Below are 71,016 nucleotides of genomic sequence, written 5' to 3' on the forward strand. Positions count from 1 at the left end.
CTTTGTATATAATTATAATCTCGGTAATATAAGCAGATGGACAGTGCTTAGCTTCTCTATATGTTTTCCACAGCTCAGAAATATCTGTTCTCTGCCTGCAGAAACTCCGCCCCCAGCTGGTATGAGTCACTATAGGCTCGTCGAGCTGGCCCTGAAGCTCGCATACGCAGCTCAACCTCTGTGCAGGCCCCCTTGCTCTTATGACATCACTGACGATCACTAATGATGTCACAAGTTCACATCACTGATGACATCACTGATGATGTCACAATGCCACGGTGGGGCCTCTGTGCGGGTTCACTTTCTCTTATGACATCACTGATGATGTCACAACTTCGCATCTTATACATCAGATCGGCAATATGTAATTTTGTAGGCGGCACATGTTCCCGCCCCCTTTTACGGGGAAAACACAAGCCTTTCACCGTTGACTTCAATGTGAAATAGCACTACCCAAAAAAATTATAGAAAAATAACAAAATCAATTTAGTTTATTATTGACCCCAAAACACCATGACATGAGAATATTTTATAACTCGTCTTGCCATAGAATGGAAAGATACACCGGAAATATTACTTTGACCTAAAATCATGTGACTTATGTCACATGTGACGTTCTCTTTTTTACAGCCCCGTGACTCAGTCAGTCAGTCTAGTATAGCTGCCAAGTAGCCGGGTACAACGACGCTGTGAGTGTGGGGTTAAATGTGGAGAGGAAGACATTAGCATTCTTCTTTATGCCGATGACATTATTATGATGACAGAAACACAAGTTGATTTACAAAAGATGTTGACATGTGCAGATAATTTGTGTAGGAAATGATGCATGTTAAAAACCCAAACAAGCATACAAGTGTTTTTCCATTTCAATTTGGGGATAAGAAGCTGAACTATACAAAGAATTATAAATATCTTGGACTTGTCCAAGACATACGACTCTGCTGTCTCAAACAAAAACTCTTTAGGGCAGGGGTCAAACTTATTTTAGGCCATGTACCCAATTTGGTCTCAAGCCAGACAAAGAAAATCAATGCATAAAAACCTATAAATAACAACACCTCCACATTTTTCTGAGACTTTTAGTGTACAGATTAGGCCTACGGGTACATTTTAACTCATTGAGTGCCAGCCACTTTTGGAGAACGGACGCTCCCAGTGCCAGAGTTTCAGAGCTTTTTTCAGTGATTTCTCGAGGCCCACAGAATATTGTGTGATATTACTATGTAAACAATGAACACGCAAAAAGAACGATGAGACTCTTTTCTATCATCAGCAAAAACAGGTTTATTGATATCATTTTCCGTTCTTTAGTTATCAGCCGGAGAAGATAGCTTGATTTAACAAAAAAGAGCCTTTTTTTTCTAGAAGCTGAGATAATGGCCCTTTTGTGAAATTAAACATTTCAAACACATCACTGACTCTGAAGCGTTTGCCAACCCTGTCCTGCTGCCTGGGTCTGTCTGGGTGTTGTGTGTGTGCTGCTGTGTGCTGCTCTGCGCCCCCCCCTCCTCCCCCCCCCCCCTCCTCCCATGCTTGAATTGACGACAGCTGTCGTCAATGGCACTCAATGAGTTAATAACATGTTTTCACATAGCAAAATGTAATATACTACATACTAGTTACTTTCATTTGATTAGAGTAACTCATTACTTATTACACTACATTTGCATTACTTTCACCAAAATAACAGCAGTAGCAGAATGACATCGTCACCACTGAATATCCCCAAAAATAATGTCAACCTTCTTGAAGTCATTGTAAACCATCCAAAATTCTAAATGTTATCCTTTTCCTTTGTTATTGTCATCTATAGTGGTTATTTGCATAAACAAAACACAATTTGATTAGGAAATGATTGTATCTTTATTAAAATATATCCTTTGAAAAAGTAACTAAATGTGTAACTTGACAAAGTAACTGGTATAATATTACTGAACTCCTATAAGTAATACGTTTGAATAGTGAGTTACTGGTAAAAGTGATATATTAATAAAGAAAAAACATCGCATGGATGCATAACTGGGACGTATCCTCAGTGATGTACCCTGGGGTCATAGGATGTTTCGGGTCTCGCAACATCATACACCCTCGCCCAGGTGACCCAGCCGGGGCTGGCCAAGCCCCAACTTACGTCCCAGTAGCTACCCACGGTCAGCCCTATAGGGAGGGTCGAAGGTGGTCACGCGGTCAGGGCCACTCAATCCGCTGCTCCGGAACTACTCTGCCGGGACCGGGGGAGGGGGAGGGCTCTGGTACGTAGAGGGACCGGGCTCTGTGGGTTGCCACCCGGCCGGGTTCCTCCCTCGTCTCACCAGGTCTACGACCTGTGCGCTGCACCACACTCCCCCGCTCCAAACATCTCATTCCGAGGTGATGGTATCTTGGTGGATACCATGCAGTACCAGTACTTGGTGGCACTGCAGTCTCCACTTGCGGCTTGAATGGCCCTCCTAAAAGGCCTCTCGAGGGTTGTTGGGCTTCTTCCTCAAGGGAAGACGCAGGCTGGGGAGCTAACCCATACTGCTACCCGGGTGCCGTCCCTGTTCTGGCTGTCAACTGACTCTCCAGTAGTCACTAGTCTTTCCTGGTTGTCACGTAGTCTATTCCTATGAGTCACTGGCTAAGCCAGGCTAACTAATAAAGAAAAAACATTGCATGGATGCATAACTGGGACGTATCCTCAGTGATGTACATGTGATTTACATGATTACATGTAATGCAGTATGTTACTTTTGTAAGGCGTTACCCCCAACAACACTGCGAGCAGGCGGCGATATTTGACAATTCAGCTGGAGCTCAGTCAAACTTGATTTAATGTTAGTTTTCATTGTGAATTAGAAAATGTTTGGGGGGCCACTTGGCAGGCCGCATCTGGCCCCACTGCAAGAGAGTGGCAAAGTGGAACGTCACTTCCTGCTTCAGCACTGTACCAGATAAGAAAAACATCGAAAAAATATGTTCTTTAAACCCGCATTTTTTTTACGTTTTGCTCCCAGTGAAATGTTATGCGATCTCTCCTGTTTCTAAATATATCTGTAGCGTTTGGTTTGAACCAGTAAAACAATTTTTATACACATTTTATGAAATGTGTATGGGAAAATAAATGGCGGATGAAAATCTCAGTGCTGAAGCAGGAAGTAGGCGGTCACTTTGTCTCTCTAGTTGAATATCACTGGTGTCCTATAGGAGGAATCAGCGTGACATCACAACAACAACAAAAACACTTCTGGGTGCCACTGCGGTATGAAATAAAGCTGAAAAGCTTGTGCCAAACAAACGTTAATATCTCAAAAACTATGCATCACATTGCTTATATTTTGACATTCTGAGTGAGAGCAGAAGTAGCTATAGGGTTCTATGTATGTATAGTGTTAAAGTTGTGTGAACTGTCGCAGTGTTGAAATGTGTGAATTTAGTAAAAAGTCCAGCCTGCTAGAGTGAGACACACTCAAGGGTGGCTCCATATGGGTCCCATTAAAGGCTGTGTAACAGCAAATTTAACCTTTCTCTGCTGTCTTGGATTTTTATTCAGTTTGTGGAGTTTTTATTTTTCCGTGAAATCTCAAACAGTGCAAAAGATCAATTAAAGCTGAATGAATATTATAGAGTCCTTAAAGTGGTGACTCATGAATGGAGTGTCTCTAGCTTAAAGTATGAACGAGTCATTACAGCTTAAAGAGGGCATGGTTTCACCTTGAACTGCTGTTTAAAAGAAACAGCAGTTCCACCCAGAAGTCTGTTGAAGCCGTTTGTTTACCAACATCCTGCTCCCTCGTATAGGACAGAGAGAAGCTTGTTCCTGCTGTGGACAGTGGAGGCGCTCTTCAGCAGGTTAGATGCAGCTGTGTTTCTTCACAGTATTTGAATGTCTGAACACTTTCTTACAGCGGTCACAGCTGTAGGGTTTAGCTCCAGTGTGGATGCGTTTATGTGTTGTTAGGTTACCTAACTCACTGAACCTGCTCCCACATTGGTCACAGCTGTAGGGTTTAACTCCAGTGTGGATGCGTTTATGTGTTGTTAGGCTACCTAACCGACTGAACCTGCTCCCACATTGGTCACAGCTGTAGGGTTTAACTCCAGTGTGGATGCGTTTATGTTTTGTTAGGTTACCTAACTCACTGAACCTGCTCCCACATTGGTCACAGCTGTAGGGTTTAGCTCCAGTGTGGATGCGTTTATGTGATGTTAGGCTACCTAACCGACTGAACCTGCTCCCACATTGGTCACAGCTGTAGGGTTTAACTCCAGTGTGGATGAGTTTATGTGATGTTAGGCTACCTAACTGACTGAACCTGCTCCCACATTGGTCACAGCTGTAGGGTTTAACTCCAGTGTGGATGCGTTTATGTGATGTTAGGTCACCTAACCGACTGAAGCTGCTCCCACATTGGTCACAGCTGTAGGGTTTAACTCCAGTGTGGATGCGTTTATGTGATGTTAGGTCACCTAACCGACTGAAGCTGCTCCCACATTGGTCACAGCTGTAGGGTTTAACTCCAGTGTGGATGCGTTTATGTGTTGTTAGGCTACTTAACACACTGAACCTGCTCCCACATTGGTCACAGCTGTAGGGTTTAACTCCAGTGTGGATGCGTTTATGTGTTGTTAGGTGATCTAACCGACTGAACCTGCTCCCACATTGGTCACAGCTGTAGGGTTTAACTCCAGTGTGGATGCGTTTATGTGATGTTAGGTTACCTAACTGACTGAACCTGCTCCCACATTGGTCACAACTGTAGGGTTTCACTCCAGTGTGGATGCGTGTATGTCTTGTTAGGTGACCTAACCGACTGAAACAGTTCCCACAGTCCTGACAGGAGTAAGGCTTCTCTCCTGAGTGAACTCTCTGATGTCGCTTTAACAGCTGAAGTCTTGTGAATGTTTTGTCACACTGATCACAGCGGTGACGTCTGGGTCCACTGGTGTCTTTCTGTTTCCATAAAAAGATATAAAGAAAGAATCAGGACAGAGAGGCTGTGTGTGTGTGTGTGTGTGTGTGTGTGTGTGTGTGTGTGTGTGTGTGTGTGTGTGTGTGTGTGTGTGTGTGTGTGTGTGTGTGTTGCAACATCACTGATACAACAGTGATATTTTTGTCTCACCTCTTCTGAAGAATTCATCTTGACAGCGTTCCTCTCCTCCTCTGTCTCTTCTTCTCTGCCAATCAGCTCTGACATCATCAAACAGAGACAGAAGGTAAGACGGGGAACACCCACAAAAACAATACTACTAATAAGAAGAATGTAGCTGAAGCAGTGATTGTAGGATCCAAGCAGTTCTCTGAAGACTAAAACCTACTGAAGAAATATTATTCATTTCATTCATGTGATTTGAACAGACATCTCATATAATTCACTTTCTTAAAATCAGCAAACTGGTGCGCTGCGAACACTCAGTTTCTAGGGTGGAGACTCTGGAGACGATGCGCCATGGGCGCAGCATGTTATGGCATTTATGAATTTATTTATTTATTTGTGACAGATGTTAAAAATACACAATGAATAGATCAAACTAGGGCTGTCAAAGTTAACGCGATAATAACGCGTTAACGCAAATTCCATTTAACGCCACTATTTCTTTAAACGCGCGATTAGCGCATGCACTTTCCGTGATGTTTGAGCCTTGGTCCGACCCGTAGTTTGGGAAATCAGGAAGCAGTAATGTTGATAGCAAGCAGAAAGAAATCTCCGTGAGCAGAAAAGGAGGAAGAAAATGGGTATAATGGCAAGTTCAGCTTAAAATTTAGAAAGTGTCCCGCATTTTGTCACCAGCTCAGGGGGGGGGGGGGAGGGAGACTAGAGAGAGAGAGGCAGAGAAAGCGAGCCAGACAGACAGTGAGAAAGACGGGAGGGCGATCAGACCAGAGTCAGAGAGAGACCAACGGAGAGCGGGAGAGAGAGACCGAGAGAGAAAGCGAGAGGGGGAGAGAGAGCTGGCACACAGCTGCTCCTGGATAGCACGGTTAATCGCGATTAAATATTTTAATCGATTGACAGCCCTAGATAAAACCCATACACCAGTATTAAAATAGCAGAGGAATTAATACACAATAAACCAGTAATGTGGACCAGTGATTCAATTGATTGGATTTATATAGCGCAGGGGTTCCCAAACTTTTTTGGCTCGTGACCCTATTTTGACATCGCAAAAATCTAGGGACCCACGACATTCAAATTCATCAAAATAAAAATAATGTTGTCACAATGTTGATTGAGGCTATGGTACATTGATTCAAGCCTTTGCAGTATATAGTGACATTATGTAACGGACGTTCTGTCTGCCTATATAAAGTTTATGCCTGCCTAACATATACAGAGCATCCCTGGCTGCATCTGAACTGTTCAGTATGACAGACAAAGACACACAGACAGGACTAATGCTGCATTCCAGACAACTCGGACGCTGGGATTTTCTGTTCTCCTACTAGAGAAAGTACACTGGAACACCACTCAAAGTCGTCCCGACGTGTAAATTCGGGGGAAGAAATCTACCCTGACTTCACGGAGAATCAGTTGTCTGTAGGGCTGTCCCAGCGAGTCGACGTAATCGATGACGTCGACTACGTAATTACGTCGACGCACGCTACGTGCGTCGACACGCGTCCCAATCGTCACAAAAGAAAAAAGATGGCTGGAGAAAGTAGTGGTCGCGTGGCTGTCTTGGCTGATCTTCCAGAAACTAGGGCAACAACTATTGGCGATGCAGCTAAAACTCATCCTACTGCTACTCCACGAGCACGATCGTCTAAAGTGTGGGAATACTTCTCGCAGAAACCAAACAATGTGGTGCTCTGTCGGCTGTGCAAAATGGAGATGGCTTATCACAGCAGTACTTCTGCAATGAACGAACACTTGAAGAGAAGACACGCGGGAGCGCTTTTTCAAGACGACAGGAACGAAACACAAGCAGCAGCAGCACCGTAAGTCATGTTTAATGTTTGTCTAAGCATGATATATTAGCGTTAACATGGAACGTGTTTCTGATAGTGGTAGTCACTTACCATTGTAGTTTCTAAACCATGACCGTCATGTTGAAAGTAATTTCTGCACCGCAGCGAACACACCATTTAACGGTGTTATTCTGCCGTTTAACGTTAACGTACATATTTCCGTTTGCTTTCACGGCTAACATGTAGAAAATTGATTAAACTAACGTTACAGACCATTGTTAGTCTGTTGCTGCTCACGTTAATTTACTGTGTGCGTGCATCATTTAACAGTGCTATTCGACTGTTTACATTCTTCTGTTTGCGTTCACGGCCATGTAAGATGAGGTCAAAAACTAACGTTACAGACCATTGTTACAGTCTGTGACTGTTAGTCTGTAAATCGTTTTGTATTATTTATTTATTTCCTTACCCCACACTGATGAAAACATTAAATACATTTGGCGGAGTTAGCTGCACAATGAATGCACATTACTCCAGTGATTAAATAAATCCATGTCCTGTAAAAATACTGATCCTCCTCAGTTTAGGGAAAGGGTTCATACATACAGTGATGAATCATGATGATGATCAATTTAATCTATGTGTCAGGTGGTCCAGTATTTTCGTGATGAGAGCAGGCAACTGACAAATAGGCAGGCACTATCTATTATAATAATAAGATTAATATTAATAATAATAATAATTCATGTGATCATATCATAATAACAGACATGTAAATTAGACTTAGACTAATTTTAAATATGTCCCTACAGTATTATATTATTATTTCTCTCTCTTTTCAGCAAGCAACCCAGTGTGGAACAGTTTTTCCCCAAACGAAACTGCACACCCAAGATGTCAGCAGAGCTGAGTGACAGCATCTTAAAGATGATAATAAAGGACATGAGACCCATTGCAATCGTGGAGGGTCAAGGCTTCCGTGAGATGATCAACACATTTCACCCAGGGTATACACTGCCCTCCAGGCACTACATCACAAATTTGATGGAGAAAAAATATGAGGCTACTCTTGAGAAGGTGAAAGCTGAACTGAAAAAGGTTAAATCAAAAATCACACTCAGCACAGATGCTTGGACAAGCATCGCCACCGAGGCATACTTAGGAGTCACGTGCCACTTTATCAATCAAGATTGGAAGCTGACTTCATACAGCCTGACCATGATGCCGCTTGAGGAGCGCCACACAGCGGAAAACATTGCTGCCTGGGTGGAACAGGCAGCAGAGAAGTTTGGTTTTTCTCTCAGTGATGTGCTGGCTGTTGTGCATGATAATGCTGCCAATGTTGTGGCAGCTCTCAGGGTCTTGCAAGAGAGGCATGGAGTTGCTTCACACCGATGTGCTGGCCATACACTGCAGTTAGTGGTCAACCACGCCCTGAAGAAGGATCCCCAGATAAACAAGGCACTTGGGGCTGCAAGGTCCCTGGTAGAACATTTCAGGAGGAGTGAGCTGGCCAGCAGCAAGCTCAAAGTCAAGCAGAAGCAGATGGGCACAGATAAGGGGGGCTAGGGGGGATGAGAAGCCACATAAATTGATCCAGGATGTAGCCGTAAGATGGAACAGTTCTTACTACATGGTGCAGCGCCTCGTAGAGCAGCGGTGGCCGGTGACCGCAGCCATTTCAGACCCAGAGATCACGCCACGAGGAAAGCACTACCTGGATCTGAAAAGTGACCAGTGGGCCCTACTGGAGGACCTGGAGCAAGTTCTCAAGCCCTTTGAGAAAGCCACTGTCTTCCTGAGTGGACAGTCATATGTTACCATCTCTGCTCTACCTCCAGTGATAATAAAGGGCCTCCAGAGGTCCACACAGAAAACAACATATGAGTCTGCTCCTGTCAACGCTTTCCAAAGAGCTGCAGCACAGGAGATAGCTTCAAGGTGGGAGGGCCAGACCACATTCGTAGAAGGTGGTCGAAATGTGTGTCTCATCGCTGCAGTCCTTGACCCCAGGTTCCGCAAGCTCAAGTTCCTGTCATCAGCTGATACCCTAAAAGTGCAAGTCAAACTTCAGAGTCTTGCAGTTCAAGCCAAAAGAAATGAGATGGAACAGCTTCAACAGGAAAGTGTGGAGCTGCTGGAGCAGGATGACTCAGACAGTGAACAGCCACAAGTTCCAAAGAGGAGGAGGGAAATGTCTGTGCTGGACGCTTTGCTGGGCTCCTCCTCCGACTCAGAGGGGCAGAGCAATGAGGAAGACAATGACCCGGAAGATGACAGTGAAATGGTGAAGAATGAGGTGCTCATGTATTGTGCTGAACAATGCATTGCAAGGGACAAGAGCCCCCTCCAATGGTGGAAGGACAATGCAAGAAGGTTCCCCACCCTGGCTATTCTGGCCAGGTCATACCTGGCAGTCTCTGCAACATCGACGCCATCTGAACGCCTCTTCTCTGCTGCTGGGAACATCGTGTCAAAGAAAAGAGCCAGCCTGACTGCAGAGCATGTAGACATGCTCACATTCCTCCACTACAACGCCTAAATAACTGTTCTCCAACTCAGGACACATGAAGAGACCACAGCCTAAGAGCAAGAGAGAAGGGGAGGAAGGGGAAGGGAGGAGATGTTGTGGAGGAGGGAGGGAGGGAGGGGGTGGGTGGAGGGAGAGGGTGGGTGGGTGGAGGGAGAGGGTGGGTGGGTGGGAGGGAGGGAGAGGGTGGGTGGGTGGGAGGGAGGGAGAGGGTGGGTGGGTGGGAGGGAGGGAGGGAGGGGAGGACAGAGACGAGTTGTTGTGTTGGGTATGTGCTGTGTGTTAATACTAAGTGAGTGACATGACAAGTCTTAAAAGTACAAAGCCCTTTTCCCACATGCGTACCGGAAAATTACCTGTAAGTCAATATCGGACATTTCCCTTCACACTTCGGCTCGCGCATGTGGGAATCTATCAGCGAATTTTCCTGTATGTTGGGGGGGGCGGGGGGAGGGGGGAGCTTATTTGGGGGGTCGGCAAAACTCGAAATAAGTTTGCTTGTCAGTTGTCACACAATAAATCACACTCGTTTGACTTAAGAGCAGCGTCAAGCCGCCAGCGTAATCAACACAGCCGATTTCCCCCTCCCCTCTCTGCTCGAGAGCAGCAGCCACGGACAGACACAGCGAATGACACAGCAAATGCACAAGCGAAATCCGTGGAAGTAGTTTGCTTTGATGTGCGCGAATGATTAGTTGATGCACTTTGAAGAAGTTGGGATCCGTGTCTGAGAGAAATAGTTGCTGGTTCGATGTTTATCCGTTCACCTGCGTTGCGTTGAAGCACTTTTTACAGACTGGATCGTTTGATGTGTCCGGGGTTGCCTTCGGAAATCAGCAAGCTGACATACTGCTCTTATTAGGCTATCACAAGATCATTTCGCCAGTTTGCTTTAATGTGCGCGAATGATTAGATTATGCCCGCTGGAACATTAAGCAACGTGTGTAGGCTACTCCTCGCCCATGATTGAAGGACCGCTGTCGCGGAAAATGACTGGAACCGTTTCCACTTGCGTCTCCTTAAGAGCATACCGGTCTTCTGACTGGGTCGAAACTGGTGAAATGTCAGGGACGACGGGGTCGCGCTTATACCGGCACGGCGCCTTTCTCACATGCAGGCATTAGACCACGTACCGGTCATTTTGCGGTACAAAGCGCATGTGGGAAAAGGGCTCAAGTCAAACTTCAGTCTTGCAGTTCAAGCCAAAATAAATAAAAATGCAAGAGCAAGAGAGAAGGGGAGGAAGGGGAAGGGAGATGTTGTGGAGGGGGGAGGAGAGAGAGAGAAGGGAGGGAGAGGGTGGGTGGGTGGGAGGGTGGGGAGGACAGAGGAGTTGTTGGGTTGGGTATGTGCTGTGACAGTGTGTTAGTGAGTGACACATGACAAGTCACACAAGTGTTGCTGAGATTTGATTCAGAATCAGCTTGCCTTAGTTTTATTCCTGTTAGAAACAGTTAATTGTTCAAAATTGCACTAATATGTTTCTGTAACTATTAGGGATGGGCGCAAATACTCGGGTACTCGAGCACTCGTTCATAACGTCAGTAGTCGAGTAACGTTTCTGCTGTTCGGGTACTCGCCCCACTCCCCACCCCTTTAAAAATGGTCTAGAAGATCTACGCACGCATCGTCATGTGGAGCTGGCAGCAACCAGCAGCAACTGCACGGCCGGGCGTCAAGTCAGCCAGAATGTACAAGTACGTCATCCACTTTGTTGCTTTCAAACTAAAATGCTTATTGTAACGTAACCTTATTTATTTTGAGTAATGCGTTACAGCCTCAGTTTCACACCATATAACATCACAACGAGTATTTTGATACAAGGTTTGCTGCTTCATTCGTTGAAATACCTTTTCTCCTCCAACGTGCATCAATAAGCTATTTACTTTTGTTTAAGTAACATTATTTTGAAACTTTTAACCGGAAGTTTTCCAGCTCATCCCGAAAATGGTGGCTAGAGATACTCCCGCATGAGACGCATGCTTCTTCATAGTGCACGCCCGATAAAACTCATTCACAACTTTGCACTAGTTTACTGACTACACTGTCGTTTCCCATAACGTTAGTCACAAGAAATGTGGAGAAAGAATCACTTTTTGGGAGACAATCGCTTCATGGTGATCACTATTCAGCTGCAGCTGTAACGTTAATCACACTGGTCAGTTTTCACTTTTTGGCAGAACACCGGACCTTGTAATCCGTGGATTTACGTTAGTGTAACAGTGATCATAAAGTAAAATGGATGATACTGGACAATGGACATGTATTGGAATTGAGCCTTCGCTTGGGTTGTTTCACAACATTGTCCGCTCCGAAGCGCAAATGCCATCCATCCAACCATCGGAGATGCTGTCTGAGGTAGGCTTTACGTTAGCTTAGCGTCGCCTCACCTAATATCAGTAAGTCAGTCAGTCAGTCAGTCCCTCTCCTCACATGCTCCAGGTAACGCTTTCTCCATGCAAAAATGCAAACGTTATGTGTGAACAGCCCCACACACAGATCACCCCTGCTCCGTCATTACCATAGTAATCACACAGACCCCCCCCCCCCCCCCGCGCGCGCGCGAGTACTCGAGCACTCGTTCATAATAGAAGGAGAGTACTCGACTATTTAAATTGCTTAAAATGCCCATCCCTAGTAACTATGAGGGGGCGAGGGAGAGAGAAGGCAAACAGATGTGGAGGGAGGGGAGAGAAAGGATGAGAGGGGGAGAGAGAGGATGAGAGGGGGAGAGAGAAGTGCCTGGCTGGTTGTGTTACAGAAATTGTGTAGACATCTCTTATTCATGTTTTTGAATGTATACCACGTCCACATTAATCATCATGTTTTTTTATGGGTCCATGAGAATAATATACCGGTACCGGTTATTAAAAAAAACTATTCAGTGTTGCACTGTTACTGAAAATTGCACACCATTGTACTGTACCGTAAGATGATTTTATGTTGGACTGCTGCTAAACTCAATTGCACAAGGTTTTTGGTATTCCTCCTGTCCTGAAAGTGACTTGCATTTTATTTATTCTACCATTTTATTTTGAATTGCACTTTTTTTATTTGAGGACAAGCTCTTGCTTTAATTTTATTTGAGAGATTTTATGTTGGACTGTTGAGAATGAGATGGTTAAATAAACTACTGAAATTGAGAAGTTTTTGGTTATTTATTTGTTTTGGGTAAATTTATTGAAAATTTAAATAAAAAATAATCGTTAGATTAATCGACTAATCGAAAAAATAATCGTTAGTCGAATCGATAAGAAAATAATCGTTTGGGACAGCCCTAGTTGTCTGACGTCACCCAATAGCCTACATTACAGCGTTGTGCAGCTGGAACCATTACAGTCTGTTACAATAACATAATGGTCTCTGGTATACAGTCTGTTACCATAACATAATGGTTTCTGGTATACAGTCTGTTACAATAACATAATGGTCTCTGGTATACAGTCTGTTACAATAACATAATGGTTTCTGGTATACAGTCTGTTACAATAACATAATGGTCTCTGGTATACAGTCTGTTACAATAACATAATGGTTTCTGGTATACAGTCTGTTACAATAACATAATGGTCTCTGGTATACAGTCTGTTACAATAACATAATGGTCTCTGGTATACAGTCTGTTACAATAACATAATGGTTCTGGTATACAGTCTGTTACAATAACATAATGGTCTCTGGTATACAGTCTGTTACAATAACATAATTGTCTCTGGTATACAGTCTGTTACAATAACATAATGGTCTCTGGTATACAGTCTGTTACAATAACATAATGGTCTCTGGTATACAGTCTGTTACAATAACATAATGGTCTCTGGTATACAGTCTGTTACAATAACATAGCGTGGTTTAGATCACCTGGCACCTGCAGTTTGTCACGATGCTGTTGCTTCAGACTCAGTTCTGCATCCCGGTCAGTCTAGAATCAGTGTTGCCAGGAGGGAAATCTCAAATTGTCATACCAGAGTGCCACTGTGCCTCCTGTTCTGTAAAGAGATGCAGAAATGCCTTCACATCAATATCGCCTCCCTTTCAAGCTAACAAAGTATCAATATTTTCCCCAACGATTTATATTTTCATGTCGGCAAATGGTCAAAATAAAGGCAGAAATGCTTCCTGTGAGTATTTATTCAGATACACACACTAAAATATGATTTGCTAGAAATCACCATCTCATTAAGATGTTTTCATCCCAGCAAATGATAATATTAAAGTCACATCTTGAACCGACGTCGATTGGATACGATAACATCGACACAGATCGAGGAAATGTTTGCTGAGTAATAGTGCGTAACGTTAGAAAGTGATGCGTAGAAGATGAAAATGTCAACATCAACACAAACCAGCTGCTTAACACAACAGTATTAACAGTAACAACATTTATAAAGGTTACAACATTAACTATGTCAATATTAACAGTAAACATCATTTATAAAGGTTACAACATTAACTATGTCAAAACAACACAAACCAGCTGCTTAACATAACAGTATTAACAGCAGTGTTGGGGTTACTGTAATCACATTACTTTTGTCAGTAACGAGTAGTGTAAGGCACTACTGTAGCTAAGTTCAGTAATCACATTACAGTAATCGTTACTTGCGTACTAGCAAGATAAGTATAGAGAGAAAAGATCTCCGTTTTAATAACACATCCTGTGTCCCATCAGACAGGTCACTTAACTGCACAGCAGAATCACCCATGGTGCCAATATTTCAACTTTGTATTAGCATGCAGAACAGCACTATTAGTCGACACATAACTTATCAGATAACTAGGGGTGCTCCAAAAAAATCGATTCTGAAAGGATCGCGATTCTTAATGCCACGATTCCTGGATCGATTCCAAACTCCCAAGAATCGATTCTTAAAATCGTAAAAAAAAAAATATATAATAATAATTACAATGCACCTGAACTAGGGATGTCAACGGTTAACCGTTAATCGATTAACCGTCGCTAACGTCGTTGTTCGGTTATTGCTGTCGGTCTATCAGTTAATATTATTATTATTTTTTTTTTTTTTTTTTTTTTTTTTTTGTGTATTTACTCAATGAGCTCATGCCCAAACAAGGCGTGTCTATTTAGATGCTGAAATGTTGATGCTTTTTGTTAATGCTTGTTAATGCTTTTTGTGTTAGAAATTCTAACACAAAAAGCATTAACATTTCAGCATCTAAATAGACACGCCTTGTTTGGGCATGAGCTCATTGAGTAAATAGACAAAAAAAAAAAATAATAAAAAAAATAATAATAATAATAATAATAATATTAAAAAATTATGAATTAACCGATAGGTTAATCGATTATTAGCGTCGGTTAATCGAAAGTGAAATTAACCGAAAATTGACATCCCTAACCTGAACGCAACATGCAAGATACCGGCTGAATAAGTGTCCAAATGTTCATGTTATTTGTGTACTGTACTGCCATGGTGCCACCACCTCTTGCACTTAAGAACTCTGGTTAATGTATTCCCCCCAAAATCTATAAATCCTTCTCAAAGTCTACAGATCCCCCCCAGCCTACAAATCCATCTTATCCTATCCTATCTTATCTTATCCATCTTATATAAGGGGGGAATTCCCCCCTAGTTTGCAAAATGAATTTAGGCCCTGACTGTAATACAGAAGTTGAATTTGAAGTTCATACACTTGTCATTTTTTGTCTTATATTTACCGTACCTTTGTGTGTTATTGCAATATAAAACTACATAATTGAGAATCGATTCTAGATTCTGGAATCGAGAATCGTTGGAATCGAGAATCGATTCTGGAATCGGATCGTGACCCCAGGAATCGGAATCAGATCGGATCGTGGCTTAGCCGGATCGGAGCACCCCTACAGATAACTAACATCATGCATATAGAACAAGAAGTAATTTTAACCTCTAAAACACATTGACAAACAAACAATTGACACAAAAACACAGTTCCCCAGGGCATGCTGGGAACTCCGTCCACTTTCCTCTTCCACAGGTTAAATTTCCCAGAAGGCTTTGCATAACTTTTTACACTCGGTTTTACAATTAAATCAGGCTAAAAAGTGTTAGATAGAAATAATAATATGTATTTTAACACAACATGCAATTCTGGCATATCTGAATATTGGACAAAATAAAATAAAATGAAATGTAAAAGTAAACCATAAGAGAAAGCCACATACAGCGATGGGGTCTGTAAAATACCCCTCGCAAATAGAATGTCTGATAGTGAAGTGGGCGTGTTGTACCCCTGTAAAGGGGAGAATAATCACGTGAGTGATGAGAGTGTGTTTCCTCTGTGACAGCGTTTTACTGAATCAAACATCATAAACATATACACATTTTACAAATATACATTCAACAAATTAGTTGCAATAGCAGTATCATGTTCAAGTTACAGCTTGTATTTATCAGAGACATAATTCCCATTTTTCCCCACTGTTACTGGTAGGGATGGGCATTTTGAGCAATTTAAATAGTCGAGTACTCTCCTTGTAGCCTACTCTCCTTCTATTACGGACGAGTGCTCGAGCACTCACGCAGGGGGGGGGGGGGTCTGTGTCATTACTATGGTAATGACTGAGCAGGGGTAATCTGCTGTGTGGGGGGCTGTTCACACATTACTGATATTGGGTGACGCTAAGCTAACATCTAAAGCCTACCTCAGACAGTAGCCTATCTCCGATGGTTGGATGGATGGCATAGCGCTTTGGAGCAGACACGTTGTGAAACAAGCGAAGGCATTTCCATGTCTTGTCCAGCAATGTCAGGTTATTGTCCAGTATCATCCATTTTACTTTATGATCACTGTTACATTAACGTAAATCCACGGATTACAAGGTCCGGTGTTCTGCCAAAAAGTGAAAACTGACCAGTGTGATTAACGTTACAGCTGCAGCTGAATAGTGATCACCATGAAGCGATTGTCAACTAAAAAGTGATTCTTTCTCCACATTTCTTGTGACTAACGTTATGGGAAACGACAGTGTAGTCAGTAAACTAGTGCAATGTTTTGAATGAGTTTTATCGGGCGTGCGCTGTGAAGAAGCGTGCGGGAGCATATCTCCAGCCACCATTTTCGGGATGAGCTGGAAAACTTCCGGTTAAAACTTTCAAAATAATGTTACTTAAACAAAAGTAAAAAGCTTATTGATGCACGTTGGAGGAGAAAAAGTATTTCAACGAATGAAGCAGCAAACCTTGTATCAAAATACTCGTTGTGATGTTATATGGCGTGAAACTGTGGCTGTAACGCATTACTCAAAATAAATAAGGTTACGTTACAATAAGCATTTTAGTTTGAAAGCAACAAAGTGGATGACGTACTTGTACATTCTGTTGTATACAGTCTGTTACAATAACATAATGGTCTCTGGTATACAGTCTGTTACAATAACATAATTGTCTCTGGTATACAGTCTGTTACAATAACATAATTGTCTCTGGTATACAGTCTGTTACAATAACATAATGGTCTCTGGTATACAGTCTGTTACAATAACATAATGGTCTCTGGTATACAGTCTGTTACAATAACATAATGGTCTCTGGTATACAGTCTGTTACAATAACATAGCGTGGTTTAGATCACCTGGCACCTGCAGTTTGTCACGATGCTGTTGCTTCAGACTCAGTTCTGCATCCCGGTCAGTCTAGAATCAGTGTTGCCAGGAGGGAAATCTCAAATTGTCATACCAGAGTGCCACTGTGCCTCCTGTTCTGTAAAGAGATGCAGAAATGCCTTCACATCAATATCGCCTCCCTTTCAAGCTAACAAAGTATCAATATTTTCCCCAACGATTTATATTTTCATGTCGGCAAATGGTCAAAATAAAGGCAGAAATGCTTCCTGTGAGTATTTATTCAGATACACACTCTAAAATATGATTTGCTAGAAATCACCATCTCATTAAGATGTTTTCATTCCAGCAAATGATAATATTAAAGTCACATCTTGAACCGATGTCGATTGGATACGATAACATCGACACAGATCGAGGAAATGTTTGCTGAGTAATAGTGCGTAACGTTAGAAAGTGATGCGTAGAAGATGAAAATGTCAACATCAACACAAACCAGCTGCTTAACATAACAGTATTAACAGTAAACAACATTTATAAAGGTTACAACATTAACTATGTCAATATTAACAGTAAACATCATTTATAAAGGTTACAACATTAACTATGTCAAAACAACACAAACCAGCTGCTTAACATAACAGTATTAACAGCAGTGTTGGGGTTACTGTAATCACATTACTTTTGTCAGTAACGAGTAGTGTAAGGCACTACTGTAGCTAAGTTCAGTAATCACATTACAGTAATCGTTACTTGCGTACTAGCAAGATAAGTATAGAGAGAAAAGATCTCCGTTTTAATAACACATCCTGTGTCCCATCAGACAGGTCATTTAACTGCACAGCAGAATCACCCATGGTGCCAATATTTCAACTTTGTATTAGCATGCAGAACAGCACTATTAGTCGACACATAACTTATCAGATAACTAGGGGTGCTCCAAAAAAATCTCTACTACTAAATCTCTACTACTCTCCTTCTATTACGGACGAGTGCTCGAGCACTCACGCAGGGGGGGGGGGGGGGGTCTGTGTCATTACTATGGTAATGACTGAGCAGGGGTAATCTGCTGTGTGGGGGGCTGTTCACACATTACTGATATTGGGTGACGCTAAGCTAACATCTAAAGCCTACCTCAGACAGTAGCCTATCTCCGATGGTTGGATGGATGGCATAGCGCTTTGGAGCAGACACGTTGTGAAACAAGCGAAGGCATTTCCATGTCTTGTCCAGCAATGTCAGGTTATTGTCCAGTATCATCCATTTTACTTTATGATCACTGTTACATTAACGTAAATCCACGGATTACAAGGTCCGGTGTTCTGCCAAAAAGTGAAAACTGACCAGTGTGATTAACGTTACAGCTGCAGCTGAATAGTGATCACCATGAAGCGATTGTCAACTAAAAAGTGATTCTTTCTCCACATTTCTTGTGACTAACGTTATGGGAAACGACAGTGTAGTCAGTAAACTCGTGCAATGTTTTGAATGAGTTTTATCGGGCGTGCGCTGTGAAGAAGCGTGCGGGAGCATATCTCCAGCCACCATTTTCGGGATGAGCTGGAAAACTTCCGGTTAAAACTTTCAAAATAATGTTACTTAAACAAAAGTAAAAAGCTTATTGATGCACGTTGGAGGAGAAAAAGTATTTCAACGAATGAAGCAGCAAACCTTGTATCAAAATACTCGTTGTGATGTTATATGGCGTGAAACTGTGGCTGTAACGCATTACTCAAAATAAATAAGGTTACAATAAGCGTTTTATTTTGAAAGCAACAAAGCGGATGACATACTTGTACATTCTGGCTGACATGATGTTGGTGCAGTTTGCTGCTGGTTGCTGCCAGATCCACATAACGATGCGTGCATAGATCTTCTATACCATTTTTAAAGGGAACAGCAGAAACGTTACTCGAATACTGACGTTATGAACGAGTGCTCGAGTACCCGAGTACTCCCGCCTATCCCTAGTTACTGGTACATAAAATGTGCATAAATGTGGTAAATAAACTCTCAGACAACGTACAAAAGTCACAAAATATCAATAAACAAACTACTGTGGAAAATGCATTTACACAGCTGCATCAAAGTCACCCAAAACAAATACCATCAACTGTGCAAAATAGCCTATTTACTCCTGTGCATGCGTGAATCCGCCACAGGGCGGCAGCACTGGGCTGAACACAGGTTGAACTCTGTAAACCAGCAGGGCCTGAAACTCCTATAACACAAGCACTTTACCATACTCGACAAACGTTATTTTAACTCAGTCAAAACGTCACGTGCACCATCTCTTTACACTCAAAACATGTTCTGAACAGAATACAACCGCTTAGCAGTGTGAAAGAGCGACAACATACCTGTAAAGGAGAGAATAATCACGAGAGTGATGAGAGTGTTTCCTCTGTGACAGCGTTTTACTGAATGAGGAAATAGACCCCTTCTCCTAGATATGTGGGCGGAGACAAAAGCAATCGATCTCAAGCTAGTTGATTAAGGGTACATTGCAGATCACTGAATAATACTCTTTTTAGCTTAACTTTTAACAAAATAAATGATGAAATAAACAAATGAATTGAACGCCTTTTAGCATTTTTACCCCTGATAACAGGATATTAATTCTTACTGTTTTTAACCATTTTGACATCTTATTGTTTTTTTATGACGATATATGATCTTTTAAAACTTTATCACAGTATTTGAATCTTATTACAGATCATGCATTTACTGTTTTTAAAAAGTCTAACAGTCCATTAGTGTATTACTATGTATTATTTTCAACCTGTCACAGGCGCAGTGCGGTATGCTCCGTAATAATCTGCCAGCAAACTGAGTAATAATTAGTTTTGTTTTGTTTTGTTTATTTATTCGCACAGTAAAAACAAGACAATAAATTATACACATCAATGACAGCTGTACAATAGAAAGGATACTGTGCAGGGAGAGGTAAAAAAAACCCAGGGGGCTTATAGGGAACCTCCACCTAAATAAACAAAATATACATTACATAGTAGTCAAGGAAGTATAATTGCAATTGCAATTGGATTGCAAGCGCCGTCTTCTACAACAACTTTTTGTTGCACGGAAGGACAAGACATCAAACCTCTCAAAGCATCTGCAGTGGAAACATGCTATAAACACAAAGCTGGTTGCAGAGCCAAGCTGAGTCGCCCGCCTCGACCCCAAGCAACATCAGAGATGGACAGGCTTGTTGCCTCCTCCTACATACACCAGAACTGCAACGCGTCATCACGTCACGAGCGCGACGGCCACGCCCCTTTTTGGGGGAATGCGGAAATCCTCTTTGCTGCTGTCTACCTTGTGCTACTAGCAATAGACCAAATCAGCGGGATGTTTACATTTACTTCCGGGTACCCCTGAGGTCCACACATTATAATGGCGGTGGACGGCACAAACTGACATGTTGAAGACAAAAACAGACAAAGAAGACAAAAATGGTTCGTCCGTGTTGTGTTGTTGTTTAATATCATTCATAACAACACTTTCACTAACGTTAGTGGAGACCAGACTAGCTAATTTACCTGTTGGACCAGACTAGAGTAGACTTGAAGCTAAATTAAATTGACCTGGCGTCAGTAGCTCTGTCTGTACCAGGCTCTTTCTCGCCGAGAAGAGCCTGGTGACGCGAGGTTACTCTGTCTGTAACGTAAAAAAACAGCGAGTTTGACAGACAAACAAACTTTATTAGCTAGCTAACACTACATAAAACAAACACAGAAGAAAGGCTAGATACGTCGGACAAGCATGTTTACCAACCGTTTAACCATTTAAATTGAAAGTAGTCGGCCGAAAACAACGAGAGGGTTTGACAGCATTTATATGACAACACGCACATTTAAACCTGCCGCCTTTCCCAAGTGGTACCCGGAAGTAAATTTGTTTACATGGTGACGTCACGGTGATTTGGTCTATAGCTAGACGGAGGAGTAGCCTGACTCCGCCAGACGGGGGCGGCATTGTTCCACAAATTCACAATCCCACAGAATGTGAAGCAAACTCATCCATCTGGCAGCGTCAGGTTAGTTGTGTTGCGGGTTGCATTTCAAACAAACACTCAAATCCAGATCTCCGGTTCCCCATTCTTCCTGGAAAAGAAAGAGATCCACAAAGGAGAACGTTATGGCTTCAGGCAATCAGAAGACGAGACAAGAAAGGGAAGCTTTGGGAACCAGCGTCTTCCCATGTGTATGTGTGTGGTAAACACTTCATAACTGGTAGGTTAATGTCACTCAAACTAACGTTATCTACCTTTTTGGTCTTGTTTATATATACCCTAATGTTCTTGTATACATTACATATCCAGATCCTCACTTTGTTTGATACTAACTAACGTTAGTTAGTGAAGGCTTAGTAGCCTACTAAACTTTAATAGTTGTTAGTGACGATTTGTTTGTGTTTTGTTGTTATTTATTGCGTTACTTATCTAGTAGCTTAGCCTAACATTATTTAGGAGCTAAGCTAGGTATGTTACTGTTAGTTGAGTAACCAAGTTGCTTGTGACCTTAACTATTTCCCCCCTTCATATTTTTAGGGTTCCAGGTCAATGATCATACACACCCAGATGATGTCCCATCAATCTGTCCCCATCAACCTGCATATGCTTCTACACTCCACAGAAAACTGAATCGTTTAAAAAATGCAAGGAAGCGAGAGTTAGCCCCTCACTTTACCTCTACTAAAAGAAGCAGGCTCTCCAAGACATCCAGTGAAGTTGTGGAAGATAACGACCCGCCACCCCCCCGCCCCGCCATCAGAGCCAAGTACAAGTAAAGGTTTGTTAAGGCCTCTGGCACATACATGGGCAACATACGGCCCCCTGTGTGGCCCGCGATGGAATTGCATTTATTTTTTTATTTTTTTTACAGTGCACTTGAATGCAACATGCAATATACCCGCTGAGTAAGTGTCCAAATGTTCATGTCATTCTGGGCAATACTCTTTTGTTATAGCATTTCAGTCTGGAATATGGAATATATTTCAATAATATTTATGACTAAAAGGCTAAAAGTAATCTCATGTGTAAGAAATGACTGTTCTACATTGAAGTAGAAATTTAAATAATTAACTTGTTGGTTTTGGATTTATTTAGCTTCAAGAGTGCATTTGTTCCTGTGTGACCCTCAACACAGGCTTTGAGAATCCCGGGCCACTTACTGATACTTATGCTTAAATTAACCCACTCATATTCTGGTTTATTTCAAGAAAAACATTTCGGCTAGCGGAAATTCTAATGGCTAATGGCTGGTAACTTTAAAATCTAGCAGCCATATTGGCAGGTGGTGAAAAAAGTTAATTTCAAGCCCTGAAGGGAGAGCAGATGGTGACATAGGAGTGAGTGAGGAAAAGGATCAAATATTGGTGGTTAAGACTGAATAATGACATCACAATTGTTAATTTAAAATGAGTTATTCCTCTAAACCTGGCTTCAAATGCCCCAAATTTTTCACGCTGGCGCCGTTCAGCCCTCAGCAAAATCTGGTAGCGAGGAATTTTTTTGTGGCCCTCTCTACCATCAAAGTTGCCCATCCATGGGTTACGGCATGACAATATTTGTTCGGCCCCCGGCAACAATCTGGGTTTCTCATGTGGCCCCCCATGAAAAATAGTTGCCCACCCCTGCTCTAGCAGAAGGTGAAAGGGCCCAGATGTTTGCCGAAATGGACAATTTGAGAAGAGAGAGGGATGAGGCTTTAAAGGAGAGGGGTGCCAAGGAGCGGGTGTCTGCCAAGTCTGTGCAAGGGGACGATCTGCAATGCAAAGCCATGACTGCGCTCACATGGAATGTGTTTGTAGGATTGCATTCTTACCTGGTTCAGTTTGTAAGGCCTGATCAAAAATGTAAGCTATCCACTGAAGACCATCTATTCATAACACTGCTGAAGTTACGACAGAATCCATCCTTTGCCTTGCTGTGCCGCCATCTTGGACCTTGCTAAAAGCACTATACAAGCCATGTTCCAAAGATGGATCAACCTGATGTCCAGCAAAATTACTCATCTGATTCACTGACCAGAGCGGAAATCCATGTCAAGCACAATACCACCAGACATGAAAGCAAAGTTCCCTCGCCTCACTTGTATAATTGACTGCTTTGAAATTCGTATTGAACATTCCAAAAAGCTGAACGCAAGGTACGTGCATAATAAAACCAGATAATGTACAAAAATTGCTGTTCTAACATATAAACAAAACTGTTTACTGAGACAACATGGGTGTTTGCATTCATTTGTTCACAGGGCAAAATCATACTCCAACTACCAAAACTGGACAACTGTGAAATACTTAATTGCATCATGTCATCCAGCCGGCAGCATCACCTTCCTTTCAAAAGGCTGGGGTGGAAGGGCCTCTGATGTGAAGATTGTCAGAGAGTCAGGCTTCATCTCACCATCATACCACCATCCAGGGGATCAGGTAATGTATTGTGCATTCCAAGTCGCCTAGTTTGCAGCCCCTCCAGGTTGCAAATTAGGTGACCTGGAATGTGTACTGTGGGGCGGCTGTGGCTCAGGAGATAGAGCGGGTCGTCCACTAATCAGAAGGTCGGTGGTTCGATCCCCGGTTCCTCCAGTCTGCATGTCGAAGTGTCCTTGGGCAAGAGACACTGGACCCCAAATTGCTCCCGATGGCTGTGCCAGCACCCTGCGTGGCAGCTTGCCACCTTCGGTGTGTGAATGTAGGCACATTGTAAAGCGCTTAAGATAAAAGCGCTATATAAATGCAGTCCATTTACCATTTACTTCATAATCTAAACACTGTTTACTTCAATATTGTAGCATTCAGCAATATGACAAGATAGATAATTACAATAAACTCAATTCAATTCAAAAATAGTTTATTTGAGCCTCAACAGGCAATTAGAGGCCAACACAATTCATTCAGCAACTCAGCAACATAAATAACATCAATATCGGAACAAGGTGGCCGGTCTACAGCTGACCAACAATATCCATCACCACAGCACAAAGATATTGTTGGTCTTTTTGTCTTGTTCTTTCATTTGTTTAATTGTTGTTTATTTCTTCTTCCTTTGTTTCAGATCTTGGCTGACCGCGGCTTCACCTTGAAGGACGACTTTGCTTTGATTAGATGCAGCGGTGTTTCTTCAGAGTATTTGAGTGTCTGAACACTTTCTTACAGCGGACACAGTAGTAGGGTTTAACTCCAGTGTGGATGAGTTTATGTGTTGTTAGGTGAGCCAACTGACTGAACCTGCTCCCACATTGGTCACAGCTGTAGGGTTTAACTCCAGTGTGGATGCGTTTATGTGATGTTAGGTTACCTAACTCACTGAACCTGCTCCCACATTGGTCACAGCTGTAGGGTTTAACTCCAGTGTGGATGCGTTTATGTGTTGTTAGGCTACCTAACCGACTGAACCTGCTCCCACATTGGTCACAGCTGTAGGGTTTAACTCCAGTGTGGATGCGTTTATGTCTTGTTAGGTGACCTAACTCACTGAACCTGCTCCCACATTGGTCACAGCTGTAGGGTTTAACTCCACTGTGGATGCGTTTATGTGTTGTTAGGCTACCTAACAGACTGAACCTGCTCCCACATTGGTCACAGCTGTAGGGTTTAACTCCAGTGTGGATGCGTTTATGTTTTGTTAGGCTACCTAACTCACTGAACCTGCTCCCACATTGGTCACAGCTGTAGGGTTTAACTCCAGTGTGGATGCGTTTATGTGTTGTTAGGCTATCTAACCGACTGAACCTGCTCCCACATTGGTCACAGCTGTAGGGTTTAACTCCAGTGTGGATGCGTTTATGTGTTGTTAGGTGACTTGAGTGACTGAACCTGCTCCCACATTGGTCACAGCTGTAGGGTTTAACTCCAGTGTGGATGCGTTTATGTGATGTTAGGTTACCTAACTGACTGAACCTGCTCCCACATTGGTCACAGCTGTAGGGTTTAACTCCTGTGTGGATGAGTTTATGTGATGTTAGGTTACCTAACTTACTGAACCTGCTCCCACATTGGTCACAGCTGTAGGGTTTAACTCCAGTGTGGATGCGTTTATGTGTTGTTAGGCTACCTAACCGACTGAACCTGCTCCCACATTGGTCACAGCTGTAGGGTTTAACCCCAGTGTGGATGCGTTTATGTCTTGTTAGGTGACCTAACTGACTGAACCTGCTCCCACATTGGTCACAGCTGTAGGGTTTAAGTCCAGTGTGGATGCGTTGATGTGTTTTTAGGTGACCTAACTCACTGAACCTGCTCCCACATTGGTCACAGCTGTAGGGTTTAACTCCAGTGTGGATGAGTTTATGTCTTGTTAGGCTACCTAACCGACTGAAACAGCTCCCACACTCCTGACAGGAGTAAGGCTTCTCTCCTGAGTGAACTCTCTGATGTTGCTTTAACAGCTGAAGTCTTGTGAATGTTTTGTCACACTGATCACAGCGGTGACGTCTGGGTCCACTGGTGTCTTTCTGTTTCCATAAAAATATATAAAGACAGAATCAGGACAGAGTGTGTGTGTGTGTGTGTGTGTGTGTGTGTGTGTGTGTGTGTGTGTGTGTGTGTGTGTGTGTGTGTGTGTGTGTGTGTGAGTGAGTGAGTGAGTGAGTGTGTGTGTGTGTTGCAACATCACTGATACAACAGTGATATTTTTGTCTCACCTCTTCTGAAGAATTCATCTTGACAGTGTTCCTCTCCTCCTCTGCCAGATGTGTCTTCTTCTCTGCCAATCACCTCTGACATCATCAAACAGAGACAGAAGGTAAGACGGGGAACACCCACAAAAACAATCATACTAATAAGAATAATGTAGCTGAAGCAGTGATTGTAGGATCCAAATAGTTCTCTGAAGACTAAAACCTACTGAAGAAATATTAAGGTTTTTATTCATGTGATTTGAAATACAGTAAAAGTGCTGCTGTCCAACAGACATCTCATATAATTCACTTCTTAAAATCAGCAAACTCGTGCGCTGCGAACACTCGGTTTCTAGGGTGGAGACTCTGGAGACGATGCGCCATGGGCGCAGCATGTTATGGCATTTATGAATTTATTTATTTATTTGTGACAGATGTTAAAAAATACACAATGAATAGATCAAACTAGGGCTGTCAAAGTTAACGAGATAATAACGCGTTCATGCAAATTCCGTTTAACGCCACTATTTTTTTAAACGCGCGATTAACGCATGCACTTTCTGTGATGTTTGAGCCTTGGTCCGACCCGTAGTTTGGGAAATCAGGAAGCAGTAACGTTGATAGCAAGCAGAAAGAAATCTCCGTGAGCAGAAAAGGAGGAAGAAAATGGGTATAATGGCAAGTTCAGCTTAAAATTTAGAAAGTGTCCCGCATTTTGTCACCAGCTCAGTGGCCTTGTGGTTTGAGTGTCCGCCCTGAGACTGGGAGGTTGTGAGTTCGATCCCCGGCCGAGTTATACATAAGACTATAAAAATGGGACCCATTTGCCTCCCTGCTTGGCACTCAGCATCAAAGGGATGGAATTGGGGGGTTAGATCACCAAATGATTCCCGAGCGGCGGCGCTGCTGCTCACCGCTCCCACAGGGGATGGGTCAAATGCGGAGAACAAATTTCACACACTCAGGTGTTTGACAATCGTTGGGACTTTACTTTTACCTTATTTTGGGTGAGGGAGAGAAAGACAGAGAGCCTCAGCACGATCAGACCGTTGCACACACGCACGCACGCACACACACACACACACACACACACACACACACGGAGAGCGGGGGGGAGAGAGGGAGAGACTAGAGAGAGAGGCAGAGAAAGCGAGCGAGACAGACAGACAGTGAGAAAGACGGGAGGGGGATCAGACCAGAGTCAGAGAGAGACCAACGGAGAGCGGGAGAGAGAGACCGAGAGAGAAAGCGAGAGGAGAGGGGGAGAGAGAGCTGGCACGCAGCTGCTCCTGGATAGCATGGTTAACTTACACAGTGCAGCCTTAGAGATGTGTATTCCCAGTAACTAGTAGCAATAATAACCAGTGTTGGGCAAGTTACTTTCAAAATGTAATATACTACATATTACTAGTTACTTTCATTTGAAAGTAATAAGTTACTTTCCAATATTACTTTATGTGTAGAGTAACTCGTTACTTATTACACTACTTTTGCATTACTTTTACCAAAACAACAGCAGCAGCAGAATGACATCGCCGCTAGGGATGGGCGCGAGTACTCGGGTACTCGAGTGCTCGTTCATAACGTCAGTACTCGAGTAACGTTTGCGCTGTCCAGGTACTCGCCCCACTCCCCACCCCTTTAAAAATGGTCTAAATCTACGCATGCATCGTTATGTGGATCTGCCAGCATGAACTGCACGGGCGTCAAGTCAGCCACAAGTCGGCTTATTGTAACGCAAGTTGTAACCTTATCTACTTTGAGTAATGCGTTACAGCCATAGTTTCACGCCATATAACATCACGAGTATTTTGATACAAGGTTTGCTGCTTCGTTCGTTGAAATACCCTTTTCTCCTCCAACGTGCATAAATAAGCTATTTACTTTTGTTTAAGTAACATTATTTTGAAAGTTTTAACCGGAAGTTTTCCAGCTTATCCCGAAAATGGTGGCTGAAGATATGCTCCCGAAGGAGACAGATGCACGCTTCTTCATAGCGCACGCCCGATAAAACTCATTCAAAACTTTGCAGTAGTTTACTGACTACACTGTCGTTTCCCATAACGTTAGTCACAAGAAATGTGGAGAAAGAATCGCTTTTTGGGAGACAATCGTTTCATGGTGATCACTATTTAGCTGCAGCTGTAACGTTAATCACACTGGTCAGTGGTCAGTTTTCACTTTTTGGCAGAACACCGGACCTTGTAATCCGTGGATTTACGTTAGTGTAAGTAAAATTGATGATACTGGACAATGGACATGTATTGGAATTGAGCCTTCGCTTGTTTCACAACAATATTGTCCGCTCCGAAGCGCTAATGCCATCCATCCAACCATCGGAGATGCTGTCTGAGGTAGGCTTTAGACGTTAGCTGAGCGTCACCTCACCTAATATCACAGTCAGTCAGTCCCTCTCCTCACATGCTCCAGGTAGCGCTTTCTCCATGCAAAAATGCAAACGTTATGTGTGAACAGCCCCACACACAGCAGATTACCCCTGCTCCGTCATTACCATAGTAATCACACAGACCCCCCGCCCCCCCCTCCACGCAAGTACTCGAGTACTCGTTCATAATAGAAGGAGAGTACTCGAGTATTTAAATTGCTTAAAATGCCCATCCCTAATCGCCGCCCCGGGACCATTCCGAAAAATAATTTCAACCGCCTTGAAGTCAGTGTAAACTGTCCAAAATTCTAAATGTTATTATTTTCCTTTGTTATTGTCATCTACAGTGGTTATTTGCATAAAAACACAGTTTGATTAGGAAATGATTGTATCTTTTTTAAATATGTAAAAACAATTTTTTTTTTAATGTAATGTATTTAATAAAATGTAACTCAATTTGTAACTTGAGTTACTTGACAAAGTAACTGGTATAATATTACTGAAATCCTATAAGTAATAAGTTATATTACTGAGTTACTGCTAAAAGTAATATATTACATGTAATATGTTACTTTTGTAATGAGTTACCCCCAACACTGATAATAACAATATACCAATGGCCAAATACTTACCCATACTAATGATAATAGCTACTACCCATATTAATACAACAGTGCATCTTTGCACAAAGCACCCATGTTTAAGGTACCTCGGTTTAAGGTAGATTTAGAACAGATAAAAAATTATGTGATTAATTTGCGATTAATCACGATTAACTATGGACAATCATGCGATTAATCGCGATTAAATATTTTAATCGATTGACAGCCCTAGATAAAACCCATACACCAGTATTAAAATCGCAGAGGAATTAATACACAATAAACCAGTAATGTGGACCAGTGATTCAATTGATTGGATTTATATAGCGCAGGGGTTCCCAACCTTTTTTGGCTCGTGACCCTATTTTGACATCGCAAAAATCTAGGGACCCACGACATTCAAATTCATCAAAATAAAAATAATGTTGTCACAATGTTGATTGAGGCTATGGTCCATTGATTCAAGCCTTTGCAGTATATAGTGACATTATGTAACGGACGTTCTGTCTGCCTATATAAAGTTTATGCCTGCCTAACCTATACAGAGCATCCCTGGCTGCATCTGAACTGTTCAGTATGAAAGACAAAGACACACAGACAGGACTAAAGCTGCATTCCAGACAACTCGGACGCTGGGATTTTCTGTTCTCCTACTAGAGAAAGTACACTGGAACACCACTCAAAGTCGTCCCGACGTGTAAATTCGGGGGAAGAAATCTGCCCTGACTTCACGGAGAATCAGTTGTCTGATGTCACCCAATAGCCTACATTACAGTGTTGTGCAGCTGGAACGCTTACAGTCTGTTACCATAACATAATGGTCTCTGGTATACAGTCTGTTACAATAACATAATGGTCTCTGGTATACAGTCTGTTACAATAACATAATGGTCTCTGGTATACAGTCTGTTACAACAACATAATGGTCTCTGGTATACAGTCTGTTACAATAACATAATGGTCTCTGGTATACAGTCTGTTACAATAACATAATGGTCTCTGGTATACAGTCTGTTACAACAACATAATGGTCTCTGGTATACAGTCTGTTACAATAACATAATGGTCTCTGGTATACAGTCTGTTACAATAACATAATGGTCTCTGGTATACAGTCTGTTACAATAACATAATGGTCTCTGGTATACAGTCTGTTACAACAACATAATGGTCTCTGGTATACAGTCTGTTACAATAACATAATGGTCTCTGGTATACAGTCTGTTACAATAACATAATGGTCTCTGGTATACAGTCTGTTACAACAACATAATGGTCTCTGGTATACAGTCTGTTACAACAACATAATGGTCTCTGGTATATAGTCTGTTACAATAACATAATGGTATCTGGTATACAGTCTGTTACAATAACATAATGGTCTCTGGTATACAGTCTGTTACAATAACATAATGGTCTCTGGTATATAGTCTGTTACAATAACATAATGGTCTCTGGTATACAGTCTGTTACAACAACATAATGGTCTCTGGTATATAGTCTGTTACAATAACATAATGGTATCTGGTATACAGTCTGTTACAATAACATAATGGTCTCTGGTATATAGTCTGTTACAATAACATAATGGTCTCTGGTATATAGTCTGTTACAATAACATAATGGTCTCTGGTATACAGTCTGTTACAATAACATAATGGTCTCTGGTATACAGTCTGTTACCATAACATAATGGTCTCTGGTATACAGTCTGTTACAGTAACATAATGGTCTCTGGTATACAGTCTGTTACAATAACATAATGGTCTCTGGTATACAGTCTGTTACAACAACATAATGGTCTCTGGTATACAGTCTGTTACAATAACATAATGGTCTCTGGTATACAGTCTGTTACAATAACATAATGGTCTCTGGTATACAGTCTGTTACAATAACATAATGGTCTCTGGTATACAGTCTGTTACAACAACATAATGGTCTCTGGTATACAGTCTGTTACAATAACATAATGGTCTCTGGTATACAGTCTGTTACAATAACATAATGGTCTCTGGTATACAGTCTGTTACAACAACATAATGGTCTCTGGTATACAGTCTGTTACAACAACATAATGGTCTCTGGTATATAGTCTGTTACAATAACATAATGGTATCTGGTATACAGTCTGTTACAATAACATAATGGTCTCTGGTATACAGTCTGTTACAATAACATAATGGTCTCTGGTATATAGTCTGTTACAATAACATAATGGTCTCTGGTATACAGTCTGTTACAACAACATAATGGTCTCTGGTATATAGTCTGTTACAATAACATAATGGTATCTGGTATACAGTCTGTTACAATAACATAATGGTCTCTGGTATATAGTCTGTTACAATAACATAATGGTCTCTGGTATATAGTCTGTTACAATAACATAATGGTCTCTGGTATACAGTCTGTTACAATAACATAATGGTCTCTGGTATACAGTCTGTTACCATAACATAATGGTCTCTGGTATACAGTCTGTTACAGTAACATAATGGTCTCTGGTATACAGTCTGTTACAATAACATAATGGTCTCTGGTATACAGTCTGTTACCATAACATAATGGTCTCTGGTATACAGTCTGTTACCATAAGATAATGGTCTCTGGTATAGTTAGTTAGTTAGTTTATTGACAACCATAGAAATATTCACACAAACTATTAAAATAATCATATAAAATACGAAAAATAAAAACAATGGGTCCAATCACATAACAGATACATAAAACTAAGATGTTTGTTCACGTTCCAAGATAGCTAAGCATTTACTCAGCATAGATAGCATTTTCTTGTCCATATTTTGAAATAATACCTGTAGGTCAGTAGACTGACAATCAAAACTGTCGCGGATATCCTGGGTCTGGGGGCACAAGAGAAGGTGTTGTTCGTCCTGGATTCCAGTGCCACACCAGCACACACGCTGTTCTCGGGGTGTGCGGCTCCACCTTCCCAGTTCAATGCGCAACCGGTGGGATGACAGGCGGAATCTTGAGAAGGTTTGTCTCAAACTATCCTCGATGGTGTGTTGGCTGTTCATATAGAGTGGGTGGACAGATAACTCAGGGTTAAGTATACAGTCTGTTACAATAACATAATGGTCTCTGGTATACAGTCTGTTACAATAACATAATGGTCTCTGGTATACAGTCTGTTACAATAACATAATGGTCTCTGGTATACAGTCTGTTACAATAACATAATGGTCTCTGGTATACAATCTGTGGTAACCCTTTATTTTACAGGTACCCTAGTTACATATGAACTACCGTAATTTCCGCACTATAAGCCGCACCGGAGTATAAGCCGCAGCAGCAAAATTGCCTGTTTGTTACATATATAAGCCGCACCGGACTATAAGCCGCAGGTGTTTTAATGTTTTTTTTTTTTTAATTGTGTTTTAATGTTTAATTACCATATGTAAGGGTTCATGCACAGAGGGGATTGTCGGGAAAGAGATGGCTGTTTGAGGAAGCTCCCATTTATTAACATTTCAACAAAACAACATAACACAACACCACCTGTGTTTTTTTTTACAGTGCACACAGTGTCCGCGGTGTGGTGAAAAGAGGGCAAGAGAGGAAATTAAAACAGAAGTGGATTTATAGTTAGAAAGAGTGCTAAAAAAGAGAGAATTCCGTTTTGTTTTTGTTTTTTTTTCCGAAAAAATCCATAGATAAGCCGCACCGTTATATAAGCCGCAGGGCCAAAAAACGGGGAAAAAGCCGCGGCTTATAGTCCGAAATTTACGGTATTTGTAATTACACATGAACACCAAATATAATTACACAGTAATTACCAATAGTTCTAAATTACGTTCATATGTAGTTACATTGTAACAGACCTGTAAAATGGAATGAGTCTGTTCAACTGTAGTTCATATGTAGTTACATTGTAACAGACCTGTAAAATGGAGTGAGTCTGTTCAACTGTAGTTCATATGTAGTTACATTGTAACAGACCTGTAAAGTGGAGTGAGACCGTTCAACTGTAGTTCATATGTAGTTACATGGTACCGGACCTGTAAAGTGGAGTGAGACTGTTCAACTGTAGTTCATATGTAGTTACATGGTACCGGACCTGTAAAGTGGAGTGAGTCTGTTCAACTGTAGTTCATATGTAGTTACATGGTACCGGACCTGTAAAGTGGAGTGAATCTTTTCAACTGTAGATGTAGTTACATGGTACCGGACCTGTAAAGTGGAGTGAATCTTTTCAACTGTAGGTCATATGTAGTTACATGGTACCGGACCTGTAAAGAAGCTCCCGGCTGGGACAGAGATTGCTAAAACCCAGTGGTGGATTTGAACCACTGAACTTCTGATTGCAAAGCAAGCGGCTTTAACCACTCAGCCACGAGGGCTTTCCAAATTTCATGGTGGAGTTTAAGAGGATAACTTTTTTAATTTTTAATTTTAATTTAACCTTTATTTATCCAGGTTAGCCTCATTGAGATTAAGAATCTCTTTTTCAAGAGGGACCTGGCCAAGAAAAGCAGCATACAATTTACACAAGTTGCAGACGCCACAACAAACATCTTATAACATTACAACACTACATGGTACACACACACATTCAGTGATTCATAAAAGCAAGTTAAACTATGAAGAAAAAAAACAGTTGCAACTTTCACCGTCCTCCCTACCTTTAACCATCGTTTTAAAAACATTTAATGAGACCAGCTCCTGCAATTTCAGGTCCTTCTGGAGCTCATTCCATGCCGTCGGTGCTGAGAACTGAAACGCCTTTTTACCATACTCTGTACGAGCCCTTTTTACATTCAATAAAATCTGACTGACTGTATGTCACACACAGTCACACTGCAGAAATGCATTCACATTAATCAATATTGCCTGTCTTTCAAGCTACAACTAACAAAGTATCAACATTTTCCCCCAAGTCTATGCTTATAATAACAAAGATAGGAAGTGACAACTACATCTGACTGACATACAGTTATCCTCCCAAACTCAACTAAGAAAGTTGGAAAGCCCTCGTGGCTGAGTGGTTAAAGCCGCCAGCTTTGCAATCTGAAGTTCAGTGGTTCGAATCCCCAACTGGCTTTTAGCAATCTCTGTCCCAGGCCCAGTCTTTACAGGTCCGGTGTCATGTAACTACATATGAACTACAGTTAAATAGACTCAAATGGAGATATGGGGTGGGACTCCTGTGAAATTAGGTGGAAGGCCAGTATGGTGGGTCTTTGGAACAGGCTGCTGGGTTTACCACCCAACAGGGTGGCTAGCCATATTTTCTTTTGGGATTTGTTTGTTGATGGGGAATGGGTCTCTGAACTGTATGACTTACTACAGGAATGTGGTCTGGAAGACCATTATTTCCAAAGAAAAACTGTGAATGTGGAGGAATTTAAAAATCGAATCCGGGTTAAATGTCTACAATCCTGGGCTGAAGAAATTTGGCAAAAGCCAAAATTAAGAACATATTGTTTATTTAAAAAAGACTATAAATGTGAAAAATATGTTTTGTATAATTTGCCAAAAAGTCAGAGATCACTCTGTGCACAGATAAGATGTGGCATCCTACCATTACATATTGAAACAGGAAGATACAGAGGGGTAGCTGAGGAGGATAGAATATGTGAATATTGTGAGTTGAATGAGGTGGAAAATGAAATTCATTTCATTTTATATTGTCCTTTGTATCATGACTTGAGAGAAACAATGTTTAAAAGAGTCCATACTCCTGAGCTAAATATGATAGATAGTGAGAACGGAGTAATACTCGAATTTCTTTTTGATAATATTTTTGCATTCTCTGAATTTCTCTCTAAAGCATGGGACAGGAGGAGAAGGTTGACGTACAACTGATAAAGTAGAGTTTATTTTCTATTTATTTTTTTCGTTTTATTTTCGTATTCAGTGCAGGTATGTATGAATGTATATGTATGTATATGTATAGGCATATTATGTCTGCATGTATATATATTCTCTAATTTGGGCTGCACTGAAAGCTTCTGGTTGGGTAACATACCAGAATGTTATGTTTTGTTAAATATTGAATGTTGATGTGTCTGATAATCCCATGTGGGATGGGTCATGTAATTGTCCTGACACGAAAATAAAATATTCATTCATTCATTCATTCATTCACTCCACTTTACAGGTCTGTTACCATGTAACTACATATGAACTACAGTTGAATAGACTCACTCCACTTTACAGGTCTGTTACCATGTAACTACATATGAACTACAGTTGAACAGACTCACTCCACTTTACAGGTCCGTTACAATGTAACTACATATGAACTACAGTTGAACAGACTCACTCCACTTTACAGGTCCGTTACAATGTAACTACATATGAACTACAGTTGAACAGACTCACTCCATTTTACAGGTCTGTTACAATGTAACTACATATGAACATCATTTATAACTATTGGTAATTACTGTGTAATTACATTTGGTGTTCATGTGTAATTACAAATAGTTCATATGTAACTAGGGTACCTGTGTGGTTTAGATCACCTGGCACCTGCAGTTTGTCACGATGCTGTTGCTTCAGACTCAGTTCTGCATCCCGGTCAGTCTAGAATCAGTGTTGCCAGGAGGGACATCTCAAATTGTCATACCAGAGTGCCACTGTGCCTCCTGTTCTGTAAAGAGATGCAGAAATGCCTTCACATCAATATCGCCTCCCTTTCAAGCTAACAAAGTATCAATATTTTCCCCAAAGATTTATATTTTCATGTCGGCAAATGGTCAAAATAAAGGCAGAAATGCTTCCTGTGAGTATTTATTCAGATACACACTCTAAAATATGATTCGCAAGAAATCACCATCTCATTAAGATGTTTTCATCCCAGCAAATGATAATATTAAAGTCACGTCTTGAACCGACGTCGATTGGATGCGATAACATCGACACAGATCGAGGAAATGTTTGCTGAGTAATAGTGCGTAACGTTAGAAAGTGATGCGTAGAAGATGAAAATGTCAACATCAACACAAACCAGCTGCTTAACACAACAGTATTAACAGTAAACAACATTTATAAAGGTTACAACAATAACTATGTCAAAACAACACAAACCAGCTGCTTAACATAACAATATTAACAGCAGTGTTGGGGTTACTGTAATCACATTACTTTTGTAATTAACGAGTAGTGTAAGGCACTACTGTAGCTAAGTTCAGTAATCACATTACAGTTACTACCGTAATCAAACTGATTACTTGCGTACTAGCAAGATAAGTATAGAGAGAAAAGATCTCCGTTTTAATAACACATCCTGTGTCCCATCAGAGAGGTCATTTAACTGCACAGCAGAATCACCCATGGTGCCAATATTTCAACTTTGTATTAGCATGCAGAACAGCACTATTAGTCGACACATAACTTATCAGATAACTAACATCATGCATATAGAACAAGAAATCATTTTAACCTCCAAAACACATTGACAAACAAACAATTGACACAAAAACACAGTACCCCCAGGGCATGCTGGGAACTCCGTCCACTTTCCTCTTCCACAGGTTAAATTTCCCAGAAGGCTTTGCATAACTTTTTACACTCGGTTTTACAATTAAATCAGGCTAAAAAGTGTGAGATAGAAATAATAATATGTATTTTAACACAACATGCAATTCTGGAATATCTGAATATTGGACAAAATAAAATGAAATGAAATGTAAAAGTAAACCATAAGAGAAAGCCACATACAGCGATGGGGTCTGTAAAATGCCCCTCGCAAATAGAACGTCTGATACTTTACTTTCGATTTACATATTGTGTACTTTTTTTTACTATTGTATTAATTGTAAATTTGAAATGGTTTGTATGCATTCTTGATCCGAAATAAACCAAACCAAACCAAATAGTGAAGTGGGCGTGTTGTACCCCTGTAAAGGGGAGAATAATCACGTGAGTGATGAGTGTGTGTTTCCTCTGTGACAGCGTTTTACTGAATCAAACATCATAAACATATACACATTTTACAAATATACATTCAACAAATTAGCTGCAATAGCAGTATCATGTTCAAGTTACAGCTTGTATTTATCAGAGACATAATTCCCATTTTCCCCCACTGTTACTGGTACATAAGATGTGCATAAATGTGGTAAATAAACTCTCAGAAAACGTACAAAAGTCACAAAATAACAATAAACAAACTACTGTGGAAAATGCATTGACACAGCTGCATCAAATTCACCAAATAAACAAATGCCATCAACTGTGCTAAATAGCCTATTTACTCCTGTGCATGCGTGAATCCGCCACAGGGCGGCAGCACTGGGCTGAACACAGGTTGAACTCTGTAAACCAGCAGGGCCTGAAACTCCTATAACACAACAAGCACTTTACCATACTCGACAAACGTTATTTTAACTCAGTCAAAACGTCACGTGCACCATCTCTTTACACTCAAAACATGTTCTGAACAGAATACAACCGCTTAGCAGTGTGAAAGAGCGACAACATACCTGTAAAGGAGAGAATAATCACGAGAGTGATGAGAGTGTGTTTCCTCTGTGACAGCGTTTTACTGAATGAGGAAATAGAGCCCTTCTCCTAGATATGTGGGCGGAGACAAAAGCAATCGATCTCAAGCTAGTTGATTAAGGGGACATTGCAGATCACTGAATAATACTCTTTTTAGCTTAACTTTGAACAGATAAATGATGAAATAAACAAATGAATTGAACGCCTTTTAGCATTTTTACCCCTGATAACAGGATATGAATTCTTACTGTTTTTAACCATTTTGACATCTTATAGTTTTTTTTATGACGAGATGATCTTTTAAAACTTTATCACAGTATTTTAATCTTATTACAGATCATGCATTTACTGTTTTTAAAACGTCTAACAGTCCATTAGTGTATTACTATGTATTCCTTTCAACGTGTCACAGGCGCAGTGCGGTATGCTCCGTAATAATCTGCCAGCAATCTGAGTAATAATTGGATTGCAAGCGCCGTCTTCTACAACAACTTTTTGTTGCTCGGAAGGACAAGACATCAAACCTCTCAAAGCATCTGCAGTGGAAACATGCTATAAACACAAAGCTGGTTGCAGACCCAAGCTGAGTCGCCCGCCTCGACCCCAAGCAAGCTGCAAAAGCTTTCTTTTCACCAGGTAACATCAAAATCAGAGATGGACAGGCTTGTTGCCTCCTCCTACATGGTAGAGGAAATGTTGCCAGTTTCAACAGTAGAATGAAATCGCCATTTTTCAGAAACATATTGAGCAAAATACAGATGGCAGGGAATGGACAGCCACCATCAGACAGGAAAAGTTTTGCAACCTACCTTATTACGATATAGATTTGTGCTAATATATGGGCATATGTAAGGTTTAATGTTGTATTGTTAACTGGCAATTTACGTGACAATCAGAGGTGTAGTGCTATCTGGAGAAGTGGGGGAACGCACCTATAGCTCTATGGGGAACACCCCCCCCCCCCCTGTCTGTTGAAACAATTCTTGTTGAACATGAACTTTTGCTTCCTCCCACAGACCACAAAAGCAGTTGCCCCACTTACCCATGCACTGCTCTCTGTAGATATCTGCAGCACTATATTATACACTCTCAGCAAGTTGCAGGTATCCAGACCACAACCATCGCTACTGCAGTCAATAACATGACATATTCTCCTTCCCTAAAGCTTTTCTTACCATAATTGGACAGAAGAATTAGTCAGTGGAAACAAAAGTGATGGTTATAGTTAGTTTGTGTGTGTGTGTGTGTGTGTGTGTGTGTGTGTGTGTGTGTGTGTGTGTGTGTGTGTGTGTGTGTGTGTGTGTGTGTGTGTGTGTGTGTGTGTGTGTGTGTGTGTGTGTGTGTGTGTAAATGGCCTAAAATTTGGTAAATGGCAAATGGCCTGCATTTATTTTTGACTCAACCTATGAGTTTATTCCTCATGTAGTATGCTGCTGTTTTTTGTAAAAGAAAAAGAAAAAAGGGAGAGGGAGAAAAAAGGCACATTTGTATTCTAACAAGGGCAAAGGTTCCCTATCAAGGCTCTGAAATGTGAGTGATCCATGCCCCCCAGCAGGTTTCATACTCCCCCAAGATGTTTTGGCTGGAAAGGGGAAGCCCACAGTAGCGACTTGTTTGCCATTTTTGTTAATGATCTAGCCCTGGAGATCAAAATTTCTGGTTTAGGGGTACAATTGATTTATTTTATTTATTTTATTAAGGATCCCCATTAGCTGGTGCCATAGCAACCAGTCTTCCTGGGGTCCAAACATACAAACAAATTAGTACAATTGCAAGTGCAAAATTATTAAATGTCAGTACTCAACACAAAATACATAATGAACTAGTTAGCTTCAGCCCTAAACCCTTTCGGTCAGCCTTATGTATCTTTTGTTTTTTTCTGTTTTTTTTCTATTCTGTGAATATCCTTTTCTTTCTGATCGAAATAAACTAAACTAAACTAAACTAAACTAAACTAACAAATAAGATAGCTAAAATTACATCGGAGAAAAAAAAAGAAACAGAAAACAAAAACAAATACAGATACTTGGACGATGTCATTTGAAGATGTTTACTTTATGCGGATCATATAATTCTCCTGTCAGAGTCGGGAGACACCTTGCAGAAGATGCTGAATATTGATAACTGGTGCTCTAAAAGGCTTATGCTCAACCAGAGTAAAATTCAGATTATGCACTTCAGAAAAAAGGCTACTGTAAGATCTCTGCAGAATTTCTCATTTGGAACCCTGCATCTGGAATATACAGATACAAATACTTGGGCTTTACTCTGGATGAATTTATGCCCTATGATTCTGGGATTGGAATACTATCAGACTCTGCAGGGAGAGCTGTAGGGGCAATAATAGGTAAAGTGAAATTTTGTAAAGACATTTGCTATTCCACATACTCACAGCTCTATGGAGCATGTGTTTGTCCTATTTTTTGTTACAGTATGTAGCTGGAGTATGGGGTTGCAAGGATGCCAAAAAAGTAAATTCCATCCAGAATAGAGCCATAAGATGCTTCCTTGGGCTGGGGTACATGCATTTGCCCCTACTCTTGCCATACAGGGTGATATGGGTTGGGAACCGGTGGAGATTAGACTAAAGGGAGAAATGATACGGCTGTGGAACCGCATCATTAATATGCCATAGAGTATCTTAACAAAAAATGTCTTCAATTGGGAAAAGGCTCACAGTCACCCCTGGATAAAGGAATTTGTTCTACTCTTAGAGAGGCAGACCTGGCATGTATTTTTCACAACATGCTTTGCTGTAACGTTAATATGTTGAAACAAAAATGTTCTCTTAATTATAGAGAGAAATGGGCAAACGACATATGGTCTAAACCTAAGCTTAGATCATATGTTCAGATGAAGCAGCGTTTAGGTCCTGAGCCCTATATGTTACTTCGTCTCTCACCAGAAACCAGAGCTCCTTACACTATGTGCTCAAATGAGAATTGGTATCCTGCCTCTTGCCATTGAAGTAGGGCGGTTCTCAGCTATACCAGAAGAGAACAGGATATGCAATGTCTGCTAAAGGATGTTGAAAATTAGTTTCATTTCATGTTTTATTATGCTCTGTATGTACAGAGCCTAGATCCTCCATGCACCGAAGGGCCAATACTGTGGCGTAGCACTAGCTCTATTGCAGCGGATTGGGTTCTCTTTTACCCCTCATGCGGGCAACGTTGCAGATAGAGTAGTAAGGCTGATCCGTAGTGGCTTCTGGGACGTGAGTCGGGGTCTTAATTGGCCTCGGCTGGGTCTACTGGGCGAGGGTGTATGATGTTGACAGACCCGAAACACCTTACGACCCCAGATAACATCACTGATGACACGTCCTAGCGCATGCGGCAGTAGTGTATTTGAGAATGTAGAATCCTGGCTTGCCTCTGGCCAGTGACACTTAGGAAAGACTAGGTGACAACCAAGTATAGTTTGGTGACGAGCTGGAGAGACAGTTGACGGCCGGAGACACGGCAACCCGGTACGGGATGGGATTAGCACCCCATCTTGGCTCTCTCGTGAGGGAGAAATCCACAAACGCTACGGATTAGCCCCCTGAAAATCTGCGCAAGATCGGCGCGGCCTGGGGTCCTCCAGGCTAGAGCGAGGTGCTCGACGCAGGTAAATGACGTGCAGCGCACAGGCCCTCTTGAGGCGTCCTTGAGGCATCCCTTCAGCCTCTGGATTGCCTTTGACATGAGGGGGGTCTGGTGAGACGAAGGAGGAGCACGGCCGGGAGAAACCCACAGAGCCTAGATCCTCCATGCACCGAAGGGCCAATACTGCGGCGTAGCACTAGCTCTATTGCAGCGGATTGGGTTCTCTTTTACCCCTCCCGCGGGCAACGTTGCAGATAGAGTAGTAAGGCTGATCCGTAGCGGCTTCTGGGACGTGAGTCGGGGTCTTAATTGGCCTCGGCTGGGTCTACTGGGCGAGGGTGTATGATGTTGACAGACCCGAAACACCTTACGACCCCAGATAACATCACTGATGACACGTCCTAGCGCATGCGGCAGTAGTGTATTTGAGAATGAATGTATGATGATTTGAGGATGTCCTTATATTTGATGAAATGCAAAATCAAAAACCTGAGCTCTTCTGGGCAGATGATGGCCAGAAGTTGGAGTGGTTGTTTGTTTAAGACTGAAGTAGCCTATTTAAGACAGCTCATTTTATTTGTAAGGCCTAGAATAGAAGGTGAGCTCAGCTCATAGGTTCAGGCTGTTGTTTCATGCTCATATGATTGCACTGTATGTATTTAGGATGTTCCTGTTGGTTTTATGTTTGATCGCTTGTTTAAATGATGAACAGTAAAAGTGTCCTGTAAGCCCATATGGGCTGGGCTTCATTGGAAGCATATCACTTAAATAAAGAAAATCAATCAATTAATCAATCATGTAGGCTGAAGGTAAGAATGATCTCTCTGTTCTGCAGCCTACCAGTCGATATGGAGGGGTTTCAGTAAAACAGCCTACCAGTCAACATGGAGGGCTTTTAGTCTAGTTTAGTCTAGCTTTTAGTCTAGTTTAGTTTAACAGCCTACCAGCAGAGGTGTAGTGCTATCTGGAGAAGTGGGGGAACGCACCTATAGCTCTATGGGGAACACCCCCCTCCCCTGCCCCACGCACAGGTCCCAACAACCCCCCCCCCTGTCTGTTGAAACAATTCTTGTTGAACATGAACTTTTGCTTCCTCCCACAGACCACAAAAGCAGTTGTCCCACTTACCCATGCACTGCTCTCTGTAGATATCTGCAGCAATGTATCAGCAAGTTGCAGGCAGCATCCAGACCACAACCATCACTACTGCAGTCAATAACATGCCATCTTCTCCTTCCCTAAAGCTTTTCTTACCATAATTGGACAGAAGAATTAGTCAGTGGAAACAAAAGTTATGGTTATAGTTAGTTTGTGTGTATGTGTGTGTGCGTGTGCGTGTGCGTGTGCGTGTGTGTGTGTGTGTGTGTGTGTGTGTGTAAATGGCCTAAAATTAGGTAAATGGCAAATAGCCTGCATTTATATAGCGCTTTACGATCAGTAGGTACATTCACCCATTCATACACCATCAGGAGGAATTTGGGGCTCAGTTCAGTGTCTTGCCCAAGGACACTTTGACATGCAGACTGGAGGAGGCAGGAAGCGAACCACCGACCTCTTTTATCCAAAGCGATTAGTGGACAACCCGCTCTGCCTCCTCGTGGAGCCGGACTCCACGTTGCGCCTCCTGGGCCCTTCTTGAACTAACTTCTTTCTCTCTCTTAAAAAAAAAAAAAAAAAAAAACTACTACTTACTAACTTAACTTTACCACTATTCCTTCAGAAGTTGTAGTTGTCATAGACTGTGTTGCATATTTGATTGCTCTATTGCTGACAAAAATGTGTTAAGTCGCTTTGGATAAAAGAAAATGACGTAATGTAATGTAATGCCTCCCCTCGGGGGAGTTGGGCTCGGTCACCCCCCCCCCCCCCCCCCCCCCCCCGCCCTTTTTTTTGTCTCCCAGTTGTTTTACATGTTGCCTTCATTAGTACACAGCCAGTTCTCTTATGGGCATCCATGCCCCTGTGGCTGCTGGGAGAATTGCAACTCTCGAGTTCAGCTGAACATCTTCTGGGCCCACAGAACCTTTTAATCACAACTCTGATCAACATATATGAAGTATTTCCCTATATATACTTTAAACAGAACATGTGAGCGACGGCATACGACAATGCATTGAGAATTAATAATCCATCCACATACAAAGATGCAGGCAAAATGCCCAAAAGCCAGATTGCCAACATTTTCTTCCCCCAGAATAGACCTATGTGTGTGCCTAACACAGATGAGATATTTATTGAGACAAACTGTGATGAACAACAACAACAGGAAAACAAACAAACAAACAAAATCCACATTAATGCTATTAAGGAACTACCAATTAACTATTAATGAACTAGTGAATGAAAACAAATGAAAAAAAGTTTTTTTTAGGGAAGTAATCATTACTTACTGGTTTGTTAACATGGTAACTAATGGTCAGTTCTTAAGTAACTACCAATAAGGAACTACCTATCAACTACTCATTAACTACTCATTAACTATTCATGAACTAATGGTTTGTTCCTTACTCGTTCCTCAGTAACTACCCATTTTTTGTGTTACAGTATTATGAAGTGTTACCAAAATAATAATAATAATAATTAAGGAGGATACCAGGCTGAGTGGGACGAGAACCAGTGGTGGAGACCGAGTGACTGTTCTGGCTTATGCCAATGACGTCACGGTCATAGTAAAAAGTCAAAAGGAACTAGACATAATAAACGAACACCTTAAGACATATGAAGAGGTATCTGGTGCCAGACTGAACCATAATCAAACAGAAGGACCCTGGTGTGGTCTCCATTCAGATATATTGAGGTGACAGGTCAAGGGACCATTTGGAAAATGGTGATGGCCGTTTTTTCCCTCGCCAAAATTTGGTCTGACTTTGAATAATTAGTTATTTACCCCCCTTCCCGACAAGCTAGCATGACAGGCTTGGCCCCATTGGAAACCTTAGGTTGTCCAGTTTCAAATGATATCCCTACCTTTGACCTAGCTCAAAATGTGAGCGTGCCACAGTCTCTGAAAGACAGTCTCGGGGACAAGAACAAGTAGTGGACACCGGGTAACTGTCCTGGCCTATGCCGATGATGTCACAGTCATAAAAAATCAAGAGGAACTATTATAATAAATAAATACCTTCAGTTATACGAAGAGGTATCTGGTGCTAAACTGAATATATGAATATAATATATATAAATATAATATATATAAATATATGAATATTTATGAATCATAAACTATAATTTATTTTATATGGTTGAATTGATTGATGCACTATGTAAAAAACAAACAAAAAAACTATTATTTTGATATTTTGACTGCATAACTTGTATCTGAATAATTTTCGAATAAAGCCATTTAAAAACCTGAAAGACGCATTCCTGCCGGCAATCCTGCACGTCTCATAGGGGTAATAAAACATTGAAAAAAAAACATTTTGGACAGGTTTTTTTTCTTGGGATCATCACAATCTTTATTTTAGAGGTCCTATGGATGCCAAAAATCCAGACTAGGAAAAAAAATAAGGGGGGTGCCCGTGGACCCCCTCAAAAGTGCCCTACTAACAAGCCTGCCAAAGCTCATGCTCCATAGGGTTCCATTGCCGTTGCCACCCAGTGATGCAGTTTGTTTACCAAAATGCTGCTTGGCTGATCCCTCATATAATGTGCTTATAATGTGGGCAACAAACAGCAAATGTCTAGCTACAGAGTTATTTGTAATAGTATTACAATACAAGCAATAGCACAGATCATTTGGGACCAAGTGCAGCAACTTAATAGCATCACTGCTATAATAATCTATAGCTCAAAGTCGTTTTCCAATTGGTGCCAAAGCAAATGTTAGTTCTCGTGTACAAACCGACAGCATTATAAAAGCTTTATGATAGTAATAATATGAGACCTTATAACTAGTAAAGATAAAAGGAGAGCTCTTTGTCAGTGAGTGGGTGGCTCTTAAAAGAGCCGTTGGTTTGTTGTGGAGACAAGCTGGAGCAGGTTACTTCTTGGCGGCCTTCTCGGTCTTCTTGGGCAGCAGCACCGCCTGGATGTTGGGCAGCACGCCGCCCTGAGCGATGGTGACTCCGCCCAGCAGCTTGTTGAGCTCCTCGTCGTTGCGGACGGCCAGCTGCAGGTGACGGGGGATGATGCGGCTCTTCTTGTTGTCGCGGGCAGCGTTTCCAGCCAACTCCAGGATCTCAGCGGTCAGATACTCGAGCACCGCCGCCAGATACACCGGGGCTCCAGCACCGACACGGTGGGCGTAGTTTCCTTTGCGCAGCAGCCTGTGGACACGGCCGACCGGGAACTGGAGTCCAGCACGAGATGAGCGGGTCTTTGCCTTGGCACGAGCCTTTCCTCCGGTTTTTCCTCGGCCACTCATTTTGCGTGTTTTCTTATGATTTGAGATAGAATCAAAGAATGAATGACAACAGCCGGGAGCCCGGATTATATCCCTCTCGAGCTGCTTGTTCATTGGTCAGTTGCAGCTTCGCGATCCTCGACCAATCAGAAGATTTTTGGTGTCAAGTTAACACAGCAAATAACACTTTCGCTGTGCAGTGTTTTGGATTTTCAAAATAAAACTACTCCTGAGAAACCGAGAGTTAGAGAGTCAAATTTCAAAATACTAGACTCAACACACACAGCCTCTCTCTCTGTCCTGTTGAAATGTGGCGACACTTGGATTTTCTCTTCCACATTTTAGGGATAAAAGACACCGATCGGAGCAGTTTTGAAGTCTAAATCTGATTCGAGATGTTAGATAACTTGTTTCCTTCCGAAATGGAGTCGTTTTTAGCAACGAGGAGACTTTATTTTTATTCAGGGGAGCTTCAAACCTCTCCATTACCCGGTCACAGTATTCTACTCGCAGTGGGATTTCCTCACATTTCGACTCATAAAATGGTTGAATATGCTTTACATTCCAAACACTAGTTTTACAGTAAGCAGAGATGTCTGACGAGGGAATACAAGTCAAAGTACTCTAATGCTGCTATTAGTTTTGTTTTAATCGTCAGATGTGTGGTGTCGGTAAACACACTGAGGCAGGCGGTGACTTAGGCGGGAGAGATCCTGAGGCATTAACTTTGTGACTCAGGTGAATGATGCAGTCATGATCAATGGAACTGAAAATATGTTTTTGATGTTTGATGTTGATGTAGGCCAAACATGTATTTTCTCCATTCGAGATATGTAATATATGATTGTCAAATAAACTTATACCGTGCTATCCAACTTGCTGTGCTTGAGTCCACTAGAGTCTAGACTGAAATAGCCTATCATTTTGCATTTGACGTTTTCATACTAGCACTGTGGTAGTATAATATTTCCATGAGTAGGCCTACTCTTTACAGCCAGGCTGTGCTGGTCTTTGAATAACAGGCCTTATTTTCCACCTTCTATTGTTGTGTTTAGTTCTGTAATAATGTGATGATACTGCTCACTGTCCCTGTGAGGAATTAAATTAATTATTAATTAAAAGCAACCCATTGCATCACACACCTATTCAACTACACTGAACACAACCCCCATAATACAGAGACATGGCTTCACATTGCTCCATACCCTCCGACAGTAGCCTACTATTACGAGCCAAGAATGCACAACTTCAACATGCATGTTCCAGCTGAATGCTGTTGTATTTCTCTGTCATGTATATCATCGGCCCATGGTCCCTCACTGCCCTATTTGGGCCATAATGCAGTCTCCTCAGTATCCTTTGCAAGATATTTAACATTTGTGAGTGGTAAGCTGATGTACTTTATTGCTGTCTTTGTGCAGTGAGATGGGGTTGGCAGTATTATCCATAGATCCTTAGTTCCCAGGCTGGCTGCTCAGTGTATGATGTGAGGACTGGTGAACTGGCACAGGCGCTGACTGATCTATTCTTAAAGGGTGTTGTTAAACTGAATCAATCAATCAATCAATCAATCAATCTGAATATATCAAATACAACTGGATGGAATACTCAGTATTTAAACTGAGAATTATAGGTAGGTAGATAGATATAGATAGACAGATAAATATATAGCTTTATTTGTCCTCAGAGAGGAAATTATTTTCCACAGAAGATGCGTACATAATACAAACATGTAGGACATAACAGTACAGTAAAGTACTGATGTACACTGTACAGAAACACATCAACATAAGACTAAACACAGACATATATTGACATTGCACACCATGTAGTAACTAGAGTGTAAGGCAGTATAGAAATGAAAATAGTAGACCTAGATTTCATTTCTAGTATGAGCAGAGCGTTATGTAATTGCTTAGCATTTTGGTAAATTAGTTTACTTTTCAGTTTTAATTGTTTAAATAGTGAGGAAGACGAAAAGATAAGAAAGAAAAAACAAAAATAAAGAACTTTGTAGCTCCACACAACAACAACTTGTGGTTTTCAGTCTCATATGTCTGGAAACAGAGCACACCTTCTTTCATCTTTGCATGAGCATGACAGGCAGTGAAGCAGCCAACTCTGAGTAAAATCATATACAATATCAGGACTCTGTTAAAAAACAGTATTCTTATTCTCAATAGGAGAGAGATACTGTTCTGTTATTATTCTGAATAGATTCCGGTCAACAATAGTATTCTATTATATTCTATCTCATCACATTCCATTTAATTTTCTTTTCTCTTCCTCTTTGAATATCTTCAGATTTTGTGATTTATGTTACTGGGTAACAAAATGTCTTGTTTTCTGTTTTTGATTCTTTGTAATTGCTAAGTGTTGCTAATGTATGCTTTGGCAATGTAAGATGCACCTTATCATGCCAATACAGCCCTTTGAATTGAATTAAAATTGAATTGAATTGAATTGGAGAGAGAGAGAGAGAGAGAGAGAGAGAGAGAGAGAGAGAGAGAGAGAGAGAGACAGACAGACAGACAGAGAGAGACAGACAGACAGACAGACAGACAGACAGACAGACAGACTAATATCTTGTTCCGGCTTTCTGATGTCTTTAGTCTTGACAGGGTATCTTTGGGTTGTGGACTGTTGGTCACGATAAAAGAAGACATTTGAGCAGGTCATCTTGGGCTTTGGGGGGGAAAAGGATTGCCATTTAAGGTGACATTTTATAGACCAAACGATTAATCGATTAGTCTAACATAATCGACAGATTAATCGATAATGAAAATAATCGTTAGTTGCAGCCCTACTCAGCATTGGCAACGTGTCCCACATTGTCCCTCACAAACATACTCTTTGTCCCACATTTGGTTTGCTGGGATCTGGTCACCCTATTAATACATTATGAGAGCGTGGTTGATCTGTCTTCTGTCACAGGTGTAAGGAGGTAGTGAGGGATTTGAGCTCACATTGAGCAGATATCAGTTAGAGGCCTATCAGATGTGTCTATTATGGCAGATATCAGTTACTAGAAACCCCGCGTGCTTGCCAGCTTGGCTGCTCTACTGGCAGGCAGTTTTTTTTTTAGTTTTTTAAATGCGGAGTACACAATTTGCTCAACTTTGCATCACTGATGACATCACTCACTGATGACATCACATTTCAGTGACCATCACCCATCACTGATGACATCGAGTGCTTGAGTGACATCACTGATGTCAGACATGATGACATCGCAATAATGATTGGATTTATATAGAGTCTGGAGTTACTTCTGGTCTTGTTGCTACGCTACGCTGGGGATACGAGGCTCGCTCTCTTATGGGTTAAGCCCACTGACGCCAAACTCAATCCAAAAACTTGTTTTACTGTTGTCTTGCTTGTCACTAAGTGTACACTATGTGTGCCTGACTGCTATGACATCATGACTTTAGATCTGTTATGAATCAGTGGGGTCTTTTGTAATATTTGGGCTAAAAGGCCGAAGCTCAGACCATGTACGCATCTTGTTCATTTACAAAATTCACAAGAGTGACCTTACGAATTATCAGATGTGTCTAGTATGGGGGAAAAAAAGACTAGATGTGTCCAGTATGGTTCACACAGTAGATGCCTCACATACTGGGTAGGGGAGAAGATGGACGCATCATGGGAAATGGAGTTTCCAATCAACATAGTTATTGTAGACTGATTCACTGCAACTGGTGGATAAGGGTTTCCAGCAGCAAAACATGTCATAGGAGCGGATTGCTCTGGTGTGCAGGTAAGGTTAGGCATTAAAACAAATAGCAACAACTCACTTTAAATGTAGGTCAGTAGATAGACATGTGGCTTTATTTTGGTTGATGACCCAGTATTTGGAAGGAACACCATGAGCCATGTCGTGCCATTATGAAAGGGCTTTTACATGGCGGTCAGTGTGACACTATAACATTAGTTCAACGGCAACGCTACAAATTCCATGTAAAAAGCATTAATAATCTGTTGGTTACAGAGAAGGTGAAGAATTGTTAAGCTCTTTGTGGAAGTAGTGTGTGGCCCTTAAAAGGACCTTTGGGTGGATGTATCTACAAGCGGTTTACTTGGAGCTGGTGTACTTGGTGACGGCCTTGGTGCCCTCGGACACGGCGTGCTTGGCCAGCTCACCGGGCAGCAGCAGACGCACGGCGGTCTGGATCTCCCTGGAGGTGATGGTGCGACGCTTGTTGTAGTGAGCCAGGCGAGACGCCTCACCGGCGATGCGCTCAAAGATGTCGTTGACAAAGGAGTTCATGATGCCCATGGCCTTGGAGGAGATGCCGGTGTCGGGATGGACCTGCTTCAGCACCTTGTACACATAGATGGCGTAGCTCTCCTTCCTGCTCTTTCTGCGCTTCTTGCCGCCCTTGGCAGCGGTCTTGGTGACGGCTTTCTTGGAGCCCTTCTTGGGGGCGGGCTTCGCGGCTTCAGGCATGCTGACGACTTCTCGGTAGCAGAGAATGAAGTCCGTTCTTCTTCTTCTTCTATTAGATTTCCGGCAGACTGGATGCCTTGCGGCACATTGCTGCCTCTCACAGTTCTTCTTCTTCTTCTTTCAGATTTTCAGCAGTATAAGACTTGGCGTCTTACTGCCCTCCGCAGGTGAAAGATATCAATCAATTATGAAAAAATAAATAGTGTCCACCACCCCCCAACGTGCTCCAGTTACTAATATATTATTGTCCATACTGTCACTCAGACCCAGTTGTCCGAGTTTCCGCAAAAGCGTCCCTCAGTATTTTATCGATTTCTGCTCCAGACACATCCACCACATTTAAGAACCTCTTAGCAGCGTCAAGCACCATCTCAATCCTCTCCGTCTTCCCACTCAAATTAGCAGCACAGTTTATAACCATGGCTATGAAAGCCAGGAATTGCTTCTTTTCCATGCAAATGACATTACTTTGGTTAGTTTGTCCCTTTTCCCTCTCCGGTTGTTTTTGCTCTGGTTCTTTCTTTCTCTCCTCTGACATCTTAACAGCCTCTGCATATGATATTCCATTTTCCTCTCTAATCTTGCTCACTATTCTTTGCTCAACTCTTTTAGGGCACTGTGCTGACCCCACATGATGATTTCCGCCACAATGCAAGCACTTCACCTCATCTTTTTTTATCTTACACCTTCTTCCATCATCACAATACTCGCCCCCACACCTCGCACAAATAGTATGTCCTCTACATACTGCTGCAACATGGCCGTACTCCTGACAACAAAAACATCTTAGTGGAGCTCTCTCGTAAGGCCTAACCCTGTAACACACATAATCTAAATATACCCTTTCTGGCATTTCCCCTTCAAAACTGAGGCACACTGATTTACTATCCTCCCTCTTCCCTTCACTGAATCGTGTTAGCCTCCTGGCCTCACATACACCTGACACATCCAAAAACAAGTCTGCTTCCACAGAAAAAGGCACGCTACTTACCACTCCTTTTTTCCTGACTTCTGACCCAAGTGGGAAACAAGACACCTCATCATCCTCATCTCCTTCTGTTCCAAACTCACTGATATTCAAAGCTTTATCTCGCTGCCTCTTTGACAAACATTCAATAACAACCATACCGCTTCTTGTTGTCCTGACCGAACGAACCTGTCCTAATTTCCTTTCAACAAACTTACCTACAACATGTGCATCTCTGAAAATACCATCAACTTTTTGTACCGCAATCATTCCAACCACAAACGACTCACTCCTCCTCACTGATCTACTGGAATCACTTTTCTTTAAAGCTCCTCCTGAATCCTCAATTTGTATTTCGGTGTCTTCAGACTCCATTTCGTCGCTGTCACTATCACCCGCCATTTTTTCAAACCCCACTCCAGCCTCACTTTGCTCACTATTCTGAACACAGGCTTCCATGCCTCTCCCTCCGCCTTGGTTTTCCGATTTGTGCTTTTTAGGCTTGTTCTTGCCCATTATTTATTTATTCTTTTGACACAGTCAGCTAGTGTTCAATTTGATCAGCGTCTCAACACGACTCTCCTCAAAAAACACGTCCGCCACTCACACGAAGCTAGCCAATCAGAAATCAATGAAGTCCGTTTAACAGAAGCACCCTATTTATAGGCAGCTGATGCAAATAACACTATGCGGTTCCCCGCCTGTGACTGGTTGACTTTCGGCGCGTGCCTGTCGACTCGGCTGCACGAGCGGCTGCCTGTGTGTATTCTGATTGGTTGAGCTCCAGATTTGTATTTTCACTTCCCGCGCGCGGACTCTGACTATTGTTCCAATATCCTTCATTATTCTCTTCAGAAACTGAATGAAGTGCATTTCACAAACTAATACAAGTCTGTTGTGGACCTTTGCTCCATTATATATTTTCCGCTTTCTGAACATCTTCATTTCGAGAGAAAGGACTCAGAGGGGTTTACAAAAAAAAATACAAAAACAGAACAAAACTCAAAATACAGTAGGCTACTATGACGAGGCAATGTGTTGTTATTAAAAAATGTGTGATATGGTTTTCCTAAACTGAAGCATGGTCCCATTTAGACCTTTTGAAACAGAACAATAGCTATCACAAGATAAGTAGTCTTAACACTATGATGCTGTCGTCGATGTAGCCTACTTTATGGACAGATCTAATAATAGTGAAGTAACCATATAGGCTATATAGATCTAGCCATGGTCTAATAATAATAATCTCACATGTTCCCACTTAACATGTAATGCATTCCCTCTGCTACTTTTGGAAAACAATTAAGAAAAAAGAAGGGGCTATCAGAAGGGGGGTGTATCTAAAACAGCTAGAGCAGATTGAGTTAACCACAATAATAACCTTGATTTGATAATCTCACAATCAGCACATAGTATTATATTGTTTTAACTGTGTCTGATGGTTTTGAACGGCCCACCATTGCTATCCCTTCACCTGCATTACTGTACTCGTATGTATTTTTATTGCCTGTTAAGCACTTTGTAACATTTGTTTTGAAAAGTGCTATATAGTTTATTCTATTATTATTATTGTAGGCAGGTCGCTATTCACCCAGCAGAGCTGTAGTTTACTATTCAACGCAGTTATATTTCAGATTAACCCATTAGCGGCTGCTACATTTTATTTTTCAGTTGCAAAACAGTGTTAAAATGTACATAGTTAGCGTACAACACAACTCAGAGGAAACGGGAATAGACTCTTTGCTTAGAGAAATTGGGCGGCTCTTAAAAGAGCCTTTGTGTTGTTTTGTTGGTCGGTAAATGAAGTTAACCTCCGAAGCCGTACAGAGTGCGGCCCTGCCTCTTCAGAGCATACACCACATCCATGGCGGTGACGGTCTTCCTCTTGGCGTGCTCGGTGTAGGTGACGGCATCACGGATGACGTTCTCCAGGAAGACCTTCAACACACCGCGGGTCTCCTCGTAGATCAGACCGGAGATACGCTTCACTCCGCCGCGGCGAGCCAGACGGCGGATAGCGGGCTTGGTGATTCCCTGGATGTTATCACGAAGCACTTTACGGTGACGCTTGGCGCCTCCTTTTCCGAGTCCCTTTCCTCCTTTTCCACGCCCACTCATTTTTTCAATGTGTTTTCTTTCAAAGCAAAGACAAACTGATGCAAAACCTCAGACAGCTTCAGTTCATAAACCTTCTTTGCGGACCTGAATGAGGAAGGAAAGAGCCGGGCTTTGCAGGGCGGTGCCAAACTCCTTCAGTTCTCCCCCACATTTTTTTCCGAAGCAACTTCAGCTGCGGCATGTTAGCAGAGACTAACAAATGCGTTTCCGGTTATGCGCCGTTGCCTTCAAAATAAAATTCTCACAAATAAAATGGCCATATCAGTGACTTGGTGTTTGTTATCAATGTGTCTTTGTTATCATGTTCAAACAACAGATATATGGAGGAAGTTGTAGCTGATTCATCATCAGGACAAATGCATCAGAACAAACACAAAAAAAGAGTAGCCTAACTAAAGTTGTAGAAGGAATCTCTTGCGCTTCAGCCCCTCCACAAGGGGAGATCGGTGCTCTCGGATGAGGACAGAATAGTGGAAAGGTAGAGATGACTGGAGCACACGAAATCACTGGCAAACAAATTTAATAAGGTACAAAAACTGACGTTTCGACGCGAGCAGCGTCTTCTTCAGAGTCAAACAGTGAGTGACAGACAATTCATTTTGATTGACCCTCACGGAAATAGTTATTTCCAAAAACTATTTCCAATAATGCAGGTTCGTAGGCTACTATCTGCCGAGGCGAGGTGTAAGTGGGCAGTGCATTTGCCCCGGCTTGTTTGATGGGGTTCTGGGAAGAAAGATTAATCAACAACAACATCAACTTTCTCAACCTTACATGTACCATCTATAAAAAATAAACACAGAGGTCTATAGCACTATCTACCGCAAACCACTGAGCAGAAACACTCTTCTAAGAGCGGACCATAGGTGTAGTGCTGGTGCGGGGGGACGGCATTCCCACACTTCTCCAAGGGGTGTTTTGTGGGTTATTATTATAGCCTATATGCGACTGCAACGCGTTATTATGGAACCCACTGCGGTTCTTCCCCAAGGAAGAAAAACAGCAAACACCTGAATAATGTCATGGGCAAACTGGAGAAGTGCAGAAATGCCCATTAAGCCGTGGGTGGCGGGTGTTACGCGCAAATCCACCCCCCTGTACATGCGCGCCCCCCCTATGTAACCAAATGCATTGGACAGACCTGCCTCCCGTAGTACCGCATTTTAGTCGCCAGGTGTCATCTGGCCATAAAAACACTGCTACATTTACAGGCAGGCAGTAGGCTACCTCAGATTTTCAAATCTCCCTAAATATAGACAGTTTTCACGGAACGATGTTGCTAGGGAACAGTTTGAAACCTAGCTTAATTCCTGTCAGTTATTGTATTAGCAAACACTGCAACTGGAAGTAAGCTAGGGACAATTTAGAATGTCTATTGTCAAGTTAAAATCGTCTAAAGATGGATTGTTGGGATTTGAACTCATGCCTTCGAAATCTGCAACATGGACCAAAAGCCAGCTCTTAACGCACTCCACCATAGAGACCATTGATGGTACTTGCTGTGTTTTGCATTAGTTAAATCGTTTCTATGTGCAACCTTGCCCTCCAGTACATGCTTGCCCCCCCCCTGTCTAAACACCTCGCCTCACCTTCCACTTATGTCTATAGAACACACGTTGTACAGAACTGCCCCCCCCCCCATGCAGTACCGCATTCAACCACCATGTGTGCAAATGTTTCTCCCATGGAGGCTTATGTTTAAACTTTAGAGATTAAAAAAGAATGGAACCTCATCAAGTCTCGTCTGTACACACTAGCCCATTTAAAGGGAAATGTTTCCAAATTAGCACAGGAGGTAGAGCTGTCGCATGGGAATCGGAAGGTTCCCGGTTCGAGGCTGGCTCCTCCCGGTAGTGTGCCGAAGTGTCCTAGAGCAAAACACTGAACGCCTAACTGCTCCCGACGAGCAGTTAGCGCCTTGCATGGCTGCAGATGCTGTCAGTGTGTGCAAATGTGCATGGGTGAATGGGAGGTATCCACGTAAAGTCGACTAGCTATATAAAATGCGCTCTATAAATACAGTCCATTTAGCATTGACAGTGAGAAGCCATGATCATGGCCGTGGAATGTGGAAACTGCAGATTATACAGAAGGAGGGAGGCTGTGCAGCTGGTATTTGTTCTTGTTCTTCAGGGTCATTCCACACCAGACAAGGTTATAGTGCTGGCATCCTGCCAGTTCAGACCAGGTGACTTACAGCCAGGAGAAGTGTCTGTAGTGTCATACTCTTAATTATCATACTTTATTGTCATACTCTTAATTATCATACTTTATTGTCATACTCTTAATTATCATACTTTATTGTCATACTCTTAATTAAAGGAGCATCTCTGTATGTTTCAACCTGGAGCAGATCAGTGCATGTATTGAGAAGTTACAGGAGCACAGGTGGGAAAAGTAGACACATTCTTTACTTAAGGGTTAAGCTTCCTATTTCCACTCACAACATCACAGCAGGCTGGAGTATTGGCCTTGGCGGAGGGCTGCATTTCTCATTACTTTTGTTACCTTGTTACCTTGCATTTTGGTGAGTGTGTGTGTGTGTGTGTGTGTGTGCGTGCGTGCGTGCGTGCGTGCGTGCGTGCGTGCGTGCGTGCGTGTGTGCGTGTGTGTGTGTGCGCGAGGGCGCGTGCGCTCAGGGATCATTTTGAAGCCGACGATGTAAATGTGTTGCGTGAAGTCCTTCATATTGAACTGGTCTGTTGCAGAGGGAACAAGTCGTCACAACAATCTCATTGTGGATTCAGTCACTCTCCATGGAGCACATGGCAGCATATGTCATGGGAAAATCAATCAAACTGACATATATGTATATCTACCTATCTATTTTCATCTGCTGGTCTTATTGTGTCAGCATTAAGATCCATCTGATTTGACTTGTGATCATCTTATCTGCATAGAGCCAGCTCACCGCTGCATTTACTATAGATCATTGTTTTGTTTTCAGTATCATCGTGGCTCTGTAGCTCAGTGGATAGAGAGTGGAATACTGACAATTAGACACTGTCCTGGTTTTGTCAGGTTTCCTCCACAGGTCTGGAAAACAATCTTTTACAGCTCTTGAAAACTTTGCAAAATTCTTGAAATGTACTGTAGGCTATATGGATTACTGTTAAGTCCTCCTGACACACAACGCTCTTCATGTTACAGTAGCTGATGGTGATAAAATGCCCCTAGACACCAGTTTGATTGATAAGTTGGACATGGACATGTGACAGGAGGGAGAGGCGGGGTTAGATGCATTGCTGCAGGCAGAGGTGTGCTTCCTGCAGTAGGAAGGACCAGGACCGCCACCCCTACCCTTATAGCGGCCGAGGCCCTGGAGGAAGATCCAAACGGGGAGCGAGAGGGAGAGACCGCAGACTTGACCTCATCCAGACCCTGGAGTGGACCATCATGGTCGGAGAGCTGGAGTGGAGTAACGGACGGACGGACGGACGGACAAATGTTTCATTTAAAGAAACAGCTGCACAGCTTCAAAACAAAGATCTTTTACTAACAACTTAGTTTGGAATATCTTAACATCTTAATGAGCTTAATGTTTTAAATCCACAGAAATGTAAAATATTAACATTTCAGTCCTCCAGCACAGACACACCAGCTTTTCCTGGTTACATGCCCAGCTAGGACACGTAACCGCCTCCCTCGGCCCTGCCTTGAAGGAGCCTTGGCTACAAGCGAGTAAATGACATGGTCGGTTGCAATTTTATCATCATGGTTTATTATGTCAATCTGGTTCCATGAGCCAGTGCCAATCGTTACATGATTTGCGACTGAATACCCCCGCCCCCTGCATCTCCACAGCACCCCTACTTAAAACTAGTTCCCATGACTATGCTTATATGTAGTAAATGAAAAAGCAGTGATGTTAAGCTGATTGTTATTTTGCAGGGACCTCTTGAAAACTTCTAGAGGACCCCTGGGGGATCACTGGACCCCAGTTTGGGAAGCAGTGTTCCAGCCCGCCCTGCTGCCCACACTGGTTCTGGTTTATGAAGGAGAGAAGGCAGTGTGTGTTTGTCCTTAGACTGTAATGTGTATTTGATCATTTCAGACAATATGCATTTTCCCTTCCTCCAACCTCACATCATCAACTGTGTGGTGAAGAAGTGTTTCTAGAAATGAGATGTCACTGACTGCTAATGCTTTTCGTGATATTCTCAACACATTGGCGCCCCCTGCTGTCCATTTTAACCAAACTAACCTCTCTGCTCATGGAGTTTCATCTTTCAACCAGGGCTGTGGAGTATTTAACATGAGTCGGACTTGAATCAGTCTCGAGTCTCGACCCTTTCAACTCACGACTTGGACTCGACCAAGGCGCTCTTGACTACAGGAGGTCACTGGCTGTGACTAGACACAAGCAGAGGGACAGATTATTTAGGGGTGGCTGTAGCTCAGGAGGTAGAACGGGTTGTCCACTAATAGCTTTGGATAAAAGAGGTTGGTGGTTCGATTCCTGCCGCCTCCAGTCTGCATGTCGAAGTGTCCTTGGGCAAGATACGGAACCCCAAATTGCTTCCGATGGTGTGCCAGCGCCCTGCGTGGTAGCCTGCTGCCATCGGTGTATGAATGGGTGAATGTACCTACTGACTGTAAAGTGCTTTGGATAAAAGCGCTATATAAATGCAGGCCATTTACCATTATTTCAATAATTTGATTAAATTAAAATGTCATGCCGGGTGAGAATATTTTCAGTCATGCAAATTGCTGAGAGCAGCTGTGGAGCAGTAAGAACAAGTACAGCTCCTGTACAGGCCCACGGCACCTAAACCAAATTTGGTGTTGACAATGTCAAAATCTAAAAAATAGATGTCACATTACTGTTCCGGCTGTTACATGGTTATTACACAATTTAGTAGATCCGCCCACTTTTACCAAGAGATATGTCTGCTGAAAAGCAAGCTTGAAAAAGAAATGTCAGAGGGTCTCTACCAGAGTAATGGTGACCTCAAGTCAATACTGAAATCTCTGGCTGAAGTCCTCAAGGTGATAGAGACAAGTTGAAAACATAACTATTATAGGAGCCCTACGAAATGAACATTTTAAATCACCCAATTTAGCCGAAATTCTGTTTCATTTGTTTAAAAAATGTTGAGTTTAGTAAACTACTGTATGCGAGGCCGATTTTAGCCATGGGCAGAGGTGGGCAATGCCCACCCAGACATGAGTATTGCCCACCCAATCAAAAGTTAGGAAAATATGTTAGCTTCTGATTAAGTGGGCACTGAGCCGCCGAGAAACACAGAGCTCTGAGACAAACTCGACTGTCGCCCAGAGCTGTTAAGAGTCTTGCGTTATTATTTCTTTTAATCTGCTCCGCTATTTATCCGCTCCGCTATTTTGTCCCTAACGCCCTAACGCATGCCGCTGCTATTTTGTCCCTCTGTACTTGGAAAACACGCTGCGCATCTGTATAACCCACATTGTATTGATACAAAACATGAAGACAAGGTAAAGGCTGCCCATCTGTATATATGACCCACATTGTATTGATACAAAACATGAAGACAAGGTAAAGGCTGCCCATCTGTATATATGACCCACATTGTATTGATACAAAACATGAAGACAAGGTAAAGGCTGCTCATCTGTATATATGACCCACATTGTATTGATACAAAACATGAAGACAAGGTAAAGGCTGCACATCTGTATATATGACCCACATTGTATTGATAAAAGCATGAAGACAAGGTAAAGGCTGCACATCTGTATATATGACCCACATTGTATTGATAAAAGCATGAAGACAAGGTAAAGGCTGCCCATCTGTATATATGACCGACATTGTATTGATACAAAACATGAAGACAAGGTAAAGGCTGCACATCTGTATATATGACCCACATTGTATTGATACAAAACATGAAGACAAGGTAAAGGCTGCACATCTGTATATATGACCCACATTGTATTGATACAAAACATGAAGACAAGGTAAAGGCTGCTCATCTGTATATATGACCCACATTGTATTGATACAAAACATGAAGACAAGGTAAAGGCTGCACATCTGTATATATGACCCACATTGTATTGATACAAAACATGAAGACAAGGTAAAGGCTGCCCATCTGTATATATGACCCACATTGTATTGATACAACACATGAAGACAAGGTAAAGGCTGCACATCTGTATATATGACCCACATTGTATTGATACAAAACATGAAGACAAGGTAAAGGCTGCACATCTGTATATATGACCCACATTGTATTGATAGAAAACATGAAGACAAGGTAAAGGCTGCCCATCTGTATATATGACCCACATTGTATTGATACAAAACATGAAGACAAGGTAAAGGCTGCACATCTGTATATATGACCCACATTGTATTGATACAAAACATGAAGACAAGGTAAAGGCTGCCCATCTGTATATATGACCCACATTGTATTGATACAAAACATGAAGACAAGGTAAAGGCTGCCCATCTGTATATATGACCCACATTGTATTGATACAAAACATGAAGACAAGGTAAAGGCTGCCCATCTGTATATATGACCCACATTGTATTGATACAAAACATGAAGACAAGGTAAAGGCTGCCCATCTGTATATATGACCCACATTGTATTGATACAAAACATGAAGACAAGGTAAAGGCTGCACATCTGTATATATGACCCACATTGTATTGATACAAAGCATGAAGACAAGGTAAAGGCTGCACATCTGTATATATGACCCACATTGTATTGATACAAAGCATGAAGACAAGGTAAAGGCTGCACATCTGTATATATGACCCACATTGTATTGATACAAAACATGAAGACAAGGTAAAGGCTGCACATCTGTATATATGACCCACATTGTATTGATACAAAACATGAAGACAAGGTAAAGGCTGCCCATCTGTATATGACCCACATTGTATTGATACAAAACATGAAGACAAGGTAAAGGCTGCCCATCTGTATATATGACCCACATTGTATTGATACAAAACATGAAGACAAGGCAAAGGCTGCCCATCTGTATATATGACCCACATTGTATTGATACAAAACATGAAGACAAGGTAAAGGCTGCACATCTGTATATATGACCCACATTGTATTGATACAAAACATGAAGACAAGGTAAAGGCTGCACATCTGTATATATGACCCACATTGTATTGATACAAAACATGAAGACAAGGTAAAGGCTGCCCATCTGTATATATGACCCACATTGTATTGATACAAAACATGAAGACAAGGTAAAGGCTGCTCATCTGTATATATGACCCACATTGTATTGATACAAAACATGAAGACAAGGTAAAGGCTGCCCATCTGTATATATGACCCACATTGTATTGATACAAAACATGAAGACAAGGTAAAGGCTGCCCATCTGTATATATGACCCACATTGTATTGATACAAAACATGAAGACAAGGCAAAGGCTGCCCATCTGTATATATGACCCTCATTGTATTGATACAAAACATGAAGACAAGGTAAAGGCTGCACATCTGTATATATGACCCACATTGTATTGATACAAAACATGAAGACAAGGTAAAGGCTGCCCATCTGTATATATGACCCACATTGTATTGATACAAAACATGAAGACAAGGTAAAGGCTGCCCATCTGTATATATGACCCACATTGTATTGATACAAAACATGAAGACAAGGTAAAGGCTGCCCATCTGTATATATGACCCACATTGTATTGATACAAAACATGAAGACAAGGTAAAGGCTGCCCATCTGTATATATGACCCACATTGTATTGATACAAAACATGAAGACAAGGTAAAGGCTGTCCATCTGTATATATGACCCACATTGTATTGATACAAAACATGAAGACAAGGTAAAGGCTGCCCATCTGTATATATGACCCACATTGTATTGATACAAAACATGAAGACAAGGTAAAGGCTGCCCATCTGTATATATGACCCACATTGTATTGATACAAAACATGAAGACAAGGTAAAGGCTGCCCATCTGTATATATGACCCACATTGTATTGATACAAAACATGAAGACAAGGTAAAGGCTGCCCATCTGTATATATGACCCACATTGTATTGATACAAAACATGAAGACAAGGTAAAGGCTGCACATCTGTATATATGACCCACATTGTATTGATACAAAACATGAAGACAAGGTAAAGGCTGCACATCTGTATATATGACCCACATTGTATTGATAAAAGCATGAAGACAAGGTAAAGGCTGCACATCTGTATATATGACCCACATTGTATTGATACAAAACATGAAGACAAGGTAAAGGCTGCCCATCTGTATATATGACCCACATTGTATTGATACAAAACATGAAGACAAGGTAAAGGCTGCACATCTGTATATATGACCCACATTGTATTGATACAAAACATGAAGACAAGGTAAAGGCTGCACATCTGTATATATGACCCACATTGTATTGATACAAAACATGAAGACAAGGTAAAGGCTGCCCATCTGTATATATGACCCACATTGTATTGATACAAAACATGAAGACAAGGTAAAGGCTGCCCATCTGTATATATGACCCACATTGTATTGATACAAAACATGAAGACAAGGTAAAGGCTGCACATCTGTATATATGACCCACATTGTATTGATACAAAACATGAAGACAAGGTAAAGGCTGCCCATCTGTATATATGACCCACATTGTATTGATACAAAACATGAAGACAAGGTAAAGGCTGCACATCTGTATATATGACCCACATTGTATTGATACAAAACATGAAGACAAGGTAAAGGCTGCACATCTGTATATATGACCCACATTGTATTGATACAAAGCATGAAGACAAGGTAAAGGCTGCCCATCTGTATATATTACCCACATTGTATTGATACAAAACATGAAGACAAGGTAAAGGCTGCACATCTGTATATATGACCCACATTGTATTGATACAAAACATGAAGACAAGGTAAAGGCTGCACATCTGTATATATGACCCACATTGTATTGATACAAAACATGAAGACAAGGTAAAGGCTGCACATCTGTATATATGACCCACATTGTATTGATACAAAACATGAAGACAAGGTAAAGGCTGCACATCTGTATATATGACCCACATTGTATTGATACAAAACATGAAGACAAGGTAAAGGCTGCACATCTGTATATATGACCCACATTGTATTGATACAAAACATGAAGACAAGGTAAAGGCTGCACATCTGTATATATGACCCACATTGTATTGATACAAAACATGAAGACAAGGTAAAGGCTGCCCATCTGTATATATGACCCACATTGTATTGATACAAAACATGAAGACAAGGTAAAGGCTGCACATCTGTATATATGACCCACATTGTATTGATACAAAACATGAAGACAAGGTAAAGGCTGCACATCTGTATATATGACCCACATTGTATTGATACAAAACATGAAGACAAGGTAAAGGCTGCACATCTGTATATATGACCCACATTGTATTGATACAAAGCGGGTTGAGAATCAGCAAAGCCTTCTTTTAAATCCATCATAAGCCCCATTCCAAAATGACAGAAAGATGACCTGAGAGTGCCTCACAATTACAGCACAATCAGTTTCATGAGTACAGTCTATAAAGTGTCTTCATCTTTGCTTAATGACAGATTGATTGTATTTCTGGAAAAGGAACAAGTGTTGGTAGAGCAGCAGAATGGTTTTCGTAAGGCCAGGGCCTGTATTGACAATATTTATACTGTCTCCACAATAGTAAGATATAGACTGAATAAAAAATAAATCCACATTGGCTATATTGATGGTGTCAAAGTAACTGACACCCTAACCAACTGGTTTCCTAAACCATCTGGGCTTTATTTATTTAATTTGACCATTATTTATCCAGAGAAGACCATTGAGATCAAGCTCTCTTTTAAAAAACAAAGACAAATACAATGGAAGCTTGCCATACAAGGCCTTATAAATAAACCAAAGACAGTGTTGAGCTCTTTAAATGGCACTTTTTCATATAAAATACAATGATGAGTGATGAGTAATGTAAAGTACATCACCGTAATCAAAGACGGACATTATTACAGATTGCACAATGGTCTTTCTACTAAGGAAAGAAAAACAATACTTGTTTCTGTAGAGGAAGCCAATCTTTAAACAGGGTGGTGCTCTGTCCCCCACACTGTTCACTGTGTACAACATCAACCATTTAGCCAATGAAATCAAGCGGCTCCACAATAGTAAGAAATAGACTGAATGAAAATAAATCCACATTTGCATGTTGATTTTCAGAAAGCCAGAAGTAAGTAAAGTAGACTTTATTTATACAGCGCTTTTCACAGACACAAGTCACAAAGTGCTTTACATGAGCATCGATGAAAGTGGGCGCTTGAGCCACATATAATATGACAGAGCAAAACAAGCAATACACATAGAAATATAGAATGTAGACAATGAAATTAGGAGAATAAAACACAATAAACAACAATAAGATTGCATGATACACACTGCGATAAATGGCCCTGGTACATAAAGGGTAATAACAGTGAATAGATATAATGCAGTTGACAGTTGACGTAACGGCCTGTTTGAACAGGTAGGTCTTTATCTGGCTTTTAAACCAGTCAACAGAATGGAAGGGGGCAGAATTCCAATACAGATCTTTATACAGATGAATTCAAGGGGTGGAAAGGGAAGGTTCTATCATGCAATCTGCTCTCTTTAAGCTTGTGTCAAAGTAAATGACACCCTAACAAACTGCTTTCTTACACCATCAGGGGTTAAACAGGGTGGTGCTCTGTCCCCCACACTGTTCACTGTTTACATCAACCATTTAGCCAATGAAATGAAACAGCTTGAGTGTGGAGAGGAAGACATTAGCATTCTTCTTCATGACGATGACGTTATTATGATGACAGAAATCTAATGTCTGTAACTTATGCATTGCAATTAACGGCAACTGTGCACTTCTTCTCTATATTCAAAGGTGTGGAAAATAGTTGACTATTATTTAGTCATGAATAACATGAAGAGGCCACTTGGTATTGTAACTTGCTCCTGAAACCTGCTGCCTCTTAACCTTCACAAGTGCCTCAATATTAGGTGTTAAATCTCAGGCTTGAAAAATTGACATCTCAGAGTAAATGTGACACTTTGCAAAGTCATCCTGTGGGCCGGATTGGACCCTTTGTGTTTTGTTTACCAACATCCTGCTCCCTCGTATAGAACAGAGAGAAGCTTGTTCCTGCTGCGGACAGTGGAGGCGCTCTTCAGCAGGTTAGATGCAGCGGTGTCTCTTCACAGTATTTGAGTGTCTGAACACTTTCTTACAGCGGTCACAGCTGTAGGGTTTAACTCCAGTGTGGATGCGTTTATGTTTTGTTAGGCTACCTAACTCACTGAACCTGCTTCCACATTTGTCACAGCTGTAGGGTTTAACTCCAGTGTGGATGCGTTTATGTCTTGTTAGGCTACCTAACTCACTGAATCTGCTCCCACATTGGTCACAGCTGTAGGGTTTAACTCCAGTGTGGATGCGTTTATGTTTTGTTAGGCTACCTAACTCACTGAACCTGCTCCCACATTGGTCACAGCTGTAGGGTTTAACTCCAGTGTGGATGCGTTTATGTTTTGTTAGGCTACCTAACTCACTGAACCTGCTCCCACATTGGTCACAGCTGTAGGGTTTAACTCCAGTGTGGATGCGTTTATGTGTTGTTAGGCTATCTAACCGACTGAACCTGCTCCCACATTGGTCACAGCTGTAGGGTTTGACTCCAGTGTGAATGCGTTTATGTTTTGTTAGGCTACCTAACAGACTGAACCTGCTCCCACATTGGTCACAGCTGTAAGGTTTAACTCCAGTGTGGATGAGCTTATGTGATGTTAGGCTACCTAACCGACTGAACCTGCTACCACATTGGTCACAGCTGTAGGGTTTAACTCCAGTGTGGATGCGTTTATGTCTTGTTAGGCTAGCTAAATGACTGAACCTGCTCCCACATTGGTCACAGCTGTAGGGTTTAACTCCAGTGTGGATGCGTTTATGTGATGTTAGGTGCGCTAACTGACTGAACCTGCTCCCACATTGGTCACAGCTGTAGGGTTTAACTCCAGTGTGGATGCGTTTATGTGATGTTAGGTTACCTAACTGACTGAACCTGCTCCCACATTGGTCACAGCTGTAGGGTTTAACTCCAGTGTGGATGCGTGTATGTCTTGTTAGGTGATCTAACTGACTGAAACAGCTCCCACACTCCTGACAGGAGTAACGCTTCTCTCCTGAGTGAACTCTCTGATGTTGCTTTAACAGCTGAAGTCTTGTGAATGTTTTATCACACTGATCACAGCGGTGACGTCTGGGTCCACTGGTGTCTTTCTGTTCCCATAAAAAGATATAAAGAAAGAATCAGGACAGAGAGAATGTGTGTGTGTGTGTGTGTGTGTGTGTGTGTGTGTGTGTGTGTGTGTGTGTGTGTGTGTGTGTGTGTGTGTGTGTGTGTGTGTGTGCGCGTGTGTGCGTGCGTGCGTGTGTGTGTGTGTGTTGCAACATCAGTGATACAACAGTGATATTTTTGTCTCACCTCTTCTGAAGAATTCATCTTGACAGCGTTCCTCTCCTCCTCTGCCAGATGTCTCTTCTTCTCTGCCAATCAGCTCTGACATCATCAAACAGAGACAGAAGGTAAGACGGGGAACACCCACAAAAACAATCCTACTAATAAGAAGAATGTAGCTGAAGCAGTGATTGTAGGATCCAAATAGTTCTCTGAAGACTAAAACCTACTGAAGAAATATTATTCATTTCATTCATGTGAATTGAAATACAGTAAAAGTGCTGCTGTCCAACAGACATCTCATATAATTCACTTTCTTAAAATCAGCAAACTCGTGCGCTGCGAACACTCGGTTTCTAGGGTGGAGACTCTGGAGACGATGCGCCATGGGCGCATGGCATTTATGAATTTATTTATTTATTTGTGACAGATGTTAAAGCAGCTACGAGCAACTTTTTCGATTGTTATTAAACAGTATAAATTTAATATCAATGCATCACATCTTACCTCTAATAGTCGACGAGACCAAAGCCATGTGTATCTGAGATTGCTCCCTTAGGTGATTATTAAGTCTATAGTCTGTCTAAACTCGCGCCAACAGGGGGCTCTCTAGAGCGACCGGACCGGGTAACCCGGAAGTGAAACGCGGAAGTGAAACCAGGAAGTGAAACGCAGCTGCCTTCCTCCGCCGTTTGCGCTGCCTAGCAACATAACATAAACAATGTGAACGCCACGCATACTCGCGGGAACATCTCTCGTTATATTCTAACCGGTTTTTTGGAAGTTATTTTGTGGTTATGGCCGAAGTGGCTGCTGCAAACCGTTTCATTTCACTTCCTGATCTGCCCTGGCTACAGACACACTAACACTGGCCGATTCACTCGGGGTTCAAGCGAGACTACTCTGCGTTGGTCCGCGGAGACTATTAGAGGTAAGATGTGATGCATTGATATTAAATTTATACTGTTTAATAACAATCGAAAAAGTTGCTCGTAGCTGCTTTAAAGAATACACAATGAATAGATCAAACTAGGGCTGTCAAAGTTAACGAGATAATAACGCATTAACGCAAATTCCGTTTAACGCCACTATTTTTTTAAACGCGCGATTAACGCATGCACTTTCTGTGATGTTTGAGCCTTGGTCCGACCCGTAGTTTGGGAAATCAGGAAGCAGTAACATTGATAGCAAGCAGAAATAAATCTCCGTGAGCAGAAAAGGAGGAAGAAAATGGGTATAATGGCAAGTTCAGCTTAAAATTTAGAAAGTGTCCTGCATTTTGTCACCAGCTAAGTGGCCTTGTGGTTTGAGTGTCCGCCCTGAGACTGGGAGGTTGTGAGTTCGATCCCCGGCCGAGTTATACATAAGACTATAAAAATGGGACCCATTTGCCTCCCTGCTTGGCACTCAGCATCAAAGGGTTGGAATTGGGGGGTTAGATCACCATATGATTCCCGAGCGCAGCACTGCTGCTGCTCACCGCTCCCCCAGGGGATGGGTCAAATGCTGAGAACAAATTTCGCACACTCAGGTGTTTGTCAATCGTTGGGACTTTACTTTACCTTATTTTGGGTGAGGGAGAGAAAGACAGAGCGCCTCAGCACGATCAGACCGTTGCAGAGACACACACACACACACACACACACACACACACACACACACACACGCACAGACGGAGAGCGGGGGAGAGAGACTAGAGAAAGAGGGAAAGAGGCAGAGAAAGCGAGCGAGACAGACAGTGAGAAAGACGGGAGGGCGATCAGACCAGAGTCAGAGAGAGACCAACGGAGATCGGGAGAGAGAAAGCGAGAGGTGGAGAGAGAGCTGGCACGCAGCTGCTCCTGGATAGCACGGTTAACTTACACAGTGCAGCCTGAGAGATGTGTATTCCCAGTAACTAGTAGCAATAATAACAATCTACCAATGGCCAAATACTTACCCATACTAATGATAATAGCTACTACCCATATTAATACAACAGTGCATCTTTGCACAAAGCTCCCATGTTTAAGGTACCTCGGTTTAAGGTAGATTTAGAACAGATAAAAAATTTGGTGATTAATTTGCGATTAATCTCGATTAAGTATGGACAATCATGCGATTAATCGCGATTCAATATTCTAATCGATTGACAGCCCTAGATAAAACCCATACACCAGTATTAAAATCGTAATTTTTATATATATTATAAATATTAAAATATCGGAATTAATACACAATAAACCAGTAATGTGGACCAGTGATTCAATTGATTGGATTTATATAGCGCAGGGGTTCCCAACCTTTTTTGGCTCGTGACCCTATTTTGACATCGCAAAAATCTAGGGACCCACGACATTCAGATTCATCAAAATAAAAATAATGTTGTCACAATGTTGATTGAGGCTATGGTCCATTGATTCAAGCCTTTGCAGTATATAGTGACATTATGTAACGGACGTTCTGTCTGCCTATATAAAGTTTATGCCTGCCTAACATATACAGAGCATCCCTGGCTGCATCTGAACTGTTCAGTATGACAGACAAAGACAGACAGACAGGACTAATGCTGCATTCCAGACAACTCGGACGCTGGGATTTTCTGTTCTCCTACTAGAGAAAGTACACTGGAACACCACTCAAAGTCGTCCCGACGTGTAAATTCGGGGGAAGAAATCTACCCTGACTTCACGGAGAATCAGTTGTCTGACGTCACCCAATAGCCTACATTACAGCTTTGTGCAGCTGGAACGCTCAAGCTTCTGGCATACTCTTCGCGCACGCAGTGGAGGCGGGGCTCCGAGGAGGGCGCACGCACTCTGCACTGGCCAAAACAGAACATACTCAGTGCTCAGCTCGCTCCTCCAGGCAGTCTGAATGAAATTGAATGTAACGTTCCCAATTCTATGTATTCAATTCTAAAAAACGACCCTCAACATTTGGGAAGGCTAAGCCACACAACTAGTTCGCTATAATCGAACGTCATGCTTCAAAGGCGACTTTACGACGGTGAGGACTCAATCACAGCAGATATCCGCTGATAGCCTACCACGGAGATCTCACAGGCACAGGCAGCAAAACCCGACGCGCTGATAGAAAAATCTCCATGGACACGCCGCGCTGTGCTCAGGCCTCACCCCCGACACGCCCCGTGCGATGACGTCATAATCGCCGCGCGCCCTATGCGCTTGGCTGGGCGCGAAGAGTATGCCAGAAGCTTTACAGTCCGTTACCATAACATAATGGTCTCTGGTATACAGTCTGTTACAATAACATAATGGTCTCTGGTATACAGTCTGTTACCATAACATAATGGTCTCTGGTATACAGTCTGTTACAATAACATAATGGTTTCTGGTATAGCGTCTGTTACAATAACATAATGGTCTCTGGTATACAGTCTGTTACAATAACATAATGGTCTCTGGTTTACAGTCTGTTACAACAACATAATGGTCTCTGGTATACAGTCTGTTACAACAACATAATGGTCTCTGGTATACAGTCTGTTACCATAACATAATGGTCTCTGGTATACAGTCTGTTACAATAACATAATGGTTTCTGGTATAGCGTCTGTTACAATAACATAATGGTCTCTGGTATACAGTCTGTTACAACAACATAATGGTCTCTGGTATACAGTCTGTTACAATAACATAATGGTCTCTGGTTTACAGTCTGTTACAACAACATAATGGTCTCTGGTATACAGTCTGTTACAATAACATAATGGTCTCTGGTTTACAGTCTGTTACCATAACATAATGGTCTCTGGTATACAGTCTGTTACAATAACATAATGGTCTCTGGTATACCGTCTGTTACAATAACATAATGGTCTCTGGTATACAGTCTGTTACAATAACATAATGGTCTCTGGTATACAGTCTGTTACCATAACATAATGGTCTCTGGTATACAGTCTGTTACAATAACATAATGGTATCTGGTATACAGTCTGTTACCATAACATAATGGTCTCTGGTATACAGTCTGTTATAATAACATAATGGTTTCTGATATACAGTCTGTTACAACAACATAATGGTCTCTGGTATACAGTCTGTTACAATAACATAATGGTCTCTGGTATACAGTCTGTTACAACAACATACTGGTCTCTGGTATACAGTCTGTTACAATAACATAATGGTCTCTGGTTTACAGTCTGTTACCATAACATAATGGTCTCTGGTATACAGTCTGTTACAATAACATAATGGTCTCTGGTTTACAGTCTGTTACAATAACATAATGGTCTCTGGTATACAGTCTGTTACAATAACATAATGGTCTCTGGTATACAGTCTGTTACAATAACATAATGGTCTCTGGTATACAGTCTGTTACAACAACATAATGGTCTCTGGTATACAGTCTGTTACAATAACATAATGGTCTCTGGTATACAGTCTGTTATAATAACATAATGGTCTCTGGTATACAGTCTGTTATAATAACATAATGGTCTCTGGTATACAGTCTGTTACAATAACATAATGGTCTCTGGTTTACAGTCTGTTACAATAACATAATGGTCTCTGGTTTACAGTCTGTTACAATAACATAATGGTCTCTGGTATACAGTCTGTTACAATAACATAATGGTCTCTGGTATACAGTCTGTTACAATAACATAATGGTCTCTGGTATACAGTATGTTACAATAACATAATGGTCTCTGGTATACAGTCTGTTACAATAACATAATGGTCTCTGGTATACAGTCTGTTATAATAACATAATGGTCTCTGGTATACAGTCTGTTATAATAACATAATGGTCTCTGGTATACAGTCTGTTACAACAACATTATGTGAAGCGCAGATCACCTCGCTCCTGCAATTCGTCATCATGCTGTTGCTCTGGACTTAGTTCTGTGTCCCGGTCAGTCTAGAAGTGTTTGCCAGGAGGGAAATGTCAGAATATCAGACCAGAGGGTCAAAATAGCATTTTTATTATTATTATTATTTTTATTATTATTATTTTTATTATTATTATTGTTATATCGTACGTGAGCTGTGTGCGGCTTTATGAGATGGGAAGGGGGGGGGGGGGGGTCGTGATGCTGTCTTCAAACTAATCAATATTGCCTCTCTTTCACGCTACAACTAATTATCTATATTTTCCCCCAAAGATTTATATTTTCATGTCGGCAAAAGGTCAAAATAAAGGCAGAAATGCTTCCTGTGAGTTTTTATTCAGATACACAGTGTAAAATATGATTTGCTAGAAATCACCATCTCATTAAGATGTTTTCATCCCAGCAAATGATAATATTAAAGTCACGTCTTGAACCGACATCGATTGGATGCGATGACATCGACACAGATCGAGGAAATGTTTGCTGAGTAAAAGTGCATAACGTTAGAAAGTGATGCGTAGAAGATGAAAATGTCAACATCAACACAAACCAGCTGCTTAACACAACAGTATTAACAATAAACAACATGTATAAAGGTTACAACATTAACTATGTCAATATTAACAGTAAACATCATTTATAAAGGTTACAACATCAACGGTTCAATTTCCCAGGAAAACAAGTGAAGAATGCAGAAAAGAAAGAAAGCAGTATGTTTCCACACAACTCACCCTCAGCGATGCAAGACGGGTCTGAGGAGTTATTATGGATAGCATCCCATTTTTTTGTCAAGACCCGCCCTACCCTGCCTCTGATTGGCTTACCCTGATATTCCTCGACTTCCCTTAACCAATCATCACTCCTCATCAGATGCAGAGTACAGTGAGAAGCCATGGCTGTGGAATGTGGAAACTCCAGAGGTACAGAAGGGGGGGGGGGGGGGAGGGGGCTGGGGCTGTGGAGCTGTTATTTGTTCTTGCTGGGACACTGAAGAGTTCACTCACTCTCCATGGATTTGATTAGCAGCATATATCATGTGAAAATCAATCAAACTAACATCTATCTCTATCTATCTATCTGTCTATCTATCTATCTATCTATCTATCTATCTATCTATCTAT

General features: G+C 41.7%; 1 protein-coding gene, 2 long non-coding RNA genes and 2 pseudogenes across 5 annotated transcripts; all 5 read right to left on the reverse strand.

The window, feature by feature from the left end:
- Positions 1 to 4,706: 4,706 nt before the first annotated feature.
- LOC310786546 lies at positions 4,707 to 13,395 on the reverse strand. Its single transcript, XR_014553227.1, has 3 exons — positions 13,281 to 13,395; positions 5,103 to 5,170; positions 4,707 to 4,933 (listed from the first exon to the last, which is right to left on the reverse strand). It is a non-coding gene; the product is annotated as an uncharacterized lncRNA (long non-coding RNA).
- Positions 13,396 to 24,669: 11,274 nt separating this feature from the next.
- LOC310786376 lies at positions 24,670 to 37,103 on the reverse strand. Its single transcript, XR_014553210.1, has 5 exons — positions 37,049 to 37,103; positions 35,069 to 35,209; positions 31,412 to 31,628; positions 25,632 to 25,706; positions 24,670 to 25,442 (listed from the first exon to the last, which is right to left on the reverse strand). It is a non-coding gene; the product is annotated as an uncharacterized lncRNA (long non-coding RNA).
- Positions 37,104 to 44,426: 7,323 nt separating this feature from the next.
- Positions 44,427 to 45,023, reverse strand: LOC310786317 (histone H2A pseudogene; annotated as a pseudogene). The gene has a single exon. The product of its transcript is annotated as a histone H2A pseudogene (transcript).
- A 4,054-nt stretch (positions 45,024 to 49,077) lies between these two features.
- LOC310787035 (histone H2B pseudogene) lies at positions 49,078 to 49,452 on the reverse strand (annotated as a pseudogene). Its single transcript has one exon. The product of its transcript is annotated as a histone H2B pseudogene (transcript).
- Positions 49,453 to 52,225: 2,773 nt separating this feature from the next.
- Positions 52,226 to 52,537, reverse strand: LOC310785998 (histone H4; the record flags this gene model as incomplete). The annotated part of the gene is made up of 1 exon (XM_083647185.1): positions 52,226 to 52,537. The coding sequence occupies one exon, from the start codon at positions 52,535 to 52,537 to the stop codon at positions 52,226 to 52,228; it is 312 nt and encodes a 103-aa protein (XP_083503311.1).
- Between the last annotated feature and the right edge of the window lie 18,479 nt (positions 52,538 to 71,016).

This window comes from Poromitra crassiceps, assembly GCF_964638095.1.
Source record: "Poromitra crassiceps genome assembly, chromosome: 12".
NCBI classification, from domain to species: domain Eukaryota; kingdom Metazoa; phylum Chordata; class Actinopteri; order Beryciformes; family Melamphaidae; genus Poromitra; species Poromitra crassiceps.